Genomic DNA, 62,489 nt, shown 5'->3' with positions numbered 1-62,489 from the left:
AAGTACAACAAACTAGTAATTAAGGGGCCACAGAATCCTATTGTGCTATAAAGCTGCATTGACAAAAAGTATACAATTATATGAAACAGCCACTTTTTATATTACATCCAGAAGTGATGCATTTCAGATCACATGGCATTTATTGTATCACATCACTCGTGAAAGAACTCTTGCAGCATATGAATCAAGAGAAAAGAAAATACTTTGCTCTACATTGACTAAATACGTCTTTACGTATGAAAGAGATGTAAAATCTCTTGAAATCTCTGGTTTGGAACGCTAGAAAATATAGTCGTTTAAAGTGTACGATCCAAAGAATTATTCAACTGGTTCCACATGTCCCAGAGGCTTTAGATTTGTATTTCTTGGACAATTGCTTCTCAAGCTGAAGGCAAATTACTTTTGAAACCAAGGATAATTTCAAAAGCAGTGCTATGCTGTTGTTCAAAGATGCATATTATCCTTGGCCTGTGCCTGAATTGTTCTTTGGATTATGGCCACAGTCCCCTTTTGTGACATCTGCATACGCATATATGAAAAAGAAGCAATAGCTTGTAATATCCCTGCCTAGAACAGCACGACTTTACTTGAAAAGGTGAAGTCACAGGGAAGGTGAAGTCACAGAGGCATTACTAAAGCTCACAACTTCCCACATTCACAACATATTTCACAATTTCACATAGGTTTTTGGTGAAAGCACAGAGATATGAGTATTCTGGAAATGCAAGATAAAAGTAGGCATGGACCAGCTAAGGTTTTTAGGGAAAACTTAATATTTTACTTTAACAGTCAAAAGGAGCTGGTGGTCATCAGTATATCCTAAAGAGTCAGGTTCAATTTTGTTTTCATTAGGCCCTCGGTAGCATGTATTAATTTTACTAGAGGGTCAACAGTTGCCTTACATGGAATGAATTTGAAAAATAAGACACAGTGAGTGTCATGTTGCACTTAAACTTCCAATTCTTGGCAACAAATAAGACAAAGCATTTCTACCATAACTTAAAATACTACGCTAACTATTACTATTTACTGTTAATAAATGCTGATCTAGAATTGTTAATATTTGATTACATGGCATACTGAATGTATAACTGTCTCGTTTATTTTATGTAGCTTTTCCTTTAATGATTTTGTTACTGTATAATTTTTACACTTGAATTTCAATTAGTAGATCTGAAAACTACTTTTAAATATTTAGAAAAGAAAACACTGGGATATGAAATTACCAAAGTAAACGATACCATTGCAATACAGACTAATAAACTGAACCTGGGAGTATATAATCCCAGTGTACTGTATGGATCTTCTCAACCCAATGCACGACAGATTACTGTTGCTAAACCAGAAGGTGAGCAAATTAGGAATCCCCTAAAGCTCTATTTTGTTTATCAGATTTCTTACGCCCCAATCCAGATGGGGGTGAAACAGCTTCTGGGAGTAGTGGAGTCAAGCGCATTTGCCCACCCTGCTGGTGTAAGGGACATCTGCGCAAAGGGACTCCCTAGCAAGGAGCAGCAGTAGTGTAGTGGTTAAGAACAGGTGCATTCTAATCTGGAGAACCAGGTTTGATTCCCTGCTCTGCCGCTTGAGCTGTGGAGGCTTAGCTGGGAATTCAGATTAGCTTGTGCACTCCAACACATGCCAGCTGGGTGACCTTGGGCTAATCACAGTTCTTCTGAGCTCTATCAGCCTTATCCACCTCACAGGGTGTTTGTTGTGAGGGGGGAAGGGCAAGGATATTGTAAGCCCCTTGAGTCTCCTACAGGAGAGAAGGGGGGATATAAATCCAAACTCTTCTTCTTCTTCTGTGCTGGCAGAGAAAGGAAAGACACCAGTGTGGATGCCACATGACCTTGTGATACCTAAAACCAGGAGCTACGCTGGCATCTGTTTGGCCTCTGCTCTCCTGTTTTATTTTGCTGATATAAGCTTAGACATCTGGAATTTGCATCACCATATTGCAGCACAGTGGGGGTGGGCCTGGGTGTTCCCTTTCACTTAGGGACCTGTGGCAGTGGCCATGTCCAGACCAGAAGGGTGGGCCATGGGTGTTCCCTCCTTGGCAGCAGAAGTACACCACCAGAAAGTATGGCAAAAGCCTGTTTATTCTAAGGAGCTATTCACAAGGGGGGGGGGGTTTCCTCCTTTCTGTGCTGCCCAAGGCCTCTTTGGAGGCAACATGGCACCACCTTTACCCCACCATCCCTGGCTGCTGCAGAACTTCCTCACATGTGGACTGGGCTGCCTGCTGCCTCTCCAGCAGTTCAGGGCTCAGAACAGCTTGCATCAAAAGATACCATATAAACCCGCTGTAGCTAAATAGAACACCAGAAACAATCCTACACGTTCAGAATCCAGCAAGAGCCGTCGCAAAAAAGAAATGAAGGCACATGCCTGAGTGGAAGCCACAACAGAAAAGGCCATTCTCTGCATACTGTCAGATTTAATTTCAATAAATGGTGTAATATGGAGCAAAGGGTGTTCATATGAGCTTAGAACATGTTATTGCATGGACCTTGGACTAGTCACTCTCATTCCTACCTTACCTTATATAGTTATAGCAGCAACATGCAGAAAGAGAGAACCATGTACACCATTCATGAACTTTGGGAAAGGGTGAGATAATAATGGGCAACTGCTAGGCAGAAACAGAGAAATAAAGAAGATGCTCCCAAAGGGCATCCCTAGTAAGGTACAATATGGTGATGCAAATTCCAGATGTCTAAGCTTATATCAGCAAAATAAAACAGGAGAGCAGAGGCCAAACAGAGATTAAAACAATTTATTCTGGCAAAAGCTTCCACAAGTTTGTTCATCACTCCAATATACATGGTGAAATGAGCTCTGATACACGAAAGCTTATGCAGGGATAAGCTGCTGTGATGAAGTTACTCCATTACAGTACCAGGAAAAGTCACACTAGCCTGACAAGGCTTTTGATCTCCAGATGGAGAACCAAAAGGCTGTGGAAATTTACCCAAAAGGAAGCCACTAACCAAACTGCCATATCTCAAAGGCTTGATAACCTCACGGCAGGAAACGAAGTTTTCCTGGGAACCAAGAAACAAAGACAAGGGGATTCTGATCCCAGCTGAGCTCGAGTGTGCATCTCTAACTCAGGGGGCTGAAATAAGCCTGCAGGAACCGGTCTATGTAGCTGAGAAATATATGTTTCAGAACGCTTTATTGTTTTCTGTTCAATAAAATGGTTTGGAACTCAGTTGGTTTTAGAGTATCTAGAGAAAGGTTTGTAGAACAGGCATGGCTCTCCCAAGCCTGGTTCTGTGATAGCTGCATAAATTGCTCTGTTGGTCTTAAAGGATCACTGGACGTGTGCTTTAATACAATGATGCACGTTAATTTAGAAAGGGTTAATAAGTATGACTGATATATATTACTGCCACAAGGCAAGAAAAGGCCTGTGTCACTGATTGGGACGTTGCAGTACTGCAGTTCAATCTCTGCTCACAACCTGAGTTTGATTCTGATGGAAGTCGGTTTCAGGTAGCTGGCTCAAGGTTGACTCAGCCTTCCAAGGTTGGTAAAAGAAGTACCCAGTTTATTGAGGGTAATGTGTGGATGACAGGGGAAAACAGTGACAAACCACTCCATAAACATAGTCTGCCTAGTGTAAGGATCATCAAACGAGACTCAAGAAGGGTTCAAGAGCTTTATTGGAACTGTGTCAGCCCAAGGTTCAGATAGCCAAAACTAAAGTTTGGCTCTCTGTATATACCTGTAAGTTACAGAAAGGTTCAACCCAAAATCCCGCCATCCTCGCATTGGAATATCAGCATTAGAAAGGACTGTGGGAACAGAGGCATTGTTTAGGACAGACAGTTCACTCCTTCGTAGGAAGGCAGATAAGAATGAACATTTAAGCTATATTGATTAGTTATATGCAGGCAGGGGGAGGCCTCCATAGCCTTGGGCGATAATGGCAGGGCCATCTGTGACCTTGGTGTGGACGTGTAAGCTGCCAGGCCGAGCATGGCGCAGGCCTGACACTTAGTAAAGGTTGTGATGTGATGTCCCCCCCTGGGGTCGGTAATGACTTTATGATTGCACAGGAGACTACATTTACTTTTTACCAAGGCAAAGATGATCTGTGAAGTTCTTCAAGGCTTATCTGGAAAGCTATTAATTTTTGCAAGCTGTTTCATGAGCCATAGATGCTTCTCAAGAGGAGCCCATAATTAAAAGAGCACATTGGGCTCATATTTAAAGATACTGTCCTGTTTACATGGTTGGTTTTGCTAAGACCTACTGGCTCACTGACAACTCAGAACAGCAAACTAAAGTGTAATGTGTAGCATACCAATTACTGTATGAGAATCTTTTACAATCCTCAAGGACTTGTTACACTAGTCTTGCTATAGACAGAACAAGGTAAATCCAATCAATCAGGTCACTGCCTGCCACAATTATCCATTTTTTTCTCAAAAATAACACTCAATTACTTTTCCTGTGCTAAAATTTAACTAAAACTGATTGAAATATACTTTCTCAGTATATTTCACCCAACTGCACTTCTCTGCCACAATCCCACCCAACAAGGGTTTTGTACATGTAGCTCCCATGATATCCAGTATTGTGGTTTTGAATGGTCAAAGGGGACCCTTCTTTCATTTTTCAGTGGCAGAAAAGCTCATTGGCTCCAACAGATTATAACAAAAACACAAAAAGAACACATCAGCAATGCAATCCCAAGCAGAGTTATACTATCAAAAGTCAATTTAAGTCAATAGGCAGACAACCCCATCCACTGGGCCAAGCACACTGCTGTGGTACCACATCAGCCCACCACCCCAAGGAGGGTAGTGTGGGGAGGCAAAAAGGCCCACAGCCCACAAGCCCCCATACGTGTTAATAGACTTATGCCACCTTTTCAGTAGTCAGGATGTGCCCTCCCGCCATCAAAGTGGCAGGACCTGGCTGTGGGAGGGGGAAGCTGTCGTCACCTCTGATATGTTAATGGAGCACCTTCCTTATGAGGAGAGGCTGCAGCGTTTGGGACTCTTAAGTTTGGAGAAGAGATGTCTGAGGAGGGATATGATTGAAGTCTATAAAATTATGCATGGGGTAGAAAATGTTGACAGAGAGAAATTTTTCTCCCCTTTTCACAATACTAGAACCAGGGGGCATTCATTGAAAATGCTCAGGGGAAGAATTAGGACTAATGAAAGGAAACACTTCTTCCCGCAACATGTGATTGGTGTTTGGAATATGCTGCTGCAGGAGGTGGTGATGGCCACTAACCTGCATAGCTTTAAAAGGGGCTTGGACAGATTTATGGAGAAGTCGATCTATGGCTACCAATCTTGATCCTGCTTCATCTGAGATTGCAAATGCCTTAGCAGACCAGGTGCTCGCAAGCAGCAGCAGCAGAAGGCCATTGCTTTCACATCCTGCATGTGAGCTCTCAAAGGCACCTGGTGGGCCACTGCGAGTAGCAGAGTGCTGGACTAGATGGACTCTGGTTTGATCCAGCAGGCTAGTTCTTATGTTCTTAATGGACCCTTTCCTGTTCTTTCACTTTCCTTTGATGCTAGTAACTGTAGCTAACTAGAAGATGACCCTGGTGGGTTCTCAGCAGGAGGAGGTGGCAGGTGACTGAGTCCTATCACTGCACTGGCCTTGAGATGTTCAACTTCTAAACATTCTTCTTTCCATTGGTCTGCCTTTGCATTCTCTGGGAATCTGGGAGGGGGAGTTTTATGGTGGGAACTCTGGAGGGATAAATGTAACTGTACTTCTATATTCCAGAAGAACTGGATTTGCCAAAGCCAGGTACTAGCTGGGTTCAATAAAGAACCCAAAGCCCGACTATTGACTTCAGTCTTAAGACCTGATATTAAGGCAGTTCTCCCGTTCTCCTGGATCCCCGCCCTGCGCCCATACCTTTGTCTACGGATCTACGGGCGGGGTTACTCCAGACAATGGTACAAGTGGTATGGAACCGGACGACAAGGCCCCAGATGGGACCTGAGCACCGGTCACTGACCCCAGTTCACCGGCTGCGCAAACTGGGTCACACCCGGGAGACCTAATCCTGGACTTCAACCCATGGGAAACATGGGGCCCCTCACCAGCCCAACAGTTGTCCTGGATTGTGGCACCCCTGCACCACCAAATGTTTGACGAGGAGGAGGTGGATTACCGGCAGCATTATAGTCCAGCAGAACTGGCTTTGCCAAAGCCAAGTACTAGCCAGGTTCAATAAAGACTTCTGATCGAGCATCCAGAGTCCGACTATTGACTTAGTCTTAAGACCTGACACCCAGCCACCAGTGCAACAGGGCCAATGGTCGGGGGAAGCTGCTTAACATCAGCTTGACCCCAGGCTATACTCTTAGCCATAACTCTGGACTGCCACATGCCAGCGGGGATGGTGATGCAGTGTCCCACACTGCATCCCACCACCAGGGAGGATCAGGGCAGCTAGCCGCTGCCCAATTCATCCCTCTGCCGGGGCAAGTGCCCTGGGGAGAGCAAATGCACCATTGCAGCCCTGCACCACTCCCATGGGCAGATGTGTGAAAAGTGTGAAAAGTATGAAAACCTTGCTAAGGATAGCATAGTGGGCAAAGCAAACATGCTGCTGTTCACTGAACTAATAGATCTAGAATGTCCCTAGTAATTTAAATAGAGTTCAACTGCACAAATCCTTTAAGTATAAATTTCATAATCTTCCCACGCATTGCTAAAAACATACCAAAAGAACATTTGTCTCTTAGAAGAAAAAGAGGCGTTCAGATTTATACTCCACCTTTCTCTCCTGTAACGTGTTTCAGAGGCATACAAACTCCTTCCCTTCCCCTCCCCAACACAACACAGAGAAGCCCCCAGGAACCATTATAAAATTACTCTCATTTTTTTTGTCATCCCAGCTTATTTATGGCTATTCCGAAGGATTTTCAAGGCAATAGACCTTCTGAGCTGGTTTGTCATTACCTGACTTTGGCTCACTCCCCTGGTATTCCTTGGTGGTCTCCCATCCAAATACTTGCTAAGGTTGAGGCTGATATTGCATGAACATAAGAACATAAGAACATAAGAACTAGCCTGCTGGATCAGACCAGAGTCCATCTAGTCCAGCATTCTGCTACTCGCAGTGGCCCACCAGGTGCCTTTGGGAGCTCACATGCAGGATGTGAAAGCAATGGCCTTCTGCTGCTGCTGCTGCTCCTGAGCACCTGGTCTGCTAAGGCATTTGCAATCTGAGATCAAGGAGGATCAAGATTGGCATGACTAGCCCAAGGTCATCCAACAGGTTTCCATAAAAATCAGACTCTCTTAAACTGACTTCAAAGTATTCAGCATTGCTTCTGAGACACAGAAAACTATGATACTGAGGGGAAAGGAAAACACTGCTGGGGACAGTTTGACAGCTGGCTATTTTTCTAGACAGCTTATATTTAAACTGAGACATAAGAGCCCTGGGAAACAACTCTGCCTTTCCCCATACAGTCATATTTATTTTTATAGTTCAGTCCTTCTTATTGAAGACTTAAGAAAAAACAATCATATTTTTAAATAACACAATTTCAGATCAAACAGGTTTTATTTAAAAAAGAGCTTAGGCTCAGTGGAGACACAGATCTAGTTATCACTCAGGTGGTAAACCAGGTTGTGAGGTATGGAATTGTTACCGCGCTGCCAGGTAACTTTTAATAGCTCCAGACAACCAGCTCTCGGCAGCGCAGGGGAACAGAAATGGGACCCAACACAGCGAGTACAGTGAAATAATAAAAGGTTTTATTGAGATGCTGACCTATGTGTCAGCACCTCCACACCACGGCAACTGCGCTGCCTAGCAGCTTTACAACAGCTTATATGCACTTTCTCCCGCCCGGGAGTCCGGGGGAATACAGGACAGCCTACAACCATTCATTCACAAAATACACAACAACCAATCATACATCTACAAGTACATAGGAACCAATTAGAGTCCAGTGGGCAGTCCCTTCTTGAATTTCGCAGCAGAGGCAGGGCGAGGCGATGACGTAGGCACTGGCGAGAAAAACACAAAAGAGTCCTTTGGGTGCTTAGGCCAGGAAACGAAACTTAATGACGATGGCACCCTTATCTGCCTGCTGGTGGGATTAGGCAGATTGAGGCGCTTCTTCCGGGGGCCCTTTTGTCAACGTCCATTCAGGGTTTTACAAATGAAAGGGACATGCCCAGCTGGAGCAGGGGTGGATTCCTGCCTTGAGCCAAGGAGGTTCCATGCAGACGCAAATACAAAAGATAGATATAATTCCTACTTTCTATCTAATACAGTTTGTTCCTACCTAACTTATACAGAAATAAAACACAGTTCCATCTTTATTTAAAAACAAGATCAGAAATGGAATAAAATCACTTCTGACTCCACTATCAGAATCACATGACAGAATTTTGCTCTACAAAAAAAAATCAGGAAGACAGTTAGAACCTCTTCCACAACACTATTGGCATGCAAGGCCATACCAGTCATTTCATGGTACCATAGACAGCCCAGATTCATGGAGCAAAGCAAGGATAAGACTGACCCCAATACCGATTCAACGGCTTCGATATCAGTGGCATAGCTACCACGGGGCGGGGGGGGGGGGACAGGCTTATCCTTGCTTTGCTCCTTGGGGTCATGTGGAGGTGGAAAATCGGCCCCCACACCTCTCCTCCTTCCCCCCCACTGCTGGGCAACCCTGCAATGCCCCACCCCACCAGGGCTAACAGAGGCTGCTGTGCGCATCCCTGCATGGCCCCGCCCCGCCCAGTGGAGGCCACTGCACATGCCCCTACCTGTCCCTGCCCCACCACTGGCTAAGGTAAGTGGGGCATGGGGGGGGGGGGCGCAGTGCCCAAAGGGCTCCATTTTCCCTAGCTACGTCCCTGTGCCTGATACATTACATCAGTCTTTCCCCCTCCCAAATAAAGTATGCATAGTATCAGACAATGCCTTCCCTGAAGGCCCAACCACTCTAATCTGAATAACAAAGGTTCAACCTTAAGAACATGCACCTAGTTTCAGTCTCACAAAGAACTTGCGAATGGCCACACCCTGATTCCATCAGCAGACCAACTAGATCACCCTGCAGCCTTTCTCCCAAATGTTAATTTAATCTTAAAGCTCCTGTCCAGCTATTGTTATTATTATTTATTTGATTTATTAGACTACCTTACCCCCGAAGGGCTCAGGGCGGTTTACAGGCAACCAGACATAATACATTGCAACTAAAACAATAGAATAATCCCAAATTAAAACATAAATACAATAAAAACAGTAGAGAGAGTCATCAACCTTCTGGAGTTTCTTTATTTTAATATTCCAAGCTCATCCAGTCTTGAAACACCCGATTCTAAAGTCATCAACGCAACCCAACCCTCATCAAGAGTTGGGCATTCCCAGGACATAATCCAATCAAGCCTTTTTCCATAGAATTGTCTGTACCTGGGAACGAAACTGTGCTTTGTTCCAGGAAGATTTTCCGTCCCTTACCATTGCCAGATGGACAATTTTTCTTGTAACTAGACTAGAGCAATTTGTCCTTGGAACTCTCTTCTTGAGCCCATTGTCTTTTCCTGTGGGCAGTGCTGGTCACAACCTCTCACTTCTTCTGACATCTTCTGGATTGGAAAATATCATCCTTCTCTCAACGTCTTCTTCTGTTCCCTCTATTGATCATCTGTCTCTATTCCTATGTGCGGCCATGAACTGTATGATGCTTAATATGGCCAGGCACTTAAAAATACCTCCCACAGTCCATACTACTGTAATTCAGTTCAGTACCTATGAAGGTACTAAACAGCCGAGAATGCATGACGACAGCATTCCATGACCAATTTCTCCAACAAAAAATGCTCCGCAACTCAAAAAGGCTGAGAATATCTGAAGCTGGTAATTTTCCCAGGTCTACTCATTCTGGAAGAGATGTGTGGCAATGTGTGCTTGGTTTTCTCTGGAGAGGTCTCAGTCAATTGTTAAAAGCGTGCAAACGTTTGTAGAAACGTAGCTTAGAAATGACAAAAAACTGGGGTTGCCTCACTCCTTAACTTGAACTAGAACAGGGGTCGGGAACCCGCGGCTCGCAAGCCGCATGCGGCTCTTCCGCCGCTGTTCTGCGGCTCGCTGGGCCCATCTTCACCCGCCCTGCAAGCAGCAGGGCGGGCACATTCCTTGCCCGCGGCCGGCCAGGCCGAGCCGCCGGACCCATCTTCAACCCGCCCTGCAAGGAGCAGGGCGGGCGCATCAGTTGCCCGGCGGCCGGCCAGGCTGAGCCCATCTTCACCCGCCCTGCAAGGAGCAGGGTGGGCGAATCAGTCGCCCGGCCAGGCCGAGCCGCCGGACCCATCTTCAACCCGCCCTGCAAGGAGCAGGGCGGGCGCATCAGGGCATCTTCAGCATTTCAACCCTTGAAAACATCAAAATAAGATTGAAGAGTGCCTCTGAGCATGCTCAGACTGCCACCACCCCCCCCTCAGACTATTACAGTTGCTCAACCAGTTTCGGGGATTAAGTGACACGAAAGGGCTTCGGCCAATGATGTTCTTATCTTAAAAACTAAAAAGACTGGATATTTTCGACAAGAATCTGCGAAAGTCGCCTGTGGGGAGTTTAACAGACAAAGAGACGGGCGAAAAAAAGCATCAAATCCTCCCTCCGCGTACCCAGGCGCTCCCCCTCGTGCTAAATGCGCCACGCATCCAACAAGTCCACTGGGTCCCATTCTCTCTCGTCTCTGCTTCCAGCGGCTCGTTTGCTCCCCCTCCCCCATCTGCTGAGTGCGCGCGCATCTCACAGGTTCGCCAGGTCCCATTCACTCTCTCCTCGGCTTCGATCACGTCATCCCGTCCTCACGTGATCTGGCACACAACCGCCCGCCCGCCCGCTCGCTCGCTCGCTCGCTCGCTCGCTCGCTCCTCCTTCCTTCCCTGGCCTTTCAGCCTCGTCAGGTAAAGATGGTTTTACCACTTCTCGGCAGTTTCGGTACAATCTCTTTGGTGGAGAAAGGGGAGAAAGCGTTGGAGAGAGGAGCAAAGAGAGGAGAAAATTATGTATCACAATTTAAAGGTTGTTTATTATGGCAAAGGGCAAAGTGGAGGCTTTTTTTTGACAAATGAGAGAGACAGCTGTGTGGAAAGTGCGGATTCGGAAACAGGAGTAGCGCCTGGCCTTTTCCTCTGGAGCCTCCCGGATCATCATCTGGAGACAAAGAAGGAGGGTCCCAGGCCCGGGTCGGAGTTGGTGAGTTTGCGGGCCTCGGAAAGGGTTTTGGCCTCGGAAAGAGTCTGTCGGACTTTCCTGCATTCATGGACCCTACAAGGGTGGAGCTTCCCGCCATCTTTTATCCCTCCCCCCTGCAAAACACTCAATTCAGTTACATTCAATGATTTTAATGGAATTTTAAAAAGTAACGTGGTCCACGACCATCGAAACAATTATAAGAGAATTATAATGGGAAAACAATGAAAAATACCTATATCAGTGTTAAAATTAATATAAGAAACAATTGTGAGAGAGTTATAATGAGAAAACAATGAAAAATATCCCTATCAGTATTATAATTTAGATACTGAAAGGTATACAACAGCCATAGGTATTAATTGGGGGGCGGAGGGCACCTAAAAGAGTTTTTTATGCCATACACACAGTAGGATTCTGCTGTTCTTACGCAAAATATATGTGTCCCGCAATTTTGTCATTCATGTTTGCAAGCATAAGCAATTTTTTTAGAATTAATACCAATTTTGTGTAATGAATACCTGCTCAAGACAATATAGTTAAGGAGACATTCCTCTTGAAATAATTTTTTATCATTTTTTATTATCAACTCCATCCAAAGAAATGGTAGTTTCTTTGCATTTTCCTATGGATGCCAACCTCTACGTAATTACATAAATCTGCCCTTCCCACCCAATGAGTTTCCCTCACCAAGGCTGGTTCAAAATATCTTGACACTCCAGTCAAATTCCACCCATCCCCTCCTGGGCCCCCACAATCTGGGTCTAGTCCAGCAGCAGTGCAGCTTCAGGAGGGGATTCCAGCTTCCTTTCACTGCCTAGGAATGAGCCAAAACTGTATAGTGTGTTGGCACCATGGCCCCCAGTTGTGCTCCCTCAAGCAGTTTCTTGAGATGTCATCCTCCAGGTGGGGCCTGGGATCCCCAGGAATCCCAGCTCATCTCCAGACTATGAAGGTCATTTCCTGAGGGTACCACCCTCCAGGAGAGACTTGGAATCCCCTGGAATTACAGCTCATCTCCAAATTACAGTTATGGATGCTTTGGAGGGTGGAATCTATAACATTCCCAGGCTCCATCCCCAAACCTCTAGGAATTTCCCAACCTGGAGTTGATAATCCTACCCCCATAATCCTCCTCCAGTGGCTGGGGGGACTGGTAACCCTACTTTTTCCCCAATATTGAAAAAAATCCAGTTTTTCTCACTTTAAATGTTATATTAAGGTGCTCAATGCCACCTATCATTTGATTTTCCATTCTTTTGTTGTGAGCAGTTTCTGGTTATAAATACCTGCATCTTTTTGTTGCTTTTCTTTTTGATGATCCTTTTTCAGAGGATTTGAACTAGTGAGTATTGTATTGTATTGTATATTTAATTTATCTACTGCCCTCCCCCGAAAGGCTTATTTTTGGGGAAACACAGTAGCAGTTTTCCAGGGCTGTTTCAGGTGAGAACCATGGCTTGGGGATACTTAAGCACTCTGTATGCATCTTAGTCTGAATTAGTGCCCCATGCTCTAAAGAACCTAGGTTGAGCCAGGAATGCCCAAAGTATGCCTACTTGATGGGGTCTAGGGTGAACTTGAGGTAGACTAGGAAGTGGGCTCACATGTAGCAATGTGAGAGTATTAGGAATGAATGCAGGGTGTCAAGTCTGATACAAGTGGAAGGAGTGGAGAAGAATAAATTTTACTAGATTTGTCCTAGTTGCTGTGGGGCACATATAAGAGATGAATTTCAGGACAAAAAGAAAAATGCTTGGGTTTGGGGGAGGTGGGAAAAAAACCTGCCCTGCCTTCCATGCTCACTTCTGGTAGATCCATCTGATTCTCTTGAAAACCGTGCTGAACAGATCTATTCAGACTCCTACCCAGGTTTTCTCAGTGGGACTTAGTCCTAGGAAAGGAGTTTTGGTTCTAGTGAGAGCATTATACGAAATAGTTACTTGGAATACCTAAATCATCACGTGGTTCAAAGGCACCTTCATCTCCATGCCAAGAATTGTAGAGAACAGAAAGGGGGTACAGTATGTCGGCTGAGATTGCCTCTGCCCCAGGCTTGTTATTGGAGCATTTCCAGATCTAACATCGTATCTAGAGAGTGCTGGATTTGACCCACGCTATTCATAGGTGTCAGGATGTTGTTAGTGTGTGCACTGTCCTTGAATCTTTCTCGCCTGTCAGCTCTGGCTATCTGCCTAGGCAGGGGATTTTTGCTTCCACGTTATCTCTGCTTGCCTGTGTGAAACTATGTACTGTTTAATTTCTTGTGGCGGGAAAGAGGTTTGCTACTGTGTAAAAGCTATTATCAAAGCTCTGAATCTCTCAGAATTCGCATTCCCTGTATTCGACTATGACTGCCAGTACTATAAAGAACTGAGAATGGTACCTTTGCCTGGACTTTGCTAATTCGTTACAATAGGCCTCAAATGGTGAAGGCTTTCAATCCTAGGAACAAGGAGGAGTACATTATTTTCAGAGGTATTCTCCCACAACAGGCATATTAATATGCTATAAAACAAGATACTTTTGATCAGTGCACTTAATTGCCACCAGCATTTAGTATAATATTACCGATTGTAAGTTATTTACAGATATGCATATATCATGCCATTGGTGACCATTGCAGAGTAAATGACAGGTCCCTGACCCATAGAGCTTCCAATTTAATATCCAGGATGAGGAAAGACATCAAGGGGAACAGAGAGAGCTGAAGTGGATGATAACATTTAGTGGAGAATGAGGGCAAGCAGGCTGGAATTCTGATTGTGACTCTTGTCCAGTGTATGAGTTATGATGTTTATCTGTTTGTGTGGTCAATAGACTGCATTGTAACAAGTTCTGAGGCATTCTATGTTAACCCGGTTCATACTGTTATATTATTGTTTTTCAGGTTTAATTTATCATCCAGTTGAACATTTTCATCTACCAAAATGTCAAGTAAGTTCAATATAAGGAGTTTCCTGTTTCATTTACCTTACCTGCATATGAAATGGTGCAGTTTGTATTTCATTCCTCAGCTCATTTACGTGGTGTAGCAGTTAAGAGCAGTGGACTCTAATCTGGAGGATCAGGTTTGATTCCCCACTCTTCCACTTGTGCTGTGGACTCTTATCTGGTGAAGTGGATTTGTTTCCCCACTCCTACACATGAAGCCTGCTAGGTGACCTTGGGCTAGTCACAGTTCTTTGGAACTCTCTCAGCCCCACCTACTTCAGAAGATGTCTGTTGTGGGGAGAGGAAGGGAAAGGAGTTTGTAAGCCGCCTTGAGGCTCCTTATAGGAAGGAAAGGCGGGGTATAAATCCAAACTTTTCCAGCCTGAAATGCTCTAAGTCTTGGAAGGAAAGCATTGTCATAGCATTGCCTTATGTAGACAAAGGACAGTGCTGCCACTGTGTCAGTCACATTCATCGTTTTATCCAAGCGGCTTGCTTAGGACTGATTGTCCTCTTGTAACTGAAGTTCTGAATGGTCTTCTTGCATGGCGGGTGATGCAGGCTTTGCATATGAATTCAGGTACACTAGTTGGAAAACACTTCCACTTGAACATTATGCTACCGTGTTTCCCCGAATATAAGACAGTGTCTTATATTAAGTTTTGCTCCCAAAGATGCGCTATGTCTTATTTTCAGGGGATGTCTTATTTTTCTGTGTTCTGTTCGTCAGGCATGCTTCCAAACAAAAACTTTGCTATGTCTTACTTTTGGGGGATGCCTTATATTTCGCACTTCAGCAAATCCTCTACTATGTCTTATTTTTCGGGGATGTCTTATATTAGGGGAAACAGGGTATGTAGGAAACATTTAATGTGAGGCCCTTTCTGCACAGCATATTCTGAGCGAGTTGCAGCCAGGATAAATGAGCCCAGCATAGCCCCAGGCCGTCTGCATAGCGGGCTGTCCCATGGACAGCCAGTGCATCAGTTGGGGCGCACACCTTCACACTGAGGTGCTTAAAAAAAAACTTTTGTAATACTTACCTCTCCCTCTGAAGCACAGCTACACAGGAAGGCACACAGGCTCTCCCAGAGCCTTGCTGGAGCCAGCAGTGCCTGCGTGGCTCTGCAGATGGCAGCTGGGAAAGGGGAGGGGGGAAACGCAGCTGCATAACATGCCTTGCAGACTGTGACTGCGAGGTGTGTTAAAACAAAAGAATAGCAGAAATCACGATTCTTGAATAACCCAGGTTGGGCGGGACGCAGAGCGGATCCGTGTTAGGAGTGGGATCCAAGCGAAGCCCCCTCCACCCAGGTTTTTTACCAGTTTTATCCCAGTTTAATTGGCCTGTGCGGAAAGGGCCTTACAGAGAACACTTTCTAGGCAGAAGTAATTCTTCTATATGAAGATGGAGTAACTCCTGTTACTGGATTAACCGCCGCTTGCTACTGAGTTGGTGGGGGGTTGGGGAGTAAAACTGAGTGGGTGGCAGAAACCTGCTGTGGCAATAAATGTGTTTTTCTATTAGGACAGATTCATTCTGTTAACTTACTTGAATCCCCACAAACTCCCAATTCATAGCTTGGGCGCTCCTATAATATAGCACTTAAGGCACATTTTCAAGTTCTACATCTTCCTTTTTCCTCATCTGTTCATATTTTGCTTTGATGTCTCAAACGCTGTGTAGTTTCTTGATTCAGTATCTTCTACACAGTCATTCATTTTCCCCTCTTTTTTGAAACAGAAAGACCGTCTTATGCCCCACCGCCCACCCCAGCCCCCACAACCGTAAGTATGCCAACATTTTTTCTTAATTTCACACAGATCCAAAAGCCTGGTGTAATTTTAGTCACATTACATTTGAAATGGAGAGAGTATAGGGAGCTTCATAAGTCAGAGCAAGGTGTGCACTTCAATGGCAAACCCTGATTCTACTGCAGGACATCTGAATCCCAGCAGACCTTTTTGCCATATTTTATCTTTGAATTGGACCTTTTCAAGAACTAGAATGTGGAGCCCGGCCTATTTCTGAACTATAACTCTACTGAAAAAAGTGTTAACTGCAGTACTGACTTCTTTATCTTTCCCTGCTACATTGCACCAAACATTGATCCTTGCAAAACGCTAGGGGAAGATCATGGCTTAAAATGTTCAGTCAGACTTATTTGATGTACTGTCAGAGGCTTTCACAGCCAGATTCAACTGGTGGTTGTGGGTTTTCTCTATCACAGAGAGGAGGATGTTACACACTGTGCCCAGTGAGAAGCAAATAACAGCCTTCTCTCTGTGATACACCTCTGAAGATGCCAGCCACAGATGCAGGTGAAACGTTAGGAACAAGATCTACAAGACCACGGCCACACAGCCCAGAAAGACCACAACAACCAGACTTATTTGAGTTGACACTTTATGTGAATTTTTGAAAGAACTCATATCTTCACTTCCTCGTTAAGTAGTCTTCTGTTGGCCTTTTCTCTTAAAATAAAATAATTTGTAAAGGTTGCAGTTATGCTTTGTTGGAAGCTAAACGCAGGTTGTGGTCTTTGAAGCTTGCAAAGGTGCGAGTGTGTGTTTTGGCTGCAGCAAACATTTTCTGGATTTTTTCCTATTCTTATGACTTCATTTCCAAAGAGTGAGGTATGGCTGGGTGTCCTGGCAGGTTAGAAGGGAAGGCACAGTACCTGTTGCAGGTACTAGAAAGGCAATAGCAGAAGTTCTGCGCTCAGGAGCCTTGTCACAGCCTTGTTGAAAATGATAGTTCACCCGCAGCCTGGTTCTAGATGAAAAACAGGCAGCTGTATTGAAGCTTTATTCAGCAGCAAGCTCCAGTTAATAACCAGCTGTTGTATTTTGAACCAGTTGAAATTTCGTAGCACTCTTTGGGGGCAGACCCTCATGAATGACAATAGACAGGGCAGTGTATTTCATCAAAGATCACAGCTAGTTCACCAACCTATGTTCATAAAAAGTAGTTTTGGATATTTGTTTATTTAGCATATATTTGGACCATCCCTCCCCCTAGAAATCCTTAAAGTCTTTGAGCATACAGTTTTAATAAAGGATCCAAGGGTATCCACTGCTTTTAAAAGGGGAATGCAACCCAGTCCAGACTATCCCCAAATCTGCTGAAGGATTGGCTAACAGTACGTCTGCCTTATCTGGGTTAACTTTATTCAGCTCCATCCAGTCCTCCTGTAGTCTCAGATGCTGAGTTCACTGTCCTTGGAATCTGCATTGGAATCTGCATTTCGATAGCATGGCATATTAATGATGTCCCACAACGCTGCTCACATTACAAGAATGGAATAAAAATTTTTCAAATCCTTCACTTGGCTGCAGCCAGGGGCACATTCCAAGACGTGGTTGCCTGAAGGCTATTTCAGAAAAATCCTAGGTCTGAGAAGCTTCCAGGACTGAGGAAGGCGGAGAGAAGTATGGATTGCATATCTTCTCCCAGGGGCTGTACAATGTTCTGTTTCGATTCTTTCTTCATTGACTTTTTTTAGTTGTCATTGACTACAGTGCCTTGGTTTCAAATAATACACTGCTGTTGCAAATATGAACTAGATAAGCTAGTTCTAAAAGTGCCTTTTTGCACATCTTTCTAGTGATTCAGGTTTTAATTCTCAAATAAACAGGGTATCTGTTATCGAATCTTCTGTTATCTAATCTTGAATTATCTGACTGCCCCCAATCCTGTAATACAGTAATACTTCATATAACACTTTGTATACATTGCGTTCCAAAGGGGTAGCCATGTTCTAGCAAAATAAAGCAAAAATCCAGTGGCGCCTAAAAATATTTATTTTGGTAATTGCTTTTGTGAGTCACAGCCTGTTTCACTGAATTATGCGGGCTGTGATTCAGAAAAGCTCATATTGAAATAAATGTTAGTATTTAAGGTGCTGCTGGACTTTTACTTTATATTCTTTAAACCAGTGTCGTCTCATTGTTGTTGTTTTTTTAATTTAATGAGTTTAGTGTCAAGGAAAAGCAGCAGCTGTGTTTGATGTACAATCATTTAAAAAGAAAATTGAGTTTTGGGGTGGAATCAATGAAACATGGAAATCTAGACAGCTTCCTAATGGTAAACGAATTTAGAGAACTAGATTCTGACATATCTGGAGATATCTTAAATACTAAAATAAAATACAAGAACACGCTTCAATGCAGAGCCAGATATTCGAGTGCGGCTGTTTCAAATTCAACCAGATATAGCCACATACTGCAAATCAATGTGGTCTCATTGTTAGAGTGCCAGACAAGGTTCTTGGACCACCCAGGTTTGAATTCCTACACTGCCATGGAAGTTGGCTGGGTGTTCATGGGCCAGTCACCTCCTCATAGTCTAACCTGTCTCACAGAGTGGTGGATATAAGGATGAAATTGAGATATTCACAGCATCTCCATTCCATGTGTATGTGTGACATACGAGGACTGACTGGAGGAGTCGAAATTCATCATCTGACTTCTAGCCCCACAGTGTAACTGAAAATCTGAGTGATTCAGAAGCCTTTCAGATTAAGCAGTACTGTCATACAACATATTAAGGAGTGGGTTTGAGCCACTGTGCCCTAATTTCCTTGTTGCTGGCTGTAAGTAAGTTTTGAATAGTTCTAATTGTTGAACTCCTGAACTGAATTTGAATATCACACTGATGTACCATAAACCTGTATAAAGGACCATTTCTGCTCAGCATCAGAGTACCACCTCTTCCTTAGTGAACTGTAGTGATAAAAGTGTCAGTATGCCATAGAAATTCTCCATTCACTGCCTTACATAGGCATTTTTAGTTCAGATACAGAGACCATTATTAGGCATATACAACACAGGGAGAGTAAGGAGTCAATCCAGTAGGGAACAGTAAAAGTAATATGGTCAGCAGCCAAGGGAAGTTCAAAACGTGCAGCAAAAATTTGGTTACGATTTCCATTATTTCAGGCTTGGGATTGTTGAGCAGGAGAATCATCTTTGCATTGATAGGAAGATCTGAGAATCCAACCGAGGTTAAGGCAGAGAAGTCCGGCCTGAAGCTGTTATACTTAGGGCAGGAGAGCAAGATGTGTTCAAGGGAGTCAGTGTAAGTAAAGCAGAAAGAACAGTGTCGATCATGCCGAGGGATGTTTAAGAACTGACCTTGAAGTAAAGACGATGGAAAGGAATTGCATCTTGCTTTTGAGAGTGCCCATCTGAGATTATGGTTGGGAAATTGGTTCAGATAATGGGCAACACAGAGCTTTTGGAGAATAATCTCAAAGTACAAGGGTGAACAGGAACTCTGTGGGCATTTTTAGTTACAGGCATTTCTAGTTACCATGGAAAATATGTCGAAATCTAAGCTTCAGTATTGTTTAAATGCACCGTTAAGGTCTTTTTTATTTGAGATGAATGGAGCCGTCTGTGACGGGGTCCCTTATATTCAAGGGCGAGGGAGAGGTATTATCCCACCACTAGCCACCAATTGTAACGGGACGTGTGGCCTACAATCAAGGTTCCCACTAAACTGACCAGTGGGGTTTCCCAAAATATCCTAGGCTAGTGTTCAGGGATCTTCTTTTTTCTCTTCTGCCACCATTAAAGAGAAGGAACTAGGAATCCCAAAACTGCTGCTGGCTGCCAAATATAATGAAGGATCCCACCTCACATTTGCTCTTGGTCTGAGGGGAATGTCCTTCAGAGTCCCATATACAAAAATGGAGGGAACTCAAAATTGGCTGGGATTCTAGTCTCTCAGACAGACACTCTTCAACCTCTCACACACAAACGCAGGCTGGCACGAGGGTAACTTGAACACAACGAATGAACTTTATTTTAAAAACAAACGAAAGTCTTCTTACACTGGCTCAGAGAGGTACTAACGCTTGATGGTTTCAGAGAGGTTCTTTTCACTTGAAAGTTACAAAGCTTCAGATGTTAACTTAGGTTTCACACACAGAGAGACACACGCAGGTGTCTCTTCAGGAGTGATTTTGCTTTAGATCTACTAAGTTTCTTCACAGACAGACACTAGTTCTTTCTGATCCACAACCCACTGAATACACACACACACAGCCTATGCCCTGTGAGATTCTGGCATACAAGCCTCCCTCTCTCACACTAATCCCAAACTGGCCTCACTGCCTCTGGATCGGGCTTTTCCCAGACTGGTGTTACACAGGGGTAGGGCAGACTCTAGGTCTGGACAGTGTTTACTGTCAAGTCACTGGCGTGTCACTTTGCACCAAACTCAGGGCCTCTGTTCTCTGACAAGCCTCCTCAGCTTATAGAGCAGGGGTAGGGAACCTGCGGCTCTCCAGATGTTCAGGAACTACAATTCCCATCAGCCTCTGTCAGCATGGCCAATTGGCCATGCTGGTAGGGGCTAATGGGAATTGTAGTTCCTGAACATCTGGAGAGCCGCAGGTTCCCTACCCCTGTTATAGAGTAACTGGACTTCTGTCAGCTAACACTGCTGAGACAGAATCCTTCAATTCAGATCTGACAGACCGCTCTCTGTCAAAGTCTGGCTCTTCCTGAATCTCTCTCCCAATCTTGACTCCTTCTGATCTCTGTATCAGAATCTCTTCAGAGAGAGTGTATCCACTGACAGGCTCTGCTCTGTCTATTTATACTGCCAGCACTCTGGCTCCCCCTATCCCTGGCCTTGATTGCTCGACCAATCAAATGGGGTCCTTAGTATAGTGGAGCCTGCTGCCTTAACTCTGGCTGTTACTAAGGCCTTTTCATTAGGCCTTTTACACACAGCAGCCTTTCAGTGTGGGGCAAGTCCGTTACACCATCCATCCTGGACAGTGTATTGGTGGTAGTTGTGAGATTTTCCTACTACATGCCTTTAAAGCAACCATGCCATTTGCCACTTGTCTAAGCAGCTGTGCTTCCATGTGCTTACCTTTACCATGTCTTGTGCTGTATTGTCCGCACAGTGAAAACACTGTACCGTGTTATAGTTGTTTCCCTTGTGACAGTTGCCTTTAACTGGGTTTTTTTTGGTAAATACGGCAAAGAAAAGAATAAAATACGAAGTAAAGCATGCTTCCGTTTATTGCATCTCACATGTTGTATATGTTCACAGACGTTCTTTTCAATGTCTAAGTTAAGCGAAAGAGTTTCAAATTATATGGCAGTGTTTTAGCTTTGGTCTCACTTTTATTGAAATGTTACTTTAAGTCAGAAGTCCTCAGCCTTTTTGAGCCACTGGGCACCTTCGGAATTCTGCCACAGCCTGGTGGGCACAGCCACAAAATGGCTGCTGTCAAGAACCACCTGCAGTAGTGGCAGCTGCTAACAAAGCAACATTTTTCAACTCTGCAGAGCCTATCAAAAGTCTTGGATAAAGGCGCCCCCTGGCCTTCCCCATTTCCTAAAAATACTTGTCGGGCACTTGGAGAATTATGGGGGTTGGGGAGGGTACGATGGCATCCATGAGTATGACCTAGGAGACCCCTGCTTTACATGATTACACACACACACACACACACACACACACACAGTGGTGGGATTCAGCAGGTCGGCACCACTTCGGCAGAACCCGTTGTTAAAATGGTGCTTGTAAACAACCAACTGTTAAAATTATTTGAATCCCACCACCAGAACCAGTTGTTAAATTATTTGAATCCCACCACTGTGTGTATGTGTGTGTATTTTTTAAGCATGTGGCATGATGTTTGCTGCTCCAATACCAGTCAGTATGCAGTTACTGCTGCCCACAAAGAGGGGCTTTCCACTCTCCTTGTCGTTTTTTTGTATCAGTGTAGGCGTGTTAAAGTCAAATTAGTAGGAAGGCCATGCTTGCCAACCAGAAGAAGTCCAGGAGATGAAGTAAAAAAAGTTTTAGCAAAACTTTAGTTTTAGCAGAAAAAAAAGTTTGAGGGAAAAATGTCTCCTCCCCTTTCCAATCACACATCCAGAACGGGTTTATTAGCCACAGGTTTAAATATGTATGGGTGATCCAAGCACAAAAGACTGAGGCACCTACTTGGTGTTTTTCCACACGAAGAAAAAATCAAAGAACAGCACATGAGCATTTATTTGTTTGTTTATTTATTTGTTTTATATACCGCTCTACCCCGGAGGGCTCTGAGCGGTGTACAACATAACTTCCTCTGCACGGTGTACAACAACCCATACAAACAACCCCATTAAACTTAAATTAAAACACAGCGATAAGATTAACAAAGGTGATGTCACGCAATAACCCCAATTAAAAACCCTCCCAAAGAGGGGGGAAGCAAAACAGAACAGTGGGTCCCATAGGTGACAATGGGAACTCCGGACCGGAGGAATAAAAGGGGGCACTCTCAGCAACTGGGATATAGAAGAAGAGAAGTTTGGATTAATCCCCTCTTTTCTCAACCATAACCAGTCTCAAAGCAGCTGACAAACCCTTTCCCTTCCTCTCCCCACAACAGACACCTTGTGAGGTAGGTGAGTTTGAGAGAGTTCTGAGAGAACTGTGACTGGCCCAAGGTCATCCAGCAGACTTCATATGGAAGAGCAGGGAAACAAAACCAGTTCACCAGATTAGAGTCTGCTGCTGTTAACCACTACACCACACTGGCAAAGAGCAGAAACTAGAAAGAGGAGAGATGCAGTTGCAAATTCTAACAAATGTCAGCATGTAATATTCCTCTCACTGCTTATTTATCACTACAGATGTTAAAGAAATGGTTAAAAAGCTGGTTCCATGGCATGCAACAGCAATCAATGCCAAATCTTTGCTAATAACATCCCTTTCTTTACCTTGAAAGCCGCTGGATTGTGTAGAATGTAATAATATCCTTCCTCTTATTCCAGAAAGGGCCTGGTGAGATTTGTAGGTGTTATGTTTGGGAGCTCCTCTATGTTAAAATTCCATTAAAATAAATTCAGTCGCCCTGCAAAGACTCAGCTAGGTGCTGTTTCAAGAGTTCTGACAAGACCATGGGCCATCTTTACAGTTTTTAGATTTGATTTATTAGTACAATGTGGTCCTGGCGAGTGCCAGCAAGAGACATTCGGAGGTAGTTTGCCATTGCCTCCTCATGTAGGTGGTTTGCCGTCCAGGTGCTGACTGAAGCTGACCCTGCATAGTTTCCAAGGTCTGATGAGATTTGGCCAGCTGGAACTATCTGGGTTAGGGCGTTTGTGCAGTAAATACGAAAATGCTTTAAAAAATAGTTAAGCAGTGAGTGCTTTTGCTACAACTCATTTCTTGACCAATTTTGATCATTTTCTTATTTATTCCCTGTTGTACTAATACACCAAATCTAAAACATGAATATAGTGGTCTTCTCAACCTTGTAAATTCACCTTGTAAATTAAAGGTGACTAAATTACTTTTAGATTACTAAGCCACTTTTTAATGGTAACAGACATTGTAATATTTGTCCCTTTATATTGTAACCCTACAGCAAGTTAGATACTTGAGTGGAAACTGGAGGTTGGGTCTGTCTGTTATATTTGAGTGTAGGGCCTTTCGTATTCAATCCACACTCTCCCCATCACATTGCAAAAGGCAGAGTTTCAGAGATATTCTTTCTTCTTCCAATGATTTGCGGAAAATAGATAACGGGATCTACCAGCACTTTGATGTGGCCTAGGCCTGAAAAATGATCTGCCTTGTTCAGGGGGGTGTTAACTGCAGCATCAGGCAAGTTGGCAGAATTTGCCCTTTTGTCTATCAAATTGTCAGTGTTTCATGGAGCTACTGAAAGGAAGTGTGTGCTGTCTTTAACTAACCTGTCATTCGTTCCAAAGAAGTATTAAAATATTTGGCCAGGCTTTAAAAAACCCAACTTTAACATAAAATGTGCTTTTTTGGGCTAAAGCATATACTCAGTTTTGCCCTAAGTTCATAAGTTGAAAACAACCCTTCCGATTCTGTTTTCTTTTTTTTTAAGTATTTACTTTATTTATTCTTTGCAGTGTAAGATATAGCTGTCAGACTGCATGAGCAACAAATAATGCAAACACAAAATCACAAAAATTAGAGGCAGTGCAAAGAAAAGTATGCAAGGCTGGAAAATAATAAAAGTCAGTTTCTTCTCCTTGGTCTGTAATTTGTCCGTTTTTTAAAAATGGTCTGTATTTATTTGTTTTCATGACTGCAGTTTGTAGCATTTTTATATTTTTGTTTTTTATTTTGTGGGAAACATGATGTTACATCTGGATGGGAATGGGGAAAAAAGTGAAGGAGAAATGTTTGTTGTGTGCTGAATGTAATATCCAATGGGGATTTGAAGCACTTGAACAGCACGCCACATCTTCTAAACATAAGGACGAGTGTAGAAACCAACTGGTTTCATTTCAGCCATGTCTGTCAGCGGTTTGTTCTGGTGCTGCTAGTTCTGGTAGCCGTGCTGTGGCTAAAGATTCCACAGGAATGATTCCATTTTTCAGTGTCAGGGTAGTGAAAATTATTTCATCTGGCCGGTTTTCAGCTGTCTTGTGAAAACTTTTGAATTTATTTTTCCAAATGTAGTTCTCCAAGATTTTTCCCTCTCAAGGGCAAAGGCACAGTATCTTAACAACAGATGTGCTGGCCCCTCATTCTTCACCACCACAGTGACTGGTCACCAGGCAAAACCGTGATTGGGAGTAGGCATCTCCAGACTATTTTTTTAATGGGATCAGCAACAACTGAAAGATATTCACAGTAAACGAAATGAAGCTTTGGATTCGGCACAACTTTCTCAGTTAAAACTGCTCATGCTAAGTCAACACGACTGTCACTAAACCCATGACTGTTTATCTTATTTTGTCAGAGAACCAGCCTGTGGTAGATATTTCCACTTGTAAGGTTCATATAGCCCATTATGTGTTCTGTAGGGGCATGGCAGAACTGGGAGACAATGAATCAAATTTTAATTTTCCTTCTTCATGATTTTTTGGATGAATGGCCATCATGATGGGAGGATTTCACAAACATTCAAAGAGATCTCTGTGAGAAATCCTGTCACCCAGACCCTCCATGCTGGGCTGCTCAAGTCAGATCAGTTTTATTTTGATCCAAGATCAGTAACCAAAAACAAAACCAAGGAATGTTACAAATCAGTCGTATACAACATACAGTCGATGAAATATTGATCCATATAAAATATAAATAAAAATGATTGACTTATGAAAAGTTAGTGACTTTCTTTTGCTTTTTTTGCACGCTGTGGTACCAAATTATGCTACCTTATAGGATGTTTCAGCAGCACTATCAACAAGAAGAAAAGAGATATAAAAATGGTTTGTTCTGCCAGGAAATTTAGACAAAATACAAATATTCTGATGAAAACAGCAGTGTAAGAGCACATGCTCAATAGTTCCTATCATTACCGATTGACATGGACGTAAGTGCCCAAGGGAGTGGGGGGAGGCAGATGTGTCAACGTGAGGCTGTGCCACTCCCTGAAGTCCTTTTGCCCCCCATCCTTTTGAATGAGGCTCAGGGATGTAGGTATAGATTTTTTTATGGGGGGGTTCGGGAGTGGGGCCACACACCCCACCCGCCCCTAGGGCATGGCCACGCCTCCCCAAGCCCCGCCCCTGGCCTAGCGCTTATAAAAGCATCTCTCCGAGCCCGGGGACGGCAGACTCCTCTGCCCTCCCCTGCCCTCCCAGCTGGCAGTCGGCAGTTCCTTCTGCCCTCCCCTCTGGGCAGAGGCATAGAGGGAAAATAGAGCCCGGTGCAAAATCTGAGCCCCCCACCCCACCCCGGGCAGCATCACTTTCAATGGTGTTTAAACTAGAGAGCCCCAATTCTCCTTTTAAATCCACCTTAAAGGGAGAATCTGGGGTCCCTAGTTAAACAACATTGAAAGTGATGCTGTTTTGGGGTGGATTATCCCCCACCCTGAAACAGCATCACTTTCACTGTGGCGTAGTGGTTAAGAGCAGGTGCATTCTAATTTGGAGGAACCGGGTTTGATTCCCTGCTCTGCCACTTGAGCTGTGGAGGCTTATCTGGGGAATTCAGATTAGCCTGTGCACTCCCACACACGCCAGCTGGGTGACCTTGGGGTAGTCACAGCTTTTCGGAGCTCTCTCAGCCCCACCCACCTCACAGGGTGTTTGTTGTGAGGGAGGAAGGTCAAGGAGATCGTAAGCTCCTTTGAGTCTGCTACAGGAGAGAAAGGGGGGATATAAATCCAAACTTCCTCCTCCTCCTCCTCCTCCTCCTCCTCCTCTTCTTCTTCTTCTTCTTCTTCTTCTTCTTCTTCTTCTTCTTCAACTGAGGACCTCAGATTCTCCCTTTAAATCCATGCCGAAGGGGGTGGATTTAAAAGGAGAATCTGGGGAAATTTGGGGGGTGCCTGCTGTCAGGGGTGCTAGAAACACCAAAATTTCAGGGTATCTTTAGGAGACTCTTCTAATGATACCACCCAGGTTTGGTGAAGTTTGGTTCAGGGGGTCCAAAGTTATGGACTCTCGAAGGTGTACTCCCAACTCCTATTAGCTCCCATTGGAAACAATGGAGGATGGGGCACCCCCTTTGGGAGTCCATAGCATTGGACCCCCTGGACCAAACTTCACCAAACCTGGGTGGTATCAGTAAGAGACTCTCCTGATGATACCTCCCAGGTTTGGTGAAGTTTGGTTCAGGGTGTCCAAAGTTATGGACCCTCAAAGGTGTAGCCCCCATCTTCTATTAGCTCCCATTGGAAACCATGGAGGATGGGGGCACCCCCTTTGGGAGTCCATAACTTTGGACCCCCTGAACCAAACCCATGTAGTATCATCAGGAGAGTTCCCCAGACAATCCCTGAAAATTTGGTGCTGCTAGCCCAAACAATGTGCCCCCTGCAGCCCCAAAACCGAAAAAACACTTAAAATGTTTTAAAAACCCACAAAGGGGCGGAGCTTCGGACATGAATGGGGTTTATTTGAACCCGAGAACCCCCCCTTACCTATGTCCTTGATGAGGCTGTATGTCTTTTCACATACAAAAATCCACATACAACCAAGATCTTCTAGGAATCCAGTTCTCTGAATTGAACGTGTAGCAAGTTCCTTTGTAGAGGGGACAAAAACATCCATTTAAGCTATGCCTATATTTGACCAAGACTCTGAGTGGCCATCTTGTGGGTTTTATATTCCTCCCAAGGCAATTTTATGTGGCCTGGTGGCTTTTTTAGACATTGTGTACATTAGAACCAAAAACTGTTAATTGGCCTGGTTTCTCTTCTATAGGACCTTAGGAATTGTCCTTGTTTGAAGGTGCTAAAAATCCTGATAGAAATCCTCAGCTCTTGTCCCTTTCCTCATAGAACTACAACCCCCAGGGTTCCACAAAGAAGGGGGAGACCTGGAAACATAACCTTTCTGTTAATGCTGAATGTTGATTCCTCCACTAAATTTTTGGCACTCCAGCCGCTTTTGTTGATTGATAGCAAAGGATGTCTACATTAACAATGGGGTTGTCTATATTTAGAGATAAGCCTAGGCAAGGAGGGATAGAGGATGGTTGTCTTACACATTGAGTACTGGTTGACCTTCTCAGCTCCAGAATGTGTGCCTTGGGTAAAGCAAGCCCTTCAGAAACTGAGAAATATCATAGCACTGACCTCAGCTTTCATGGCAAGACATGCTATGAATCTATCAATAAAAGCAGAATTAGAAGAGTTTTTGGTCAGCTGGGTGTCTAAACATTTACACTTACTCTATCATCATCCTACCCTTTTCCATGTCCTGGATAACCCTGGCTAGCCTGATCGGTCATCTTTCAGAAGCTAAGCAAGGTCAGCCCTGGTGAGTTCTGGGGATGGGAGACCACCAAAGACTACCAGGAGTTTGAGACAAATGGCAAACCACCTCTGTTAATTTCTTAGTTACAACTACACACTGAGTTGCCATAAGTCAGCTGCGACTAAAAGATGAGGAGTTTGGATTTATACCCGTCCCCCTCAAAGGGGCTGACAAAATCTTTTTCCCTTCCTTTCCCCACAACAGACACCTTGTGAGATAGATGGGGCTGAGAGAGTTCTGAGAACGATGAGCAGTCCAGGGTCACCCTGCTGGAATGTAGGAGTGGGAAAACAAATTTGGTTCAGCAGATAAGACTCCATCGCTCAGGTAGAGGAACGAGGAATCAAACCCAGTTCTCCAGATTAGAGTCCACCTGCTCTTAACCACAACACCATGCTGACTTTACACACATCCTGCCATTTCTCTGTAGGAGCTTATGGCGGTGTCGACGGTTCAAAAGGCAAACTAATAAACAAAGCTTTTTATGTAAAGCAACAAGCCTGTGAAGTAGGTTAGGTAGGGAGAGTGACTAGCTTAGGTTGCCCAACAAACCCTATCACCGAACAGTTATTTGAATCCAGGTCTTCCCAGTTTGAGTAATCAAGCACTCTACCATGAGAACATAATGGCTATCTGATGCTCATACTGAGGAATGTGAAACACTGCTCGGCCCCAGGCACAGCTGGGGCTCTAAATTTTTGAAAATTCTCTTTGCAGGTGATGCTCATGTACCCACGTGTGTGCTTTCGGGGACAGTGCCATTGCTGCCTCTGTGCCAACTTTCCTCTCTGAACCATTTGGGGTTACAGCTGCAAACTTGGACTAAAATGGGGTCTGCAACCTGCGGCTCTCCATATGTTCATGGACTACAGTTCCCATCAGCCCCTGCCAGCATGGCCAATAACATGCTGGCAGGGGCTGATGGGAATTGTAGTCCATGAACATCCGGAGAGCCATAGGTTGCAGACTCCTGGACTAGAAACCTGCTATTTGACAAAGCAAAATAATCACCACTGTCCCCCTCCCAAAAAAATGGTATGTGTGCGTCCGTGTGTGTGTGTTTTAAGCATATTCCTCTGAAATGGGTTCTTTTATAAAACATTTAAAATCGAATCACCCCTAAGAAAGCGTTGCTGCCTTCATGCTGAAAGGGTTGAGGTCATGACTGTCCGGGATGTCCAATGAGTTTTTAAGCCAAAAATTCCTGTTTTCCTTGACCAGGTTTCACTCCGTCTCACCGTCCCTCTTCAGAGGGAGCCAGCTGCCGCTGCCGCCGCTACACCTCATTTTGCTCGTTTTTAAATTCCCGGTTGCTTTTGCATGCAGTATTGCAAACCATTTTCATTTCTCTGTGTTCTCGTCAGGACTCATTTCTCATTCGTGTTTTTGTCTCATTTGTTTCCATCAGCAAATGCCCAGCACACCAGGGTTTGTGGGATACAATCCATACAGCCATCTGGCCTACAACAACTACAGGCTGGGAGGGAATCCGGGCAGCAACAGCCGGGCCACGGTAGGAGAATCAACTATTACGTCATCCGGCAAACAACAAGAAGTGACCAGAAATGGCTTTAGAGTTAGGTTCTTCTGAATCTTAGCTGCTATCACAATTTTTAATATATATATATACAAAAATGGATATTTTTTTTTACTTGCGATTTCTCCCCTTTTCTCCTCATTCTTCCTGTTTTCACTGCAGGTGGGACTAAGTAGTACTTTGTAAACTGGAGCAAGATATGGGATGAGTTCCCATGCATGTGTATCTCTTGAGGACTGAGACATCAGGTGCCGGCTGCCTACATGAAGCAGCTGTTGCATATCAGAGACGGCTGATGAGTTTCCGTATCACCTCCAGCATGTCGGCTCTCCTTGGAGACTGTCACCTGTATTCAGCTGTGAACCCTCAAACGAAGAAAACATCAAGTGATACACATGCATGTGTGAATTGGCCTTTAGAGTCCCATGAGTTGGTTTAGAAGTTGGGAGAACTTTGGCACCTTCAAGATTCGCACCCTGTTGTGGCACAAATATTTTGAGAATAACCATTTACTCGGGAAGATGAGGCCATCACGGAAGATTTAGGCTAATGTTCAGGAAGTTGGCCGAGGGGTGGGGGGATGTATGCCCACACACAAAACGAAATAGTCTTTTGAATTTTCATAATGAGTCCCTGTAGACAGAATTTACACCAAGTGCCAGTGTCCTACTGAAGCAATAGGTTGGTTAGAATTTGAATAACACTTCATCTTTAGCAGGGAGGAAAGGATATTGCAGCTGCTTTCTCACAAGTAGACATACCTAAATTCTAACCTTCTTCTCTAATGCCATGACTTTTACCGACCCTTATTCATGCATCTATTGAAACAGGTTATTCTCTTCCAAAATTCACATCACCATATCCTGTTAGTTTTTGAACCACCTTGATGTCACATTGTCTAGCTGGCTGAGGATGAACTCGTGTTCCCACGGCACCGCAGTCTCATTTGAGTCCAGGAACCATGATGGTGGGGCTAACGGCGTAGTTCATTCTCCTGCAAATATTGTCCTGCTAGCTGGGCAAGAATTGTATGGGGAAAGAATCACATCATTCCCACACTTGTGCTCCTGGCTAGAGCAGAACAGGACCAAGCCAGTAGCTTCAACACATCTATAATGGCATGTGTATGTGGTCCTACTCTTCTGAATTTAATCCATTTCTCAAATTAGTGAGGATTTGGGATCGAATGAGGATTAGACCCAAATCATCCGGTAGGTCTGGAACCTGTTCTTTTTCTGTCAGACACACTGTTAACAGGCTACATAGAAGAGAGCTTTCCTGCGGTCTTTCATAACCATCTGGAGACAGAAAATATGGCAATGCAAGTAGAATCAGTTTTTTAAAAAGGGAGACAAAAACTGTTCTCATCCACCACAGTGGAAATTCTCCCATAAGATACTAGTTATTTCATATTTTGTGATGAGGATTTCTGATGTTAGTAGGGGATTTTTCTAATATAGTTAAGCCCATTCATGGTTAAATTTTTTTTATTTCCCAACATTAAACCATGAATTTAAACTTATTGAAACAAACTTATTTTTTGTTTCACAGATTTTCGTTGTATATCTGTCATGAGATTTTACAGCTTTCTCTGCCATGTATATTTCAATGTGCAGTTTATCTTTTTTTAAAAAACTCCTCTTGATTTATAAGCATTGAATTGAATCACTGAATGTTTTCAGATCCATCTCTCTGTGTGTATTTGTATACATTTGCTAATGCATACACTTCAGTTCATTTTTTTTCTACTTCAGCACAAGTGATGTATGCATTGGTTCATGACATTTCATAAATAAGGTCTGGAGAAAATATCCGCTCTCCCCCACTTCCTATTACCAAACTCCTGGGTTCTTCTGAAACAGCAGAGGCCTGATGTTGCAAACCAATCCTTCCACACACGCACTGTGTTTTATTACGGTTTTATTACGGTTCATTAAAGTAGTATCATTTTAATAAAGTTTTCAAAGTCCATACTGTGATGTCAGCACCTTGATTCTAAATACCATTGCCCCATTTTGATTGCACAAGTGCTCTGCGCGTGGGCTAACGTGTTAATTTCAGTGGAGATGGCAGATCCCAGAAATGTGCCCATGGACTTTTTCCTCCATTGAAACGGAGTCTGTAGGCAATAGAGTTCTGGGTGCACATTGTTAAGCAGCTGAGGATCCAGTCCAGCAATACAACTCCATCTTCCAAAACAGAACTCTCTTTATCAGTTGGCAGCAGTTTGGCAAAAGTTCCTTAGTGTTAATCTACCACAATAAATATTAGATCACCACATGTATGCAAGATTGTCTGTCGTAGCCAGTACCAAAAATTCTCATTGTTGGCATCAGGTATATGTAAGCCCTTGCTCACTGTGTTTCTTGGAACTAATTCTATTTAAATTGGTGGCTCTTGTTTTGGCAAAATAAAAAAGGGTGTGAGACTGTCATGTTTAAGGCATGACATCATTTACAGGTAATTCAGGTGAAACTTTGTTTTATTTCTTTTTTCTTGATTTTTTTTGAGAAGTGTAAATTGTCTGTTAAGCACAAATGCTGTATTTTGCAATGTTGTGGTTTTCTGTGGAAAGTGAGAGAAGGACCATGCAGGTGCCAGTCAAATAACAGCTTATTTTGTTTTAGTGTCTGTCTTTTTCTTTCCCGTTGAGTGCAGGCAAGGTGCTTGGCTTTTGTACAAACCTTTCAGGAAGACAGAGGTCCCTTCAGGAACTCACAATCTAGTTTGGACATGGACTGTACAGTTCGGACTCATGTGGTCTACAGGTTGAGGGAGCGAGCCTTGTTCTGATCAATATTTTGGGTTCCCACCCACCCACCCACTCCTCAGTTCTGTCTTTACGGAATAAGTGTAACTTTGAGAAGACCTTGAATGAAAGAACATTCATACAACTTCAAGCTTTGTCTTTCTCTGTTCTCTCTCCTTTTCTTAAGCTTGTCTGTTCTTTCCTTAGTTATTGAGGCTGCATTCACACCTGAATTTTACTGCTGGTTTGCCACTGGAAATGGCAAATTCACCACCCTTAATGCTGTACGGAATTTGTGGTTTCCTGGTACTCATTCAGCAAAAAAAAATCTAATATGGGTTAACGCTACAAGAGTCAGCATAAAAAGAACAATCTCGGGCAGGACCAAGCTTCAGAGTTGACATCATTCAAGAGAACAGCTGCATAATTCTTTGAAAAGTCCTAACAAAAGTAGCAATCCTTCTGCACCCTTTTGTAGTGGATTAGAAAATAGCCACAGCTTTCCCAGCATAAAGCTTTAATTGGAGGAAATCTGGAATAAATGAATCCCCATGCAGCTGTAGATGTTACAGAAGCGACGAAATCAAGGCTGAAGTAGATTCTGGGGTACGATCGGAAGTGTAAAAGACACGTGTGAATGTAGCCTCAGGTAGTTAGTGCAGGTACAGTAACAGTTGCTCTCATTAGAAAGAAAAAAAATCAGCATTTTGAACTCATTTTTATTGAGTTGCTGGTTGTCCTGCCGTGAAAATTTCCTCTGTACTGATACGCAAATTTGTTAAATTACAAGTTGCAGAATTTCGTAGTCTCCCTGACTCAAGAGTGCTGAAGAATATCCTCTGTTCTCATGAGAGCCAGTGATGTTACCTGCACTTATGTCTTGCTTGCCATCACGTGTGTCTGTTTTGCAGTTTCCAAATATATGAGATAAGATAACCAGTGGATTTCATTTGGTTCTTCTCTAGGCATCATCCGGTATTACAATCCCCAAACCCCCGAAGCCTCCAGATAAGCCGCTCATGCCATACATGAGGTACAGCAGGAAGGTGGGTATAAAATGCTTAGTCTTCATTTCCGCGAGCAGCACTTAAGAGCTCACACTTAACTTTGTTCATAGATGTTCGCGAGTGTTATTTGCATTCTATATGCAACCTAAATGCTTGGCTTAATTTTTTTTTTACGGGAAATTTTAAGAATGCCTTTGTCTTCTCATTTCACAGTGAAGGCAGTGGCAAACTACCCAAGTGGAAGGGCCAAAAAAAAAAAGTTTCACCCCAGAATGAAACATGGGCACGACACTGTTGGAGAAACGAAGATCTGTTTATTGTTTAATATTTAGAAAGAAATGCTTAGTGCTTACCACCATTTCCTCCGCAGACAAGGATGCGTACAGTGACTTGTTGACAGTGCTTTCTGTCGTAAAGTATCCGCTGTTTGGCACCAAAGCAAGATTTGTTGCAGCTTTGTAGCTGGACTTTGAAGTAGTTGGTTGTAGGATCTGCCCTTTTTTAATTCAGTTCTCATCTCCTTTTACTTTAGTGAGAGGGAACGGGGAGTGTAGCATTACTCCTTTTCTTTTTAATCCACTGACCCCCCCCCCCCCCCGATAAAATGATCCGCTGGATCTTGTGGACAGCGCCTGATCCAATCCGCTGCCAAGGAGTGACTGAGCCAGAAGGGGACTGTTGTTACCCACCTTTTTACCTCTGGTTTAAAAAACCAAAAAACCAAACCTGTCTCTTCCAGCAACCTGTCATAAGTCAAAAAAAAAAGAAGAAACGTTTGCAGAATTTAAGGGCACGACCGTTGGAAAGGATGCTGTGGAACTGAGGATAAAACCGGGCGGTGGATAAACTTTGTGCCTCTGTCTTCTTGCCCCAGAGAAATAATCAAACTGCGGACATAGCCTAACAAAATTAATAACTGTTTTAGTGTAGCTTTTCTTTGTGGGGATAATTCTCTGGAGGAAAAAAAGACCATGGTCATGTGGTATTAACAAAAGATGTGTATAATTTGATAAGTATGTAGTTAGCTAGAGCTTTATTACAGATGTTTTTGTTAAGGTCTGGGACCAAGTGAAGGCATCCAACCCCGACTTGAAGTTGTGGGAGATTGGGAAGATCATTGGAGGCATGTGGCGAGACCTCACTGACGAGGAGAAGCAAGAGTACTTAAATGAATATGAAGCAGAAAAGGTACACGGAAGAACTCTCCCCCTCACTCCCAAAACGATGCTGGAAGCCTCTCTGTTTCTCTCACACACACCAATCAAATCCGCTAAAATAAAGACTGGTTCTGGAGGAGGTGCTGATAAACACCAGAATTATTGAGGAAAGAAACTGAATCAACTCTTTTGCCATGAAAAAAGCCAAATCTCCCAGGAGCTTTAAGGAGAGTATGATAGAATCACGTTATCTTGGATGGCTTGAAAAGAGCTGTTACATTCCACCCGCCAAAAAAAAAAATCCTACAGTTAAGCCTGAGTCGAGGTTGTGTGCCTGCCCTCTTTGCCCCCCCTCTCCAAATATAAATTCACTCGGAAAGAAAGCACAGTTAATCAGACACCCACCCACCCCCATTTGCAGGTGTCCCCTGCATTCCACTCCCCTGCACTCCCTCTGGCATTCAGGTTACATGGACACACTGCAAAACGTTCAGACGCAATGCTACCTTGCCTCTGGCGGTGAGGCTCTTGCAGGACACGGCCATTGTGAATGCAGTGAGCTGCTCTCTTGATTGCCACCCCTGGCTTCGTGAGACCTTTTCCTTGCCTCCTGCAAGGATCTTGCAGTCAGAAGAATCCCCCCCAAGGATAAGGGAGATGGTCTTGACTGCAGTTTTTCTTTTTTCTTTTAAACCAAAAAAAATGTATCTGTCAAACTATAGATAGAGTACAACGAGTCGATGAAGGCCTACCATAACTCACCTGCGTACCTGGCCTACATCAATGCGAAAAGCCGTGCCGAAGCAGCTCTGGAGGAGGAAAGCCGGCAGAGGCAGTCCCGTATGGAGAAGGGGGAACCTTATATGAGCATTCAGCCCGCTGAAGACCCAGATGGTAAGCAGGGTACATAAGATATGTATTCTAGCCTGAGTGACACTTAAGGACTGTCAGGGTACCAGAAGGTGCACCTTATTGGACGGTAGCTGACAATAGGATCCTTTAGTGCATAGCAGTTTTCATACCAAACCAATTTCTGTCAATCACAACCAGCTTGGTGGGGTCTTCTCTGCCAGGTTCTAGAGACCTGCAGTTTGAGAGCATTTATATATGTATTGTTGAGGGCTTTCACGGCTGGATTCAACTGGTTGTTGGGGGTTTTCAAGGCTGTGTGGCTGTGGTCTGGTAGATCTTGTTCCTAACTTTTCTCCTGCATCTGTGGCCAGCATCTTCAGAAGTATATCACAGAGAGGAGTGTGTAACACACTGTGTAACGTTGACAGGACAATCAGATTTTTCAGCTGTTTTACAGTGTGTAACACACTTCTCTCTGTGATATGCCTCTGAAGATGCTGGCCACAGATGCAAGCAAAACGTTAGGAACAGGATCTACCAGACCACACAGCCCGGAAAGCCCACAACAAGCAATTTATATATGTGTTTATAACTTTCTTTTAGAAGTTGAAGCAGATTGAATGATTAAAGGCAGGCAGTTTTACATTTTAAATCCATATTAGTCATCTTCCCAACAGTGCTTGGGGATTGTGTATTTTACCTTTATTATACCAGCAGTTGTGCACAAGAATGTAAACAAAGGCCCTTTCCACACAGCGGAACGGGCGCCTCTCCACCGGCATAAATTATGCCGGGGGGTGGGGGGGTGGATGGATGGATTCACACGGAACTGTGCGAGCGGCCCTGCAGAAGACAATGCAGAAGAGGTGGCTTTGCATGGAGCCACCTCTTCTGCATCCCCCCCCCCCACTTACCTCGCCCTTCAGCGTCGCTCTGGAGGCCGTCAGGGACCCGCCCACGCTGCTCTCCGACCCCTGGAGGTCGGAGGGCAGCGTGGGCGGGTCCCTGACAGCCTCCAGAGCACGCTGGATGACGAGGTGAGTGGGGGGGAGGGGGAAAGCGGTGTCTTCCCAGCGGTGCAGTTTGCACCGTGCCAATGGGAAGACGGCGTTTTAGAATAACCTCGCTAAACTAGCGAGGTTATTAGGAGCGGCTTCACGCTGCTCCTGGGCGGCCAGGGCGGCGCTGCTGCGATCCAGCAGTGCCTCCTTTGTGAACAGCTTCCCAGGGACAGCGTTTTTGCTGTCCCTGGACCGCTGTAAATGGCCCGTGCGGAAAGGGCCAAAGGGTAATTTGGCCACCACCTCTCTCAGAATCTGTCGTCAGCTGGGCTGCAGCCTAGGTGGCTGATTGTAAGTTTGTTGGCACTACAAGTTGAAATATTTGTTTTCCATCTCTGTTGATACAGGAGCTTTAACTCTAAAATCCAAGTATACAAGTCTTGGTGTGGGACTAGGTAGACTTACTTGGTAATAATACATGGAGAGAATTCACTGTGAGACTTAGTAGGCACAACGAACAACCACTAACGGATAACACTTGTTCTGTACTGAGATCAGTCATAGTTTTAATAAATCAGGCCAGCACATTTTATCTGTGATTTCTTATCTTACACATTTCTGCCAGCCATTCATTTAAACCATTCACAGATTGCCAAACTGCTTTGAACTACAGAAAAGCATCGTACTTCAAATTTAACAAAGGTACAGTGCCCAGTGCAATTGTAAAAAGTCTTTGCAGCTTTTACAGAAGGTTAGAAGCAAAGTGATTAGCCTTGCTTGTTCCTGGAGGGAATTCCATAAAACTTGAGCTACCTCAGAAAGGGCCAGCACCATCACTGGCAAGGTTGTCACTTGACACGTTGACAGGAAAACCAGATTTTTCAGCTGTTCTCCTAAGATGACAAGGAAGTACATCCAGCACTGAGAACTGTGTGGAGTTCAAAGGCTCCACTGTTTGTCCCACAGATGTGTCACTTACACATCTTTATCCTGCCGTTCAGCTACTTAGAAGAAGAAGAGGAGTTTGAATGTATACCCCACCTTTCTCTCCTGTAAAGAGACTCTAGGTGGCTTACAAGCTCCCTTCCTCTCCCCACAACAGACACTCTGTGAGGTTGGTGGGGTTGAGGGTGTTAAGAAAGAACTGTGACTAGCCCTAGGTCACCCAGCGGGAATTCAGGAGTGCAGAAACATATCTGGCTCACCAGATAAGCGTCTGCCACTCAGGTGGAGAAGTGCAGAATCAAATCCAGTTCACTGCCGGGCACTGTACCTTTGTTAAATTTAGTTTCATGAGGAGCTTCTCACATGTTCTCAGATAACCCACAGATCTGTTCTAGCAAACAGTGGCACTGTCTTCCGTTGCAAGGAGCCTGCTGGCAATTCTGTATCAAGGCAATTCTGCTGGTTCTGGGATTTGTATCAAGGCAATTCTGCTGGTTCTGGGAAGAAAAAGAAGAGTTTGGATTTATACCCTGCTTTTCTCAACCATGAGGAGTCTTCCCCTCCCCTCAACAGATACCTTGTGAGGTAGTTGGGGCTGAGAGAGTTCTGAAAGAACTGTGACTAGCCCAAGGCTATCCAAAAGACTTCTTATGGAGGAGTGAGGAATCAAAGAGGCCACCTAGAAGCTCTTAATCACTACACCACAAGCATTGCCTTTAAAGCACAGGTGTCAAACTTTCGGCCCTCCAGATGTTATGGACTACAGTTGTAGTCCATAACATCTGAAGGGCTGTGAGTTTGACATCTATGCTTTAAAAGACAAATCTGTTGGATCCTGCCACATAAATTCACTGCAATAATGACTTACTTATTGGGGTGGGGGGGGTGTGTGGAAACCTTAAACGGAGAATTTGTAGACTTCTGCAGTAAAATTGAGGTTTCTGAATTTGTGTGATAGAAACGAGTCAGTCTGTGCAGGGAACTGGTGAGATGGGAGTGGCTCAGCTTTCCCGTAATTTTTTCCCCCAGAGATTAAAGCTGACTTGCTTTCCAAATTGCTGGGTCAAGTCCCAACAATTTCAGGCAGATAACCAGAAAAAAATCACAACCTTCCCTCTTACTTGTGTGGTGGAAAAATGCCTTCCAATCACAGTTGGTCTGTGGTGACTCTGTAGGGTTTTCAAGGCAAGAGACGAACAGAGGTGGTTGCCATTGCCTGCCTCTGTGTAACAATCCTGGGCCTCGTTGGTGGCTCCCACAGAAGGACTGATCAGGACTGATCCTGCTTAGCTTCTGAGATCTGATGAGACTGGGCTATTCTGGGCCATCCAGCTGGCTTATGAGTGTGCGTATGCAAATATGCACACTGCTCCCCATTTCTCATGTCTTGCTTGGCCCAAGAAGTGGGATGCTCCCTTTCTCTGTTCTGAATGGCACAAAGCTGACTCTTCTCCTTCATGGCAGGCCGGTGAGGTGGGGGCATTTTTCAGGGGCCTCTTTCCGTCCTTCAGCATCAGAGATCTTACGGGGTCTCCTGATCCCTGAAAAACCTAGTCGTTTGGCATCTGCTCTAGAACAAATTAGACTATCTTTCAGCTATTGCACTCCCTTTAGTTTTTGTTTTGGCCTTGGGCAGGATCAGAGCGAAACACTGAAGAGCTCTGGTACACACAGGCATGTTTCAGCACACACCCGCACCCTCCCTGCAAAGTCTCTGTTAGAGTGGCCTAGACCACACAGTGCCAGGAGCAAGCTTTGCTATCCCCACAGTAGTATACCAAAGTCTAGCAATTACTGCCTGACAACCAAGGGGGCACAGTGATCAGATCATCAGTCTAGACCTGTAAAGGCCCAGGTTCGAATCCCCCAGTCTGCCATGGAAGTCACTGAGCTGTTTCCTGTCATTGTAATCTATCTCATGGAGTTGTTGATTTCAGATAGATAGAAGGAAAGAACCACGTTCGCTACCCTGCACTCATTGGGGGAAAGGCAGGGTTAAAGTCCTGATAAACAAATATATCTAAATCTATAAATATTTATGATAAGGATCACTGAGGGGCAGAGAAACTGGAGTCCTCGGGACTGAGAGCAGCATTAATCTCCACCCTGCTGGTATCCCTCAAAGGCACCTTCTTCAGCACAGACTGGATTCCAGTATTATTTTTATCTTCGTGTTACCGGGGCTAAAACCACCCACTGAGTTCCCATGGGTGAGCCTGCAGGCTTTCCAAACCAGCGTATACCTATTACCACCATGCTGGGCCAGACCTTCAGCTTTATCAGTGTTAACCTTCCTTTGAAATCCAGTGCCAAACTTGTGTCAGACCTCGTTGCTTTGAAATCATAATTTTGTCTCCACTGGCGTTCATCCTTGGATTGCATGAAGCTGCCTTTCGCTGAGTCAGAGCGTTGGTCTGCCGTGGTCAGTGTTGCCTTTTCTGACTGGCAGCAGACCTCACAGGTATCAGGCCGGGGTCTTTCCCCAGAGATCAGGCCATCAAAAAATGACGAAGGTGACAAATTGAACCTGGGACCTTCTGCAGACAAAGCGGATGCTCTGTCACTGAACCACAGGGATAATCCAAGACTAGTGTCTAGTTGCAAGCCCAGACTCAAAAAAGACTTTATGGGATCCCTCCACTCTGTGTAAGGATAAGAGTCATACGCCAGTCAAGTGAAAAATCTGCCTCACACAGTACATGCTTTGAAAGGAGGGACTGTCACCAACTCGTTTAGTGGATTCTATTTTGCCTTAAATGATCTTGATTATGGATCCTTCTTCTTGGCATGATAAGCCTTGATTTCTTTTTTGTAGATTCCTTAGCAGAGGCCTCTGGTAACTGGGGAAGATTCTGTGATGTGCAAATCCCTTTTCTTCGCACAGGAGCAGGGAGCAAGAGAACAAGTCCTTCCCGCCACCATTGGACTCTGGAGCTTCCCAGGGGCCACAACCACCACCCTTGACTCCCTAGTTTTCTGAACCTGCTCTTCGGCAGTATGCCTTTTATATCCGAAAGTACTAGACTGGGGTGGCTAACCTGTGGTTCTCCAGATGTCCACGGACTACAATTCCCATCAGCCCCTGCTAGCATGTCCAATTGGCCATACTGGCAGGGACTGATGGGATTTATAGTCCATGAACATCTGGAGAACTACAGGTTGGCCACCCCTGTACTAGGCTGGTGTTGACTCACAAAGGGTTCAGTCCTAGAAGCTCCAAGTCCTCTTTTGTTAAACCCCTTTTTGTATTTCTACATTGTGGCAATTGCATGGTTATCTTCTGGCTGTTTCACAGAATGCATCATTCCTCAAGTAGCACTGGCAGCTGGGAAATGACATTTTTCCAGAAGAACCTATGACATTATTTTGTCTTTGGAGAAAAATTCCTTCATTTTCACAGCTGTTCAAGCCCGGGAACTTGTATTCAATGCCGCAGTTCAGTCTGCAAGCACAGGGCATCAAGAAAGTAACAGAGTGACCAACATAAATCTTTCTCTTGCAAGCTCTCACGTATGCCTGGCTGAGCAGAAAGGACTTTCACAGCACTTTTCGTGACTTGGTTGTATCCTGGTTCACTCATGCCAGAGAAAAACTTGGTAGAAATTGGCTGTGCCTCTTCAAATTGCAAGTGGGGAGTTCCAGCTTTGGATGTTCGTTTGCATAAATGGGAGAATGATTCTGTTTGTGTTGGGTCTTTGAACCTGAAGGAGAATTCTAAAATGTGACTCTCGTCCCCCACAAGGAACTTGGCATTTTAGGCTTCGCTTCTAAGTGTTGCTGAGATTCTGCAGTGTGAGGAAACACTTGGGGAGTCTCTAATTGCTTACACCTAATGTCATTCACTGGCCAAGCCTTGCAGGTTAATTGGCTTGGGCAGACTGTTGGGGTTAAGAAAAACACGGCTAGCCTTTATTGGCACATCTGTTAAAAAAACCTTCCCATGGAAATGAGGTTACTTTACTGCACAGGAGTGGACTTTTAGGCGGCTGATGGAACTACTGAGACGACTGTGAGCATCCATGAAGATAGTAGCAGCAGCAGCAACCTTTATTGGGCATATAAAATAAAATCTGATACATTACCCAAAAGGTAGTGAGTTGTTGCTTGCAAGTTTATTGTTAGTTATATGCTAAGCAGACGTAGTGAGGTTTTATTATTTTCACGTTTATTTTGCCTGTGGCTGGGTGCTTGTATTCTGCAGCGCTCTAAATCAATTAATTTGACTTACAATTGTAACCTCTGGAATTTCTGGAGGTGCTCCCCAGAACTGGACCCAGAGAGGGGCGTTTATCCCCCCAACATACACAGTGGCAACAAGGGATTTCTGGGAGTTTGTACCACATTGTCTTATTCGTCGATGGGGGTTTTCAGGCTTTGTTTAGAAAGATGAATCAGATTTCAGAGGCAATGTTTTCTTCAATGCCAGAGCTTACTGCTGGAGAGTTACAAGCAGAAGGATTCTTTGTCTCACATTCCCGTGCTGAGGATGAATTACGAGGGGGTAACTTAATTGGATTATAAGAAGCCCACCCTGCGGAGGAAAGCTTTATATTGTGAGGAATCTAGTTTGCGGCATGATGGATTACAGAATCAACAAAGGAAGTGTGCTACTTGCTCCCCACTTGGACTGTTGCAAGCTCAAAGTATTGGCAATTTGTGGAAGTAAACCCTGCGGTGAATGCACAGTGTGGATACAGCTTGCTATGGGGGAGGAGCAACAGACTGCAACAGCCAGTTCGGCCCTCACTAGAACAGCTGTGTACTTTAATGACTCAACGGCTGAGTCAAAATGGTCAGCAGATGCCCTTAATGTTTGCTCAGAATCAAGGAGATAGATGGGCCAGGTTGTTATTTCCAGCGCTAAAACCGGGGGAGGATATTGTGTCATGTTTTGCTCTCTTTGAAGCAACAGCCAAGGACTATCATTTAGGCTTCATTGGAAGAGACTGACTCGGACAGAACTGCTATTAAGGAAGCTCAGCAAATATTGTTGAGTTCAGCAACAACAACAGCCTTTATTGGCATACAAAAGCAAAAAATTACAAAACAGATATGTGTAATAAAGAAAAATTACAAGTGAGAAGAAACACGATTAGAAATTACTGATGTCAAGAATGAAGTTTGCAACATTCTCACAAAAAAGTGCATAGAACTATTCAGGAGATACGGAATTTTATAACATTCTTGCCATTAGGAACACTCCAAAAAAACCGGAGTTCATATATTTCATCTGTATTCTATCATATTTGGGGCATACAAACAGAGAATGGTCAAGTGTTTCGACAGTAACCAACTCACAAGAACTGTTTTAGAACATTCTACATTTTTCTATCTCCCATCCAAAAGGGCTGATGGTAACACATTACATCGTGCAGTACCCAAGGCTCTCCTCTGGGTGGGGTTAATCAAGCTGCGAAGATATGCTGCCATAACTCCACACACACTTGGAATTAATAATGTGGTAGGGGAACCAGTTGTCTTAGCTGCAAGGATCGAGTTATGAAAGTCCAGGTCCAAGAGTCTGTTCTTGAGTAACCTGCAAGCTTCCCCATTTGTAAGCATGAAAAGATGTTGTTGAGTCATGGCCCGAGGAAGACTTGGATGCCCCTGATTTAGTTGAGCAGCTAGTGAGAATTTGACTGAGAGTAAGTCTGGGTAGCTGATGAATGTGTGGCAAGATTTTATCTCAGTATTTACCAACAGACCTGGAAAAACTAATTTAATGACCCAAAACATTGATACAGGGGAGCTCAGCTAATTAAACAAAACCCATATTTTATTAGGGATCCAATGCCAGAAATAGTGAGACAGGAGATCAAGAAAAGGTTGCCACTGGTCATAACTGAGCCTTGTACGTCCAAATGGAGCAGTAATCTCGTGACTGTCCCTGAAAGGAGACTGTGTGAGAGTGAGCCTCCACAGTATCGGTTATGCCTGGGTTTTAGAAAATTGAATAAACACCCTGCTGGTATCTGAAGCAGTACAGTTAACTCCCTTTAATCACAGTGCACTGAGAACTAAGAAACAGAATGAATGTTCGGTAGGATGGAAGTGCAACAGCTGTTAAGTACAGGGCTCTGCCTTCCCATAGATTAAACCAGTGTGGCATCTGGAGAAATGGGTTTGCTTCCACACTCCTCCACATGAGCAGCAGATTCTAAGCCAGTGAAGCAGATTGGTTTCCCCCCTCCTTCAAATGAATGGCAGACTCTAATCTGGAGAACCATGTTCGATTCCCCACTCCTCCACATGGTCATTGGACTCTGATCTGGTGAACTGGATTTGTTTCCCTTCTCCTTCATATGATGCCTGCTGTGTGACCTTGGGCTAGACACAGTTCTCTCCAAACTCTGTGAGCCCCACCTACCTCACAAGGTTTCCATTGTGCAGAGGGGAAGGAAAGGCAATTTTAAGCTGCTTTGAGACTCCTTAAAAAGGTACCTAATAGCAGAGTGTTACAATTAACTCTTCTGTTTGAAATGTATACTGGGCATGTTGGACTAGGATTTGGGAAGTCTAAATTTGAATCTCCATGGAAGCTTGCTAGGTGACCTTGGGGCAATGATACAATATCAGCCCAACCTACCTCACAGGCCTGTTGTGAGAATAAAGTGGAGGAAAGGAAAAGGATTCAGGCCTCTTTGGGTCCCTGCTGGGCAGAAAGGCTGGGGAATAAATAAATGATCTCCTGTATGTGTGAACTGGATCTAAATAATCTTCCTCCATATACACTTAATGTCCTTCTCATCTTACAAACTAAGCAAAGATTGGGGTTTAAAACATGACAGCCAGTCACTATTGCATATCTCCTTTGATTCTTTATTAGAGGTTTGAAATTAATTGGTTTGAAAGGATGGGCTAGAATTTAGGCGTTACTTTGTGAAATGCAGTCCAAAAATAAAGTTATGTTCAGGTGCGAGGCCAAGCCCACACCAGGCATGTATGCTGTCCTCTCTGGAAAGTGCTTCTGAGATCTCCCTGTGGTGTTTGGCTTATGTGTGGCATTCTTTAGTTCATTTGTTGGTAGCTGCAGAGCAAAGTATGAGTTTGCCATGCAATTTTAACCACTTTTGTGGGGGAATGGGCTACGCTTGTGCTAAAAGGCAACAACTCAAGCTGTCTAATTTTTAAAATTGTATATGACTTTCTGATCAAAAGATCTTTTTTAAAACATGCAGCTGCCGTGCAAAAGAAACAGATTTCAAACAGAAGAAGAGTTGGTCTTTACACCCCACTTTTCCCTAACCTTTTAAAGAGTTCCAGAGTGTCTTACAGTCACCACTGAGAGAGTTCTATAAGAAATGTGACTAGCTGAAGGTCACTCAGCAGGCTTCATATGTAAGACCGAGGAAATAAATCCAGTTCACCAGATAAGAGTCTGGCGCTCATGTGGAGGATTGGGGAATCAAACCCAGTTCTCCAAATTAGAGTCCACTGCTCTTAACCACTACACCACACTGGCTGAATCATTCCCATACATTCCTTGCTTGCTTTTCTAGTTACCTTTTCCTCATTGTGCATCATTTATGGCAGTGAAAAAGGTGTTCACCTTGTCTACTTTATGGCCTGTTAAAAAGCATCACTTATAGCAATAATACAAAGATAACTTGAATTAATGTTATCCAGGCTCAGACATAGTGCAGTTACTTGGATGATGTTTCTGTTATTGCTGTCAAAGGATGTGGACAAACTGCTTGGAGGAGTTCAGTCCACCGCTCCAATGCTCAGCGCTTGCCTTGCGTGGCTTATTACATTTACGGGATTGCAGTTGTCCAGTAGGAAGTTTCCTGTTTTGGGGGAAAGGTCCTCGAGTAGGTCATGCACAATCAGTTCCAGGTTTCCTTGGATGGGATGCATTATATTGGCTCGCATAGAAAACCCATTTCTGGCCTTGTTTGAAGACTGGTTGCCTGATGGATGACCTTCAGAGCGGCAAGAGATCAAAGCCTTCTTGAGTTTCATGGCATCTTTTGAGAGGCCCTTTCTGCACGGGGCCAAAAACGGATGGAAAAAACACCGCTTTCTGCACGGGGCCCACGGACGGAAAAAACACCGCTCCCCGGGGAGCTGTTCGCACAGGCAGCCGTCCTGTGCGGGCCCAAGCAGCATGAAGGTGCTGCTTTCCACCTTCCTTCCCAAGGGAGGTTTTTGGAAAGCGCTGCCTCCCCATCAGCGTGGTGCGAACCGCACTGCGCCGAAGGCGCCGCTTTTCCTGTCCCCCCCCCCCCCTGCACTCACCTCGTCCTCCAGCGTCAGTCTGGAGGGCTGCTGAGACCTGCCCACGCTGCCCTCCGACCGCTGGAGGTCAGAGGGCAGCATGGGTGGGTCCCTGCAGCCCTCCAGACCGACACTGGAGGACGAGGTGAGTGGGGGGGGAACGCAGAAGAGGCGAGGTGAGTGGTGGGGGGAGATGCAGAAGAGGCATAATTTCTGCCGGTGGAGAGGCGCCCTTTCCGCTGTGCCGGAAAAGGCCAGAGTGGTTGGGAGGATGGGTGTCTGGATACCATGCCCTGGAAACCCTGTCCCAAACCGGCTCAGTGGGACCAGAAGGTGGTGCTAGGAAATAACAGTTGTGCTGGGGAGTCTTACGGGGTTTTATTCAGACCTCCAGACTATTCAGCATCTGCATAAAACTGCCGTGAAAAGTCATCTAGGGACTGGAGCAAGGTCATTAACATCGTAATGAAATCCATCTCATCTCTTTTTCAAATGAGACAGTGAATGTTCTGAAAGAGTTATTGGAAGCAGTAATGGTTTTGTCAAGGGCCAGAAACTTAATCCAGAATCCAGCCTGTTCAGAACAGGGGTGCTATCTCTCTTATGGATTAGGTTCTTGGCTTAAAGGTAAAGTTAGAGCCAGGCCTATTGGATGGGAATCACCAACGGGTTGGTATGCAGAGGAAAGCAATGGCAAAACCACCTCTGCTCATCCTTCCCTTGAAAACCTGATTAAGGGGTCATCAAAAGTCAGTTGCTACTTGACGGCACTTTATTGTTTGAGCCTGTCACTTCCACCTGAGCATGAACAGCAGAATCTGTTAGCAAAACTGATTATTTTTACTTCAGTTTTAAAATAATCTCTCTTTCAAACATGTTTTCAATGTGTCTGACTATTCAGTTACTGGAGCATATAAAACATTAGGATATGTAATTAAACTTCTATAGAATGTTGAAAAGTAAAACAGAACTACAACTTGTATTAATTAGAGAGGGAGATTTTGGGTAAGCTTAGAGAAACGCCCTAACTTTTTTTACTTTCAAAGTAACAAATTAAATTGACTAATAGTGGGGTTGAGCTTTGCAAGCGAAGCTGTTGTACATATGTATTCAGCTTGGAATAATGCATTTATCAGTGAATTTATATGAGAAACTAATACATTTTCAAAATTCTTTTAAAATTTAAATTTCAGTGTTCTTTGTTTTAGCATCTGTTTTCAAATGAAAGCTAATTTGCATGCATAGAAGCATTTTAAGGTTGAACTCACTTCAGAAGTCTAAATGTACAATTTCTGAAACTGGAGCCATAAAGGCGCAATCAGTCAAAACTTTTTGGTATGTGGCATCTACCCTATGTGATAGGGCAATGTAATTAATTTTACTAGCCTGATGAACTGAAATACAAGTTAAAGTACCTGCAGTTACATTACATGTGAAACATAAACTAATGGATAAGAGCAGATCCAGAAATTTAAGACCAGACTTCTTAATAATAACATCCTGTGATGAATAATCTAAGGGAGAAACAATAACAGCAGTCTGGGAGTTCATTCCCTTTCTTACATCTATAAAAACCTACCCTATTCTGGCATGAAAATCTCCGCTTACTATAAAGTGAGAATTAGCATACTGGAAAAACAGAGATTCCATGGTAACTGCCAGAAGATCCCAGAGGCTCCCTTTTACCTGGAACACAGAACTCTTATGTGGGATTGTACAAGATTTAAGGCTTCAAACATGAAGACCTTTCGCTATTAAAGTCTGGAAGTCAAATCAAAATCTTAGAGCGGCCTTCTCGTCTTTACACTTTCAAATAATGTCAACAGCTGTGTTAGCTGGACACTGTTGTCAAATGCCAAAACATCAACACTTTTGTATCTGTGGCTTTCTAATACTGGAGGACTTACCCCCTTATATGTTTGACTGTCCGCTGTAAAAGAAAAGTTCATTGCCAAAGAAAAGTACATTCTCAGCCAAGGGGAATTCTGATTTTTGTGACCTCAGTGTAACATAGTGGCCACAGTGGTGGACTGGGCCTGGTTCAAAATGCTGTTTGGCTTGAAGTTCACTGGGTAACTTCAGGTCAATTGTTCTTGCCCATGCTACTCTGGAAAGAATCCTGAGCTCTTTGGAGAATGTGCAGGATAAAATTAAACACTGGAGTGAATGGCATTTTAAAATTTCTCAAATGTGTATTTTAAGCGTATACTTTTTTAGTTTTGTTTCTAAGATTCAAAATTTTAGAGTGCTTGAAACTCCCCAGTAACAGCGTTGTAGTGAGAGGAAGAGTAGGAACGGAAGGTTAAGGTCAACGTGGCCAGTCTTCCCTCTAAACTAAGTCATGGGAACAGCATGCACAAAGCTTGTACACCTTCTCTAACTTGCTGCATTTGTTTCAGATTATGACGATGGGTTTTCTATGAAACACACGGCTACAGCCCGTTTCCAAAGAAACCACCGCTTGATTAGTGAGATCCTGAGTGAAAGCGTCGTGCCTGACGTCCGATCAGTGGTTACCACAGCACGGATGCAAGTTCTCAAAAGACAGGTCCAGTCTTTGATGGTTCATCAGGTAAAGTCTAGATAACTGAAGACTATTAATATGTGTGTCATCTTTGGGTAGAATACTTAGTGTAGAGGTGGAGCTGCCTGTCTGCCGTAACTTTCTACAGAAGTTTCTACTGACATTTTTCTGGAATGGATGGAAGATATTTTTATTCAAACTGCCTTCAGGTGCCCAGTGATCTGGCTGGCTCTTTGGAACCCTGATTGCTGAACTCGAGACGTAAAATTTCTGGAAAGTCTGGAGACACAGAATCACCATTTATAACTTACTTACATGTAAATTGCAATGTTTGACATATTTATAGAATTTAAACATTATAAATGCTTTAGTTTTTTGTACAAGCAAAATTGTAAATATACACAATATGAAAGAAAACTGCAAGCTTTTCACCCTATGCTGTTTTAGCAGGTGTACCTTAATTTTTGCAATCTGGTTGGAGAGGGCTAAGTTATCTATTAAACTTTCACTTTTCCTTTGAGGCTTTGGTGCATCCACTGCCCAGCTCCTTTTGATCTTTTTTCTCCCTGCAAGGTAGGACAATAAGCTGCTTATTACCCAGTCTGCAAGGAAACATGCCAGTGTGGTTTGAGGGAGAAGGGGAAAGGACAACCATGTCGGATCAAAAAGGACATCAGAAGACGCACAATTGTTGAAAAGCAATTATAACTCTGGTTGAGGGTTTTCCGGGCTGTGTGGCCGTGGTCTGGTAGATCTTGTTCCTAACGTTTCACCTGCATCTGGGGCTGGCATCTTCAGAGGTGTATCACAGAGAGAAGTCTGTCCAGTAACAGACTTCCCTCTGTAATATACCTCTGAAGATGCCAGTCACAGATGCTGCCGAAATGTTGGGAACAAGATCTACCAGACCGTGGCCACACAGCTTGTAAAGCCCACAACAACCAGTTGAATCCGGCTGTGAAAGCCTTCAACAATACAATTATAACTCTGTTTGTTCCCCTCATGACTCTGTTTGTTCCCCTCATGACTCTGTTTATAACTCTGTTTGTTCATCCTCAGTCTTCCGTGCAATCCCACATTGGGACTGTGCTCGTGCAGCCATGGTGAAAGTCCTTGAGCTTTAATGTTAGAGGTCACTCTTACGGCTGTTGGCTGCGTGCTCGCATTCCCTCCAAACTGAACAAGAGCAGCAGCCCGATGCCCTCTGCCTCAGTTTCTTCATCGTTGCCAAGGGGGAAAGTTCACTTGAGCTACGTTCTTCGTGAAGGAGTTTTGTTGACTATTTCTCCCTACTCCAGTGGTGGTGGTGGTGGTTGGCAGACCCAGTCGGGGTTGTTTAAAAAACATACTTTGTGTTGGGCAAAAATAACCCACATGGATAAACATGCCCTCTGTTTACTGTGCCTTGGAGCAAGCCATAATGTCTCAGCCTGTAAAATTTGCCAGACATTTACAGCAAGCACGAAAGAGGCCAGGACTTCTAATTGGAAAGCGGCCCTGTATGAGAAGTTGCTGTCGGTGGTGCAGGAGATGGGAGTTTGAGCCAGAGCAGAAGGTGCTAAGTCCGACTCAGCAGAAAAGAAAGCGGCCACAGTGGTTCCAGCTGGATCCCAGTCAGATTCGCAGACTTCTCATTGGTTCCAAGGAGTAGCTCGAAACTACCTTTGAAGAAGACGACGACTAAGCATCTGGGAAAGGCCAAGGGGAGCTGGAGAGTCTGATCAGGAATATGTTGCCAGTTGAGAGAACCCCTTCATTGAGTTCTCTATTGACAGTATGTCTGTTGGATGAGGAGGTGTCCATTCCAGTGGGTGCCCCAGATATGGCGCTTGTATTGCATCTGGTGCTGCAGAGAGCGGAAGACACGAATGTGCTAGTAGCAGGGGTCTGCAACCTGAGGCTCTCCAGATGTTCATGGACTACAAATCCCATCAGCCCCTGCCAGCATGGCCAATTGGGGCAGATGGAAATTGTAGTCCACGAACATCTGGAGAGCCTCAGGTTGCAGACCCCTGCTACTAGCACATTTGTATCTTCCGCTCTCTGCAGCAGCAGCTGCTCCATCTGCAATACAAGCACCATATCTGAGGCAGGTTGCCGACCCCTGTGACAGCTAGTGAGACAAAATTTGCTGAAGTTGTTGGCATCACCTGTCTTTCAACAACAGTTGGCACAGACCGTACCACTGAGCTATTCCATTTTTCATGTCAGTAGATTTGGAGTTTTTAACTAGTCTGGGTGCATTCCTTCCACGCATACACATGCTGTTGATTCTTGTCCCCTTAGTGCTACAACTCTTTTCAAGTGCACAAAAATACCCTGCCGTGTATCAGCAACAAGTCCAGGTGTCAGTCACTCAGCCTCAGGATGTTCATGAAGTCACCTTCTGGATTTGAATGCACATGTTAGGTGTTTGATTTCACTTTATTTTGTCTACAGAACTGACCTTCCCCTGACTTCGGGGAAGGGTAAGGGGCGAGGTCCAATATTCACTGCTTCAGATGAATCTTGTGGAATCTGTTTGTAGATCAGATATAATAAAGGTGTGGGCTGACTCTCCAAAAATACCTGTACATGCCGTTCTCTGTCATAACAATGCAACTCTGGTACTGGGTGAAATGGGGAGCTGCTTCTTTCAAAGGCGTTGGTGCATCTTTTCATTAGTATGTAAATGCCAGAACCTGTTTCTCAATATGTGTCCTTTGACTTCCTTAGTTGCTTGATGCAGTAGAAATTGCATAGCTTATTCTTCTGTACTCTTCTGGTCCCATCAAGGGCAGATATGAATCCCCTAGTCTTAAACTGTCCTACAGTTTTTAGCTGCCTAGGTGTGTGTTTTTGAGCCACCTTGAGCATTTTGAGAGGAAAGGCAGGAGAACAATATTTTAATAAATAAATGTACATCTTCTAAGAGCCAGTGTGGTATAGTGGTTAAGTGCAAGGGGATTCTAATCTGGCGAACTGGGTTTGATTCCCCACTCCTCCACCTGAGTAACGAAGGCTTATCTGGCGAACCAGATGTGTTTCTAATCTGGCGAACTGGGTTTGATTCCCCACTCCTCCACCTGAGTAACGAAGGCTTATCTGGCGAACCAGATGTGTTTCTGCACTCCTACATTTCCGCTGGGTGACCTTGGACTAGTCACAGTTCTTCGGAACTCCCTCAGCCCCACCTACTTCACAAGGTGTCTGTTGTGGGGAGAGGAAGGGAAAAAGGAGCTTGTAAGCCACCTTGAATCTCCTTACACGAGAGAAAGGTGGGGTATAAATCCAAACTCTTCTTCTTCTTCTTAGCAGACTAATCCTATGTATGAAGCATTTAGTACCAGCATGCTGTGAAAATTAATTTAGCAGAAATTAAAGGTGTATCTAATTACATTTCAAACGTAAACGAGTAGTCAGGGTTAACTCCCAAATAAATCCTTGGATATGTGATTCTGCGAGGAGTTTGATCGTCTAAGGAGTTCTCAGCAGTCACAGAAATCTGCAATTAATAGAGATTTTTTTTTCTGATTGAACTAGTTTAAAGCCATCTTCTTTGTATTGGGGATATGATTTTATCACCTTATTTCTTAAGTCCTTTTTTTTTTTTGCTCTTAGGAACCTGCAGTTTCCCCTCCCCGAGTCTGGTAACATCTATTCATTTGTTCTGACATCCTTGTTACAAGTTCACATTCCCTTCACCTTGCCATTTTTCTTTTTGTCCTCCAGCGGAAGCTGGAAGCTGAGCTCCTGCAAATAGAAGAACGTCACCAGGACAAGAAAAGGAAGTTCTTGGAAAGCACAGAATCCTTTAACAACGAGCTCAAGAGGGTACGGTTCTGCAAAGTATTTTCTGCATCTAGCATGGAATCCAGTGGATTCTTGATCTCTTCTTATTAATTCCGCGTGCATGGACCTGTGTGTGGTGTGACCAGAGGTGGGATCCAACCAGTTCTCACCACTTCTCTAGAAGTGGTTACTAATTTTTTCTGAGTGCCGAGAAGGGGTTACTAAAGCAACCTCCCTGCCAAATAGGGAGGTGCGTGTGTGCGGCGGCACCACTGTTTGAATCCCACCACCATCGGAACCTGTTATTAAAATTTTTGGATCCCACCACTGGGTGTGACACATGGTTCTGTAGGGCTGACGATCGAGTGTGCTGGAATCTTGCCATGTTCTTAACATCTCTAGTCCATTGAGAGATTTTTCTCTGCCCACACTTGAGACTGAAGGTGTGGCTATATGCTGTTCTTGGTCCCAAAGTCCAGAAGCCACAGAATGCAGAAGGCGTCTTTTGCTGCTGAGACCCCATTCTCAGTGAGTGTGGAAAGGCTGTGTCTGAGCTGCACCATTTCGTCATCGTTAGCTGCTCTGAATTTGTTTTTTTTTTAGAAAAGCAAAGGGAGGAATATGGCAGAGAAGCAGTTCCAGACTCCTGCAAAAGCCCCTCCTGATCTGGTTAATCAAAAGTTTGGATAGAGCAAACCACAAAGCTGCCACCAGCCTGTCTTCTCAGGCAGAGGTCATATGTGTTCCTGTGGACACCCTGGTGCCCATCAACACCTGTTACAGGGCCTGCCAGGTGTTTTTAGGAAGTGGGTGGGCCAGATAGGGCTTTTGCCCAGCAAGGCTTCTGATTGGCTATTGGAGATTTGATTGGCTGTGCAGATTTTTTGAAAAATGTTGCTTTGGTAGCAGCAAGACCACAGCGCAAGGATCTATTATCATGTTACTGAAGTTAAGCTGTGTCAATAATTTTGTGGTTTTTCCCACTTCCTATGATGGGCATTTTATGGCAGCCATTTTGTTGCGACTACTCTGTGTCAGAATTCCAAATGTGACCTCAGGGTCAAATAGTTTCAAAGGTCACTAATAGAGCTGAAGTTGGTATAGTCACAACCACCCTCTTGGTCTCTAGCTTATTTACACACACCTAGGTTTTGCATAGAACCCAGTGGGACTAGTTGTGTGTGTGTGTTTTGTTTACTTCCCACCCTCACTAGAGCAGGTGGCAAGCAAATGTGTAGTCAGTTCAGAGTCAAGCAAGTCCAGGAGTTCAAGCAGGTAGGCACGGAGGTACAAGGTGTGGAGCAGGGAACCTGGTGCATGGAGCTTTCCAGTGAAACACACTCGTTGCACCCAGGCAGAGCCAAGCCCAAGACAGGGTTTATATAGGAGATCTTGGCTAATGAGGCTGTGATCCTGCAAGGACTCAGTCCTCCTCAGATGCAAATGCCTCCAATTCACAGAGCCATCTGCCATACCTAGCAGCAATCCAAGCACTTCTCCTTTCAGCATGTAGCTGCTGCCTTTGTCTTTGCCTTCTTCATGGAGCTGGCTCATTACTCAGCCAATCTGAGGTAACTGATGGCCCTCCTACCTGCAGGGCATCAGGCTTTGTTGCTGGCTCTACCTCAGCTGGCAGGGAAGGGCTTGGAGCTGGCTCTGTCGCCTGCAGCTCCTGATCCACAGTGCCTTCAGGCTCCACGTCAGATTCCTCAACTCCCAGGGTCTGGCTCATGACACTTACCTTCGATATCAGTGTCTTGATGGATAACTCCAAGTCCGCTAGCAGTTGTATAGCTTCTCCACCAGTCTGAGAAGTTCAGTCTGGAGGCTGAAAGTTTCTCCTCCAAGCCTGTTTTTGGCCATTCACTTCAAAAGTGTCCAAGCAGGAAAATTAAAGAAGAGCTATCTTAACACCTCTAACCAAACAGCTAGTTGAAGCTAGGATTCATTTTTTCATTGGTTAGCTGATAGATCACTGTAAACTTACCTCACCAGTCTCTTTAGCATTGTGTCCTCATCCACATAAGAATGTATATGTTTTAAGAACACATTTTCATTTCTTTACAACTATCTGGTAGACCAGATAGTTTCAGTGACCCACTTGTTGGATAACCTTGGTCCAGTCACAGATCCTCAGTCACGTGTACCTCAGAGGGTGCTGGCTATGAGGAGAAAGTGGGGGATGGGAGAAGCAGTATGCTACGCTGAGTTTCTTGGAAAAAAAGCAGAATTAAAATGTACTAAATAAATGAAATGCTGCAGTAGGGGCTTACCTAATTGCGTTCTGCTTCATTCAAAGAAGTTCCCATGCCACCAAATCATAAAAACTTGGCTTGACCTGTTCTCTCTGGTGTCTTCCCTGACCAGAACCAGTTAAGTTTGTGAATGGCTTGCTGAAAAGTATTGACCATTGCTTCAGTCCTACACCTTTAACCCCTCTGTGACATCCTAGAAAACAATCACACATTTCACATCACTGACTGGGTATTTTGTATTTTGTTAGAAACTAGGGAATTGTGACTTTTAATGTGGAAAGCAGGTTGTAGCTGTACAAACAGTATCTGCAGCCAGTCTCTTTAATAACATGTTGGCATCCATGCAGTACCATACAATGGTCAAAGTGCCTCATATATATTATCTTCACAGCCTGTGCAACAAGAGTGCTTAGAGGGTGGATCATTGGTAGTGTCTGCTGGCTCCTAGGATTTTGGCAAAGTGGTTAGCTAGACCTTGGGCTGGAGAGAGACAGAGAGAGTGGCTCCCCCGGCAGCTTCAAGGCACAGGAGCGACAGGAGCTCTCAGACAGGAAGGCAGAGCAACTCAGCCAGAGCTTTGGGTTCTGAACTGACAGGGCTTCTCTCTGTTCTCACTTTTAGCTGTGTAGCCTGAAGGTCGAGGTGGACATGGAAAAAATTGCCGCAGAAATTGCCCAAGCAGAGGAACAGGCCCGCAAGCGGCAGGAGGAACGGGAGAAAGAAGCAGTGGAGCAGGCCGAACGCAGTCAGAACAGTGCTAGCGCCGAGGAAGAGCCAGCAGCGAGCAAGGCCGAGGAGAAGAAGGAAGAAGGAAATACTTCCATGGAGACAGGTAACCCTTTTCCCAAGTTGAGCTGCAGATTGGAAAAAAAGGTTAAAGCCCACATCCGTTAGAGGTAACTATGAACACTCTGAGAGCCAGCATGGTGTAATGTTAAGGTGGCCCTCCTAGCTGCCTGGACTAGGATGTGGGAGACCCAGGTTCGAATTCCCACTCTGCCATGGAAACTTGCTGGGTGACCTTGAGTCACACACCCTCAGCCTTGACCTTGGCAAGTATTTGGATGGGAAACCACCAAAAATGCCAGGGGTGTGAGGCAGGCAATGGCAAACCACCTCCCAAAAGGTCTTGCCTTGAAAAGACTACGGGGTCACCATAAGTCAACTGTGACTTTTCAGCAAAAGAAAAAAGAACCCTCTCCCCATTTCCTCCTTGCCAGTCTGCCCACCCCCCAAGCCCAAAGGATAGTACATGCAGCAACAATGCAGATGTTTAACACAATACAGATGTTTAGCACATTGACCAAGATAAAATGTCTCTCTTACAGAGGAGCCTCCTCCAGAGGAAGCGATTGAGACCCAGCAGAACGGAGAAGGAACGTCCACTCCAGAAGATAAGGAGAGTGGCCAGGAGGGAGTGGAAAGCATAGCGGAGGAAGGAACCAGTGACAGCAATACGGGGTCAGAGAGCAACAGCGCAGTGGTGGAAGAGCCCCCTGCTGATCCGATCGCTCCAGAAGAGAGTGAAAAGAAAGAATGAGCAGAGAGCCTGTTATTGTTGCTTATCTCTCTTTGTAAAGTGATTGGGAAAATGCTCTTTTGAGGAGTGAGGGGGAGTGTTCGTGGATATTCTGTATATTGGTCCCCACCTACCATAATAAGTGCTCAGTCCCCCAGGTTCAAATTCCCCGGGACAAGCAATAGCCAAAGGCATGGGAAAGATCCCAGTTCTAGTTCATTTTTAAAGATAAGAGCAGCTCTAAGGAAACACATTGTGTCTGCCTTTTTAAAATAAAATTTTTGCCTCCTTTTTCCCAGGGAGGACTTAAAAATCATCTGAATTTCTCATACCATCCTTCCAGTCATTTGTTGAAGAGCAAGTTTTCTGAAAATTAATTATCCCATTTTTTTCCACATCTCTCAACACGGATGTGTGTTTCATGCTATGGACTTAATATTCCAAACTGCAGTTGTATTCCAAAGTGCCGTTCCCGTAAAGTATAAAAGAAGATTGGTTGTCTGAAAAATACCACTTCCACGGTACAGAATTATTATTGTGTATTTTTATTTTCTACTAGATTCGAAATCAAAATACTGAGTCTTCAAAGATTGTTGAAAAATCCTCTGGCTTGCGTTTCTCTTCTCCACCTTCTGCTCCCTCAAAATATCTTCCTATCACATGTTCCTAAAATGCAAGATTTTTTTAAAAAATGAAAACATAGTAATGCCTTGGTGTTATAATTTATTTCACAGGAAACAGCATGCAAAGATAGAGTGAGGACCATAATATGGATACTTTGCTGTTAACATTCCCTCTTCCATTATTAAAGAAAAAAACACAAATTGCATTGTTAGGTATGAAAAAAGAAATGCTTGGATCTTGAAACCAAACACTGACAATGTAAATTCCAAGTCTCTGTCAAAGGTTAATTTAGCCTTGGAGGACAAAACTCCCATTTTGTCTCCTGCCGCTGTCTGTTGGACAAGGAAACAGAAGGGCATGCCGTTTATTATCACAACAGCCATGACTCTGTAGGGCATTCCTGCCCCAAATACGATTGCATGATGTGATACCATTGTGTCTTGGGGCTGTTTTGGAGCACTGTGGGATCATTCTCTTGAAGGGTTCTTTTTCCCCCCTTCTGGTGCTCTTTGATCCTTTTGTCAAGAATGATCTGACGCAGAGGTGTGATGAAACACAAACCAGAATAGGTTACTTGAAGCACCTCTCTTAACTCTCTTGAGCTGTGCCTCACTCCAAAAGTACCCTGCAAACAGTTTGCATCAGTCAACAAACCTGAGTCGACATGAGTTTTTCAGATCTCTTTCCACGTCCCAATTATTTGTTTTTCTTTTTTAAAAACAACCTGTCTGAAAATTCCTCTTCTGGGCAAGTTAGACAGATGTCTCCCTAATTTTTTTTTATTGTAACTTGAAGTGAAGGCAACGCATGCCTCCTGTTCCATCTTGGTTTATGGTTTTGTGTTATTGTTTTTTAAAGGACACTTCATTCTAGTTTTAAATGCTTTTGACATAATAAACTAGTACATGTTTTGAGAAAATTGGATAATTATAGTTGACTCCTGAACACACTGGGAAGCCCTTCTTTCCCACAAAGAAAGTGGTGCTGTATACCTTTCTGTATTTATATTTATGTATGTATGGTGCGTGTGTGCGTGCGTCCGTGCAAGGGGGTTATGTGCAGTATTCCAGACACAGTTCTAACTGACAATTCTGGTTCAACAGAGAGGCCCTGTTTTCCCATAAAGAAAGTGGTGCTGTATACCTTTCTGTATGTGTATGTATAAATGGTGTGTGAATGTATATGTATGTATGTCTGGTTCAACTAGTGGTTGCAGTGTAGAAACCCAAGTCTGTGCTAAAAGATGTATCCACATAACTCAGCTGGGGTGCAGATGAGCATCAGTATTAACCCTCTGCACCAAGACTGCTTACTTTATCTTAAGAACATTCCCATGGTATGAAAAAGCCCTTTCCATTATTGTTTTGATGAGTCTTATAACACCACCTATTCATTAGATCTTCTTCTGCACTCATTGGCTGCATCTGTTCTTGCCAACTCAATCAAAACTGACGAACTCGCTGGCATCATGATGTCATTCACTCAGTGACTCTTGATTGGCCTGATCAAGTTCTCCAGGAACAAAGCAGCAAAAACCAGAAGAAAACAATGTATTGTCGAAGGCTTTCACAGCCAGATTCTCAACTGGTTGTGGTGGGTTTTCCGGGCTGTGTGGCCGTGGTCTGATAGATCTTGTTCCTAACGTTTTGCCTGCATCTGTGGCTGGCATCTTCAAAGGTGTATCACTGACACTGTGTGTAACACACTTCTCTCTGTAATACACCTCTGAAGATGTCAGCCACAGAAGCAGGCAAAACGTTAGGAATAAGATCTACCAGACCATGGCCACACAGCCCAGAAAACCCACAACAACCAGAAGAAAACAGTTGGTGTTCCAACAATAAAATATTTTCACAACGTTAGGATTTCTCAGAATATAGCTCGACTCCTGAAAATCAAATGTCCTAGTAAAAGGCAAAAGATAGCTGAAGAGAAACCAGAGGACTCCAAACTACCGTATATACTCGCATATAAGTTGAATTTTTCAGCACATTTTTTGTGCTGAAAAAGCCCCCCTCAATTTATACATGAGTGAGGTATATTTTAAAAAATATTTTAGGGTTTTTACTTTGTCGGCGGGCAGGGGGCGCAGTTTTTAGGCTAGTGACACCAAAATTTCAGGGATTTTTCAAGAGACTCTCCTGATGATACCACCCAGGTTTTGGTAAAGTTTGGTTCAGGGGTCCAAAGTTATGGACCCCCAAAAGGGGTGCCCCCATCCCCCATTGTTTCCAATGGGATCTAATAGTAGATGGGGCTACATTTTGAAGGTCCATAACTTTGGACCCCCTGAACCAAACTTCACCAAACCTGGTTGGTATCATCAGGAGAGTCTCCTAAAGATACTCTGAAATGTTGGTACTGCTAACATAAACATTCCTCCCCTGACCAAAAAATCCAGTTTTGAAGGATTTTAACTCTTGTGTTTTAGCTTGGTTACTGATTGGTTACTGATTGAGCTAAGGTTTTTGTACTTTTAAAGTTATTGTTTTTGTTGACCCTCTTTTCCACTTACAGAGCTAGTTTACTGTTTTTCTTTGAAATAACTATTAAACATTTAACCTACTGATGCCTCAATTAATGTAATTTTATTGGTATCTATTTTTATTTTTGAAATTTACCAGTAGCTGCTGCATTTCCCACCCTCGACTCATATGCGAGTCAATAAGTTTTCCCAGGTTTTTGTGGTAAAATTAGGTGCGTTGACTTATATGTAGGTCGACTTATACACGAGTATATACGGTATACAAAATAGGGCTCACTTTGTAAAATTAAAGTCAACTCCAAATTGCTTTCCCTTTGAAGTAAAAAAAAAAGCAAAATGTCCTGCTAATTATTTAGTGCACCCGGATATGCACCCGCAGAAGCTAGCGTGTATTCATTACTGGTTGAATGGGTTTGCAAGCTTCGGAAGGATGGAAGCATTAAGAACAGGTTTGGGGTGGAATGTGTGGATGATTGGGAAAATGACTAGAATAAAACAAGCCCAGTGGCACCTTAAAGACCAGCCACATTTATTTTGATAAGATTTTGTGAGTCCCTGCACAGTTTCAAACGTGGGAGACATGACTTGAGAAATTTGGAGTGTGAGGCCTGGGGGAAAAGACTCCTGACATTCCACACACTCTTTGTAGCCTCTAGGCAGTCCTGTGACTCTGGAACATCACTTGTTCCTGCTCCCAAAGATTGGCTGGGAGCCATGTGGTTCCCTCTGGGGAGCAGCAACTCAAGAGAGTTTTCCCCTCCCTATACTGTATACTCTGTGTTTCAGTGACTCAGTCCTGGTGTCCTAAATTCAATTTGTATCACTTCTCTGTTGCTTCAAGAAGAGTTTGGATTTATACCCGCCTTTCTCTCCTGTAGGGAATCTCAAGGTGGCTTAAACTCCTTTTCTCTTCCTCTCCCCACAACAGATACCCTGTGAGGTAGCTGGGGCTGAGAGAGTTCTGGGGAAACAGTGACTGGCCCAAGGTCACCCAGCTAGCTTCATGTAGAAGAGCAGGGAAGCAAATCCAATTCACCAGATAAAGAGTCCGTCACTTGTGGTTTTCCGGATTAGAGTCCACCACTACACTAATGCTAGTTTATGTCCATCAATTGAAAACCTCTAGCTTCAGCTAATGTGGACTTGGGAACAACCGGCTGTTTCTCCTTGATACCCCTTTGATGTTCCTTAAGGCCTTCTTTCTCTTCCAAGTTCCTCTCAACCAGCTTCACAGTCTTGCAGATCTGCACTTGGGTGTGGAGAAAATGATTTTTTTAACCGCCTCCAGTAACTTTGGGGATTTGTGTGTTCTTATGTTGAAACCCCAGAAGGACTTGGCTCTTGGAAACAGTTTAAATCCTTACTGTCAAAATTTCATTAACCTTTCCTCCACCCCAAGGGCATTAATGGCCTCATTCCAGTGTGCTCTTACTTATCAGGTTTTTACTGGGTTATAATTTTTCCTTCTTTTTTAGAAGCAACTGTCCTAAACGGGGCATTCTTTGGTGAATCTAGATGGGTCAAAAGTGCAAGATCGGTGGAACCAAACGAATGATAAATTGGAAATAATTTGGATGACTTGTATGAATTCTAACATAAAGCTCCTGTTGGCATTCACCTGCCTTTGTCATTTAAGATGAAACCAGTTTTGTTAAATTGAGCAAGATCAAAGCCCCAATGCATGTGGGAAAGTCTGAAGGATCGAGGACAGCCAGAAAGAATGAAGTCGGTGTTTGCATATTCCATTAAAGGCTTTCCCTTACGCTTGTTCCTCTAACAGAAAAGCTGCAGGGCATATGAATTGCGACATACATCTCTCAAAGCTAAGCCTGTTTTGATTGTCATCATCGATAAGGATCCAGGGATTTCAAATGCAGTACTGGAGCTATCTCTGCAGGAGGATGCAGTAGCAAAATGTTGAAGTGGTAAGAAAGGACTTTCCATGACAGCCCAGAAGAAAGGATTCTATTTCTGAATGCTTCCTCAAGAGAGAGTGGGAAAACCCTCCATAGCAGTTTAGAGGACAAGGCCCACCTCTTTATTTGCTGTGATGGCTTTTATGTTGCAGGAAGGTTGTATTATAGTAGATCTTTTTTATTAAAAAAAATGGATCTCCCCACCAGAAGTCCAAAGTGGTGAAGTCCATCTATACTTCCTCCACAGTCTAATGTCATACATAAATGGTTCTGATATTTGAGAATTGTGAAACACATTCTCAAGCAAAGAACACCCGAGGGGATTGCAGGCTGCTGTTTCTATATAACTAGCGGGCCTGGCCACGCGTTGCTGTGGCAATTGTCCTTCTCATCACAGACCGCAACCCACACAGATGTCCATGCAGGTCCAATGATCCCCAGCATAGCCTTTTGGGGTGGTCAAATGGAATCCCACTTTCCCTTTTCAATGCACATCGTTATATGGTGCTGTCTTGTTTTTTTAGTATAAGGTAATCCTTTCCATTCCACAACGGAACTGTCCAGAGTGCGAATCCCGCTGTCCATGAGGCTGGTTGACACACACAGTCCTGGCTTGGGTAAGGCAGAACTTACTTGGGTAAGGCAGAACTGATTTAGTTTAACCTGATATGCTCAAAACAGATGAAACAGTGGCCTCCAGAGAGTCAGCACTGCCAGCTGCGATGGTATGCAAGTTCTCAGAACTCATTCATCAAACCAAAATAGGTTGGTTGATAAACCTGAAGGGTGGGGGGGATGGCAAAACTAATTGTTACAAATAGGATTACCAACATCAAGGTGCGATCTGGAATTACAACCAACCATCAAAGTACAGCCACGAATTACAACCGAATGATCTCCAGACTACAAAGGTAAGTTCACCTAGAGCAGAGGTGTCCAACTCTGGCACTTCAGGTGTTCATGGACTACAATTCCCATCAGCCCCTGCTGGCATGGCCAACTGGTCATGTCAGAAGGGGCTGATGGGAATTGTAGTCCATGAACATCTGAAGTGCCAGAGTTGGACACCCCTGTCCTAGAGTAAATGGTAGGTTTGGAGGGTGGATTCTGTGGTATATTGCAGACTCTATCAAAAATGGAAGTCCTAGAATGGCTGCAGTGGATGAATGCTGTTCTGTTTATCCTATTGTATACCATAGAGACTAGGAGAAATTTTGTCACTTGTTACAGCCCTAAAGGCCAGAGACCAGATGGGGATTGAGAGAGGGATGGGACAGCTACTGCCTGGTATCTTATAGCCTTTTGAAATCTACTTTTCGCTTTTGAGAAAAATCTGAAGATAATTTTGAGGTTTTTATTTTATAGTTGAATCTAACATAGCTGGAGAAAAGTCACTTATACCAGCACAAAATATTTAGGATTAAATGGTTAGTATGAGATACAGAATATATGCACACAGAAGCCTACAAGTGATCTAAGACGGGGGAAAAGGTGGGAGGAAATGATATGAGATGAGAAATGCAGATTGAGCCAGCAGATGGGAACAATGCTGCCCTGGACTGCCCCTCCCCCTCCAAAGGGCTTTCCTGTGACTTGGGAAGCCCAAAACATTTTTTAAAAGCAAGAATCCCTCCAATAATCCCCCGCAGAAATTGTCAGAGTTGGCTACACCCACCTGCCTATCCCTGGCCATATGTCAGATTCCCAATGATGGAAACAAAGTCTTGTTAAAACAGTCCTTTATTCAGCATCTTGAATAACCAGAATAACCAGAACTGACTTTTCCCCATGCAAACTGTCAGTAATATCACTGAGGGAACACCCCTACCCTTGAGAAGCACAAATATGCTGACAGTGAGAGATAAAATGCAAGTCCGTTGAAGTTGGCCTTGACCAACACCTGCTGGAGGAAAAGAGCAAAAACACATTACATAATATGCAACCAAAATCCCTTTCCCCCAAGCCCCAAAAATGTAAGTGGCCCCAGCAACCCATAGGAATCCTGACATCCTGCTTCCCCTAGGGCCCCCCCCCCCCCGGTTTGCTGGGACAGAAATGA

The 62,489-nt window shown here is 44.1% G+C and overlaps 1 protein-coding gene across 3 annotated transcripts; it reads left to right on the top strand.

The window, feature by feature from the left end:
• Positions 1–11,118: 11,118 nt before the first annotated feature.
• SMARCE1 (SWI/SNF related, matrix associated, actin dependent regulator of chromatin, subfamily e, member 1) lies at positions 11,119–56,948 on the top strand. 3 transcript variants are annotated; one of them, XM_048517139.1, is made up of 11 exons: positions 11,119–11,230; positions 14,118–14,164; positions 15,906–15,949; positions 29,280–29,384; positions 33,123–33,203; positions 34,221–34,352; positions 35,044–35,215; positions 47,736–47,908; positions 51,572–51,673; positions 54,508–54,718; positions 55,215–56,948. In XM_048517139.1, exons 2-11 carry the CDS (start codon positions 14,158–14,160, stop codon positions 55,424–55,426), a joined length of 1,239 nt encoding a protein of 412 aa, XP_048373096.1. In that variant the 5' UTR covers positions 11,119–11,230; positions 14,118–14,157; the 3' UTR covers positions 55,427–56,948. The 3 variants fall into 3 exon arrangements, with proteins under 3 accessions (XP_048373096.1, XP_048373095.1, XP_048373097.1); XM_048517138.1 differs by having other exon boundaries at positions 29,280–29,447; XM_048517140.1 differs by lacking the exon at positions 29,280–29,384 and having other exon boundaries at positions 11,120–11,230.
• The last annotated feature ends 5,541 nt before the right edge of the window (positions 56,949–62,489 follow it).

Source organism: Sphaerodactylus townsendi, linkage group LG15 (genome assembly GCF_021028975.2).
Source record: "Sphaerodactylus townsendi isolate TG3544 linkage group LG15, MPM_Stown_v2.3, whole genome shotgun sequence".
NCBI lineage: Eukaryota > Metazoa > Chordata > Lepidosauria > Squamata > Sphaerodactylidae > Sphaerodactylus > Sphaerodactylus townsendi.
The sequence above is the reverse complement of the archived record's forward strand: the minus strand, read 5'-3'. Positions and strand labels throughout refer to the sequence as shown.

What these genes read in the sequence shown, in the direction of transcription:
- SMARCE1 (XM_048517138.1), top strand. An exon ending in ACATGAGGTACAGCAGGAAG is followed by an intron (nt 33,204 to 34,220) that starts GTGGGTATAAAA and finishes GTTTTTGTTAAG; the next exon opens with GTCTGGGACCAAGTGAAGGC. An exon ending in AAATACTTCCATGGAGACAG is followed by an intron (nt 54,719 to 55,214) that starts GTAACCCTTTTC and finishes TCTCTCTTACAG; the next exon opens with AGGAGCCTCCTCCAGAGGAA.